The sequence below is a fragment of the Erythranthe guttata genome, chromosome 6 (assembly GCF_056151865.1).
Source record: "Erythranthe guttata isolate IM_541 chromosome 6, IM_541, whole genome shotgun sequence".
Classification (NCBI taxonomy): domain Eukaryota; kingdom Viridiplantae; phylum Streptophyta; class Magnoliopsida; order Lamiales; family Phrymaceae; genus Erythranthe; species Erythranthe guttata.
The window spans coordinates 6,227,999-6,300,087 of NC_142538.1; the positions used below are offsets into that span (position 1 = coordinate 6,227,999).

Here is a 72,089-nt window from a genome sequence, read left to right on the forward strand (position 1 = left end):
TTGAAAACTTTTTTTTTTCCTGAAATTTTTTCCAGCCGGTCGACCAATGTTGAACGCCGGTCTCCGGCGTTGACTTTTTTTTTTTTGAATTTTTTTTTCTTAAATTTTTTTTTTAATTAATATTACTGTCCTGGCTACTAAATTACTGTCTCTCTCTTATAAATTGGGGTGTAAATCATGAAATTGGAGTTGAATTGAGTTTCAATGAATTGGGGGTAATTTTGGTATATATAAAGGGATTTTCCTTATTTGCAAATAAGTTTGAATGAACTAGATTTATTAGAAAAACAAAAAAGTTGGATTTCCCTCTTTTATTTAAGTGACCTTGTCATGGGCCTATTTGCCTTTTGCCCTTAAAATTAAATTCAAAAATAAATCTATTTATAGTTTTCAAGAAAGTTGATATATTTAGAGATTTTATAAATAGTAGAATATAAATATATTAATAAAATAATAAAATATATTTAATTACCTTTATTTGAAAATAATGACATATTTTTAAGTGATTTATTTTCAACAATCAATTTACCATATGGGATGAAATCGCGCCACGCCATGAAGGAGACTTTATGTAGGACTCTTATTCTACCACTATAAATAGGGACCCTCTGTCAAAGTTCAGCGTTTCGATCCGAGATTCAAGTCGCAAGACCCTCGGAAGACGTTATTCAAATCCAAATCAAATCCGGAGAAGATCAAGTCAACGACCCGTCTCCGAATAACACAGGGGATTTAGTGCAGATTTTCCTTAAAACATGGGCATTTTATGCAATTTACCCTGCATTATATAGGAGTTTTAGTCATAAAATAACAAAAGAGAAGTTTTTTAACAATTCGATATAACACGGGGTACTAAATGTAATAAATTCAATATATATATACATATAAAAAAAACTAGTTTGATTTATTTGACTAAAGCACACGAAATTCATTCTATTTTTTTGATGAAAAATTGAATATTTAACTTTTCATGATTTTATAATGCCAATATATATGCAGGTACTATTCCAGAAGAAATAGGGCATCTTAATAAATTGAAGGAACTGTGGATGGAAAATAACAAGTTGACGGGGCCATTACCTTCAAACATTTTCAACATATCTTCATTGGAATATATTGACATATCATATAATAATTTGTCAGAAAGTTTGTCTATTGAAATGTGTAGTGAAAATCTAAGTACGGTTCGTCTATCTGGGAACACGATTCGTGGGGAAATACCAACAACTATTGGTCGCTGTTCTCGACTTCAAAACTTGTGGCTTTTTTCGAATACGCTGAGTGGACCTTTGCCGACGACTATCGGGAATTTGACAATGCTTCAGACGTTATACCTTGGCGACAACTCCTTAAGAGGTATGTAAGGCTTATTATGTATGCTTCCTTTTAACTTGCATGTTTTTTTTTACATTTTCTCTTTTTGGGGTTTTTATGGATTAATTAGAAATTCCGTAGCCATTTTTAATTTCATATTGCTTTTGGGTTACTCATGTTCTATAATTTTTTACTTTTTATTTTATGTGTGTATGTCAAGTGGCGCGAGTCCCGAAATTTGTTATAGGGTGGACTTAATTTTCTGGGGGTTTGAGGGCGGCGTCCACATTTTTTTTCTTTTTTAAGATTTGTATTGCGTAAGATGGGACAAAATCATAAAATAGGAAAAAAGAAGAAAAAATAAAGAACAGAAACAATGTAGGACTTTTTTCTGCATAGGGTAGGACAAAATCAGAAAATAGAAAAATAAAGGTTTTTTTTTTAGGATTCTATTGCATTAATTTGATTTTTGAATGAGCTACATATTAAAAATTGAGTAGCTAAATAAAAATATGGATATAATATATATTTCAGGGTTGGCTTAAATCTACTCTAGCCATAGGGTGGACTCGCTCCTGTGTATGGATGTAATATAATCTACCAATCACGAATTAGAAGAAAACTTGTAAAGAAACGAAATCAATCACTCAATTGAAGCCTCAACACCAAATGTTAAGGCTAGAATCACTGTAAAAACTACTCGTTTTTGTGTAGTTTATCACTTTTTTAAAAAAAAAAAAAAAAGGTTTGATTTATTACAAAAAGGATCCATGTGTTTGTGGAATTGATAAAAATCTACCCTATATTATTTTATTTGCAAACACCCCATATGATTTATATTTTATATAAATAGTACTCTGGTTTAGAAAAAATAATTCACTCCATGTATATAGTTTAGTTATTTGAATTATTAAAAGTTTTGTAATAAGAATTCCTTCCAATTGTATAGTGTAATTGGTAACATGATTTTTCCATGGATATTATAATATTTCAGGTATTATTCCAGAAGAAATTCGTCATCTAAATAACTTACTGGTTTTAGACATGTCGAATAATAGACTTACTGGAGCATTGCCCAGAGACATTGGGAATGCGACGTCGCTTTGGGGTGTAGCCCTCCGTGACAACTGACAATGCTTTAACCGGTAAGATTTATTACATCTCTCCAATATAACAATACGTTTTTCAAAGCACACCGGTCCTTATTTCGAAATTTATTATCGACTTCTGTGAAACGGCCAAATTACCCTTACGAAAGAAATATAAAAAAAAAAAAAAAAAGAACAACAAAGGAAACAAAAAGAATTTCGAGGGTATTTTAGACTTTTTTGCTTTGACTATTTTTCAAAAGGGGTTGTTGCTAAATATTTTTAACAAAGGATTTTTTTAGCAATTAGAGACTACCCAAGGGGTAGTTCTTGCAAAAAGAAAACCCTTAAACAATATTTCAAAAGTTAACATAAGCACATATTATCATTTTATTTTGTGATCATAAAGCTTTTAACAATAACATTGAGCTATAATTTTTATTTTTTCTTTATTTTTTGCAAAGTTATATGTTATTGAATTAATTGCCTCATTTGTTATATTTTTTTCAGGTAACATTCCATCGAACATGTTCCAAGGAGATATCAGAACGATCGATCTTTCGAACAACAATCTATCGAATTCAATACCTTCAAACATTGGTAATGCCACAGATTTGGCTTTCTTATTACTCCACGACAACCAATTGGAAGGGTCAATTACGCATTTATGCAACTTACGAGTCCTTCAATATCTCCAAATATCGCACAACAATTTGGAAGGTTCGATCCCACATTGTTTAGGAAACTCGAGCATGTCTTTGAAACTATTGCAACTAAAGCAAAATAACTTCCGCGGCCTCTTTCCTTCAACTTTTTTCAAATGGTAGCATTCTCGAGTATCTCGACTTCAACGGTAATAATTTGGAAGGGACGTTACCCAAATCCTTGCTAAATTGTGAACTATTGACGGTTTTCGACGTTGGAAACAATCAAATAAGAGACGTGTTTCCTTATTGGATGGAAACTCTACCCGAGCTTCGAGTGCTCGTCTTGAGGTCTAATAGATTCCATGGTGACTTTTTTGTTTCGTCAAAGAGTTATAGTAAGGTCCCGTTTCTTAGTTTGCAAGTCTTCGATATATCCAACAGCGAATTTGCCGGCGCTTTGCCTGTCACATACTTGGAGAATTTCATCGCCATGATAGATTTGGGGGATAGTACAACACCGAAAATAGACTTGTTTACGTATTACGAGCAATCGATGACATTTGTTCTTAAAGGAGTGGAGCTTCCATTGGTCAGAATCCTGACAGCGTTCACAACCATTGACTTGTCTGGCAATAGATTCTCGGGGAATATTCCGGAATCCATAGGAAAGCTTACTTCTCTCAAGTACTTGAATTTGTCTCGTAATAGCCTCGGGGGAAGTATACCTCCCTCTCTTGGGAATATGAGTGAACTCGAGTCGTTGGACATGTCTTCAAATAAATTGGTGGGGGAAATTCCAAGGCTAACATTTCTTTCCAAATTTAATCTTTCGTTCAACAATCTTGTCGGGCAGATGCCTCAATCTAGTACCGGCCAATTTCCTACATTTGACATTAGTTCGTACATGGGAAACTCGGGATTATGCGGATTCCCATTGACGAAAAAGTGCAAAGGCGACGATGAACAAACTTTGGTTCCAGTGTTGCCACAAGGTGATGATGATTCCGATTTTCTCGATGGTTTTACTTGGCAAGCTGTTGCTTTGGGATATGGATGCGGGTTCGTATTTGGGACTATTATCGGTTATTTCATTTTTCGATATGGAAAGCCTAAATGGTTTGTTGGTCTCTTTTTTAGTGTTCAATATAAGATGAGTCGAAGTACTAAAAGGAATGTAGTACGACGAAGAGCTTGATTAATTGAAGATGTAAGTAGATTAATTGAAGATGTAAGTAGATTAAATAAGCTTAAGTTGGAACTCTTGTATGCTTATTTTCTATTTTTGATGAGATTGTTGGAACTCTTATTTTCGAAACGATGCATATGTGATAAGACTCTTATTTTCTATTATATATTATCAAACGAAAATTTAGTTCCCAGAACTTAATTAGAAAATGATGAGATTTTTTATTTATTTATTTGAGATATCAAAAATGTGATTTATGTGTTTTATCTAGAGGTGTTATCAGTGTATATCCAGGTTAAGGCCTCTTTTGGTTGGGCCGATCTGGGTGGATTGATCCTCTAATCCACTCAGATCTTTGATTTGGTTCACCACTAGCGGGCTACAGATTGATCTTGGGCCCGGGTACCCATCCATCAAATGGCGGATCGCACATCAGGCCAAGGGAGGTGAGTTTAGGTAATCCGTCTAAATGTCAGCCCAAACCACCATGTTCTTTTACTATTTTATTCTCACTTATTTCATGTATTTACAAAAGTAGTCCATATAAATATCAATTCCCATCCCCAAATCGAAGACTGATACCCTAGAACACAAATCCCGTAGTTGCGATTTCACCGGCGTTAAACCTAATTCCACTCCGTTTCTCGATTGTGTGGATTTATATTTTCATATTGCAATGGTTTGTAGGTAATCGATTGATCGTTTATGTTTTGTTAGGGTCCCCTATTCTGGAATATACGCGCAGCAGCCAGAGTTACACCTTCTGGAAAACGGTGCGGAAGTCGACAATTTTCGGCTTCCACTACACTATCTTCGTTGTCAGGTTAGTGAACAAATTTACCGACCTTTTTTTGGCCGAATTGATTGAACAATTCCTTGTCATTACCAATATAGATGAATGAGTGAGGAGTTATATTTTCGAATGGGAGGTAGGGCCTGGTTATGACAAAGGTGAAAAAGTGCAACTGGTTTTTGTCGATTGAGTGAGAAGGTTGAATTCTCACCACCAAGCACTTTGGAAGAATTGGTGAAATGTGAAATAATTTTGCCAACCAACAACAACTAATTTAACTAATTTAGAACAAGTAGAAAATAAATTTGTAGTATTTGAAATTGAAAATTGACCCATATAAAACTGTGATTTTAAATGGTAATATTTATAATATTTGCAAATTGACCCCTAAGTGCAAATCACTAAATTGTTTGACCTTATATTTTTGTTGTTTACAATTAGAACAAGGCGGAAAATGCATTGCACAATTTCTTCGTTGCTAACGGGTTTCCCTACTACGACACTTGTGAGTTGGTGTTTGTGGAGAAAGAAGCGAGGGCGATTGAGTTAAGTGTCGACAAAGACTCACGATTGACGAAGGAGTTGGATCGGGCATTGAGACGGATATATGAAGATGATGGGCCGTTTGAGTTTGCCCCCCTAGACGAGGCATATGCAATTGTTCTGTATGAGGGGGGCTCGGAACGAGAACTGTTGTGCCGTATGAGGGTCTGAATGAAGTTGAACCGAGGGTTATTATAGCGACGAGACCGAGGGGTTCTTGGATTTTACGGATAGTTGATATCGAGCCAAGTAACTCGGTCATTGTGTTTTCCAACATTGCTATGCATTTATTTTTCGTTTAAGCACATTTGAACCCTTGTATTTGTTTTATCGTCTTTATGTTTTTGTGATTCTGTACTAGTTTGTTTTTCAATTATCGAACTTCTGTTATTATTCAACTTTGATTTTTGGTGTGATTCCGTACGACTTTAATTTCCAATTATCAAACATCTCTATCACTCCAACTTTGGTTTTTATGTCTTCACTTTAACATTTGTATGTTTAATATTAAGCGTATCTTCAAAATGCATAAGAAAAATTTAAGCATCCATTTCCAAAATTTTGGACAGTAGACAATTTATTAAAATTAATGTTGCTAAGTTAAACAAACAAACATATGTTGTTAAGTTATATATTCAATATAAGTTTATAAACCTAAATACGTGAAAATATTTATAAATATTTATAAACCAAAATAGAATAGAACATGTAAACTTAAAAAAACAATATTTATAAACATTATTGAGTGGCCGCGACGAAACATGAAAATAATATTACAAACCGAAATACAAAGGCGAGAAAATTTAATACTGACACCGAAAAACTAGCCGACTACATGGAGGTGGAAAAATACTACGGTAAATACTAATATTAATAGTACGGAAAAATATTAGGAAAAACTAGCCGAAAACACGGTGATTAGAAAATTTGGACTCCCGTTGTTCAATCCTAAACGATACACGCTTCGAATGATACCTAGTAATCGTTTGCCCCGTCGATTGCCCCTTGCCGTTATCTCTCTGAGGTGCGGTTTGACCCGGACGAGCGAACAAAATTGGAGGGGCGATTTTATAAAACAAGAAAAATAGTTGCCGTAAGAAGTGGTGGGTTGAAACAGTGTTTTTCATTATTTTGGTGTATATAATATAATAATACAAAAAAGAGAGAAAGGGTGGTATGGTAAATAACCACATTATCCGTCCCAATCAACCCAACCATTTGTGAGATTAGCACACCTAGTTTCAATCCCATAGACCCGAATCCCACCAACCAAAACCGAGATCCCATCCAACTAACACCAATCCATACAGTAGAATTTCAAAAAGAACCCCAAATCCCATCCCATCCCATCAACCCAACCAAAAGGGTTAAAGTATCTCACCAACTCAAATAATTAGCAAATGATGAGATTTTTTATTTATTTATTTGAGATATCAAAAATGTGATTTATGTGTTTTATCTAGAGGTGTTATCAGTGTATATCCAGGTTAAAGTATCTCACCAACTCAAATAAGCCTCTTTTGTTTAGTATTCAACTTTTTGAAGTTGTAAAAAACATGAATACGTAAATCGTAAATGTATATGGCTAACGAAAAATAATTACCTATAGCATATAGCATATAGCAGCAGCTAAGTAGGGACAACTCGAATAAATTCTACTTCAGTTAGGCCGACTTTGAAGGAAATCCTCGATTCGAATGTTGTGGCTTCTCGGAGACGATTAGTCGCGGTAAACGTCAAAGACAATGATACACAACCCGGCGAGAGATGTTTGTTTGCTTTGATCACGTCCACCACATTGTATATGATGCGCTACACATACACACACAGACATAACATATAGACATAACAAAACAAGTTTATATATAGCAATTGAAACCCCAAAAAGAAACAAAATCAAAATCAAATTAAGAAAAAAAAGAACATACGTACATCTGTGACGTTGAAGTAACCTAGTGCTACTTTTGCATATTCTTTGAGACGTTTCGCTGTTTTACAATCATCAATGTTATAGATGAGTTGTTCATCTCCAACGCTGGGCTACAATTTATTTAAAAATAGGATATTATAATTAGAACAAGATAACAAATAAATATAAGAGAGAGAGAGAGAGAGAGATATGTAGAGAGAGAGAAACAGACAGAAATCTGGCGTAACTTCTCATCTGAATCCTCATCTGAGTCCTCCTCCTCCTCCGCCGCCTCCTCCTCCTCCTCTGAATCATCCTCCTCCGAATCTTCCTCCTCCTCTGAACGCTTCAATTTGTCGAGTATTCTGCGTATCTTGTCGATCCGGTTCATCATCTCGACCCGGATCTGGGAATCCGGATCCACCTCCTCCAAGTTTCTCCTCTTCTTCTTCTTCTTCTTCTTCTTCTTCAATTTGCCCCTATTTAAATCCTCCAATTCTTCGAGTAATTTGTTTATCTTATCGATCCTGAACGCCGTCTCCCGATATTTGAAGCGGGCGTCGGGATTCATCTCCAACAACAAAATTCGTATTTATTCTAACAACCCCTAATCAATCGTTTTCGATTCTCCCTTTGCTTAATATTCTGTTATATCCTGGGGTGCAAAGAAGCAAAGAGGGACGAGGATTGGAGTAAATGAGAAGAAGATGAATGGGATTGAGATGAATTGGGGGCTGAGGGGGAAGAGGAACCCTAGAAGTGCTAAAAGAGGAGTCTTGGTGCAATCGGGGAATGAAGACCTGATTGAGGATCGAAACGATGTCGTTTCGGTGGATGTTGTGGGAGCGGGCCTCATGGCTATGGGCCGATTTTAGCAGCCCATTTACATGTCTGTTAATTCTATTGGGCTCGTTTGTTTTCCAAATCCAATAGTTATTTTGTTTATTTTGTTTTGGTGTTTTGCTGAAGATACTATCGTTTTCGATTCTCCCTTTGCTTAATATTCTTAAATATTATTTCAAGAAACAAGATATTATTATTATCTTTATATATATATATATATATATATATATATATATATATATATATATATATATATATATATATATATAAAAGCGCAGGTTATCAAGTAATGGGCTGGATTATTTTCATCAAGTAATGGCCTGGACTATTGCCTAATCGTTTTCTACCGTCTCCCTTTTCTTTTCTTTTTTGGGTAAATTACAACCCACCCTTGATGTATGGTCAAATTACGAAAAATCCTCTCTTGTTTGGATAATTACATCTACCCCTCAACTATGAATCTTCTTACATCTCCACCCTCTCCAAGTTTGGACGTGTAAGAAAATTTATAGTTGAAGGAGGTTGTTGTAATTACTTAAACATGATGGGAGTTATCGTAATTTTATCATACCTCAAGGGGTGATTGTAATTTTACCCTTCTTCTTTTTTTAAATTAAATTTGTATTCTATTGTAATGTTTAATTATTACTTGTGGCACTGAGTATATGATTTCTACGTGTGTTGCTCTCAATTATAGATATTCTATGTTAGTATGACAAGGCCTTATAATATTCATATATAAATAAATACATAATCAGAGTGTCAAATAAGTATAGATGCATTTTGTCTTCAATAAAAACTCCTCATTTCCTTTCCTCCTCAATTCATAGGTTATAAGATAAGATATCAACTTAATTTATATTTTTAATCTTGTGAGTTAATTGGGCTCAACAGGTGGCTTTGCTCAACAGGGATTTGCTATTTTTCTATTGTTCTATCTATTTTATTTTACGAAGATCCACATCTTCGATTTATTGTCGAAAAGACAAATGATGAGCGAGCGAATACATCAGTATTTTATACGCTATCATTTCTCAAAGGATATGATGGATTCATGTATATACATATATAGCTCGTATATTTATTGAATTGCTGTTGAAATTTATATTTGCAAGCTTGTGAATGCCAATCACTGCTATAAGCCTATGGGCCGACTTGTGACCTGTTCGGAGGGCCTCGAGAAAGTAACGCAGAACCGTCCTCGTCGAACTTCTTTCGTTTGATTAGTTTTTCAAGTTTTGAAAATGAATGTAGTTGTGTTCTTGAATCAATAGTTGCCAACATTAGGATGAAAGCTTCGTGTTTGTCGTTTATCGATTTTATCCTTGTCCGAATCAATGAACTAATAATTCGAAGGGGACTTATGTTTTACAGATTAGGACTTAAAATTACAACAAACGATGGTCGAAATATTTCCACTTACATCAGAAGATGCTGCGTATAATAAATTTAAAGGGACGCTTTCGACTGTTACAGATCCTTTTACGCGCATAATCAGTCGTAAGGTATTTTTTTTCTTGTCTTAATTAATTAATTAATTCAAATTTTACTTATGATCCATTTTTCGCACATTAATGGGCTGTGTGTGTCTCTGTATTAATGAGTCAACTCAGCCGTAGAAGCAATTGATTGAGAAATTTATAAAATGGCGAAGCCTCAAGTAACCATCACTCTCGGCCGCTCCGGTCAGGTACTCATGTAAATCTGCCCCTTTTTGTTTTCGTTATCCATGACTGTGGACTGCTTAATTTTGCAATCCTGTATTAATTACGTTTCATCTCAAACGAGATTTCCGATCGTCGTCGTTTTGATAATTAAGCTAATTCTGCGGGTGTTTGCATTTTTCGTGACGCGCAAAAGGTGGTGAATGATTCGTCGAGAGATTCTAATGGAGTTCGCTGGAATGCTTTGGGTGCTATCCGGAAGCAAAAGACCGTCGTCGGAGTCTTTTCGGAGCAGTGATGATCGTCGATTTAGCAATGCCAAAAGGTGATTGTTGCTTTCACCTTTCTACTGGTATTTGATTTCAATTTACTTTCTAGCTTATGCATTTGTATAAGTGGAAATTAGCAATTTTTGTTTGTATGATTTGTTGATTCAGAATGAGAGTGGGTGTGTTCTGCGGGTGTGTGCATTTTTCGTGATGCGCAGAAGGTGGTGAAGGATTCATCGAGAGATTCTAATGGAGTTCGCCGGAATGCTTTGGTGCTATCCGGAATCAAAAGACCGTCGTCGGAGTCTTTTCGGAGCAGTGATGATCGTCGATTTAGCAATGCCAAAAGGTGATTGTTGCTTTCACCTTTCTACTGGTATTTGATTCAATTTACTTTCTAGCTTGTGCATTTGTATAAGTGGAAATTAGCAATTTTTTTTTTATGATTTGTTGATTCAGAATGAGAGTGGGTGTGAGTGCACGGAGCTACGGGTACAACAGCCGTTTAGACGGTAATAGTTAATTTCGTAAAATAGATGCTCTCTCGTGTTAGATTTTTTCGTCTCTTTTTAATCAATAAATTTCATGGTGTATTTAAACTTTATTGCTGTAGATTCAAAAGATCTTCGCCTGAAACTAACACGCAAGAGAATGTCAAAGCATATAGAGCTCGAAAACGAGAAGCGTAAAAAGATGGAACTACACGACAAGGCATCAAGAGCTACACCACCTTCTAGAAGGGCTGCTGAAACACAACCGATAGGTTCAACGATTAAAAATTCTTATGCTTCTTGGAATTCAAATGCAGCGAAAACGAGATCCCCCGAAAGAATTCCAAAATTTTCTGGTGGATTTTCTAACAACCCCATGAATTCTATTGGTCAACTGCCTCATGTACCATCAATTAGGCCGGTAGATGCTTCAAGAGAAGAGCATTTGTCGATGAGGGATGCCTTGGAATCTTCTAGGCCTGATTTACCTATATTCACCACTTCGAGAGGTTTTCTGGATAATGGCAAGATGGTCACCGATCTTCCTCCAGCAACAGGTGGCATGTCCAGACCTATTTACCAGGTAAAAATCTATTTTATCTCATATTTCGTTTACCTCGACTCCTCTGTTTTTGTTTAGCTCTGTTTTGGTGAATTTTTCCTTATTTTAAGATCATGCATTGTTGAAGCAGGTGAAAGCGATGAGGCAACTACAACTTAGAAAATTGAGGCGTGTGGCAAACAAGCAAATGTGCAGCAAACCTCTGTAGCTGAATTTATGGTTTGTGTTTCGTTTGCACAATTTTTCTTTTTACCTTTAATCAAATGAGGTCTGGTATCGATTGTTTAATTTATGCTACGATTCTCGACTGGAATTTCATCTAATAAATGTAAACACTTTCATTGCAGATCTGCTTGGGGGGTCTCGTGTGCTGATCATATTAATAAGTTAACCTCATTTTACATAGTCTGGTAAAACATATTAGAATTCAGCTATGCTCTATGATTCCATGTTCTCTTCTGTATCAAAAAATGATGCTTGTTTATTTAGTACAGGTTGATACTTTTGAAAATTTTTTATTAGGTTTAAGTGTATCATGTTGTATTACTGTTATTATTAGCTGCAACAATAAAAGGTTTCTGATAGTTATGTGAGTATTAGTTTCTTTGATGTTAAGCACATTAAAAGTGACATCTTGGCTAGGTTAATCTCATTTTACACTTCTAATTCTATAATAAAATATAAAGACTTCACTAATTTGTTTAGGTATGTAGTTGTTTTCTTTAGTTATTAATATGATATGACTATATATATACCTAGCCTCTTTTGTCAGTGTTGCGACTCTAATCTATAAATTCATTATTTTGTTTTTCAATTTTGCATTGTTTTCTCTGGGAATCCGAGTTTCAAACATGTACATGAGTTAGGTTATCTATGTATAAGTTTTATTATATTGGTTTATAGGTGGTAATCTGGGTACATGTGGTTGCCTTGTATTATGATTTTTCAGAATCGTTGCCTTTGCTTCTAGGTTTATCAGTTCTGTTCTTTTTCTGTGTTTACATTTATTACAGCAATATTCATTTTTTATTAAATCGTTTCCTTCCATAATTTGGTTTTAATTTCTGATAACGGCATTATGCGCAGGCCTTTGTGTGAGCATAATTATTCAATCACTCAACAATTCGTGCGGGGGTGTTCTTCACGGGGCGCACAAAGCCGGACAAATATTTGCGGATGAAGAAGAAAATATTTGATTTAACACAGGAAAAATTTATCGTCGTCCTCATCTTCCACCTCCAATCTTTTTAAATCCCACAGTTACTTTCTCATGTTGCTTTATGCAGATAATAATTGATTTCAGTTATGATTTCAGAGCGCATTTTCCGTAAGCATGATGCTCTTTTGTTTTTATTGCATGCCACACATCCAATTAAAAGCAGGCAATTAATAGCTTCAAGCAATAGGACCGTGAAAGAATGAGCCCTAAAATGGGGAAAATTGACATTCATTATCAGGTTCTTTTACTATTCATTATCAGGCTTTAACCATTTGCATTTGTTTTCTTGTTGTTTGTCTTTTTTCCAAATTTGGAACTAATATTTCTATTTTGACTTTAATAGGGTCAGCCATGATGCCTCCTTAATGCATCATTCTAAACTTACATTGCCAGCTCAAGGTGATCTTACGAGGGAAAGTATTTTTACGTGCATCGTTGATATTTCCTCGAAAGTGTTCTTCTATTTGGTTTATTGTTTTTTGTTTATTGTTTGGTACAAATTGCTATAGATGGGTGGTTCTTTTCACGCTAATATGTTGGATTTTTTTTATAGGCTCCGTTTCAATTCTTGATAATTTGGAACCATTGCTCCTAATCAAAACGACTGTTAGATTTCTTAGGGCCTCGTTTGGGAACATTCGATGGAGCTTCATTATATTGTCTATCATGCCTAATCATGATTGCCAAACAAGGCTTAAGAGTACAAAATCATCATTTTTGTTAATCCTTGCAGCTAAAAGAAAAGTTGGAGAAACGTCGATTAATGAAATCAGCTCGAGATCCCACGAAATTATTACATTGGTATATTGTGATTTTATTTAATTTATTGTTTATTTATTCGATAACTTTTGTCGCAGACTATTGAAAGCTGTTCTCGTGACTTTTTTGGAAGGGACAATGCGAGCACTCTTACAGCTGCTGTGGTGTGAAATTTATCTAACAACAAAAAAATAAAGGTATAGCATTATTTAATGTTTTCTAATGGGGGAGTAATTTTATTGACAGAATTTTGTCGATTTGGCTGCAAGTGAAGGAGCATCTTAATCGTTATCAGCAGGCACAAGGTTAAAAGAAGGCTGTCGTATTAACCGAATAGAATATTCTGTTTATTTGTTATATGTTGATTGGGAAGAATATTTCTTAGGCCGCAACTTTGCTGAAATGTGTTGTCCATTATTTATAGGTATTGATATCCTCAATCAAAAACATAGTGTTGAAGAACTAAAAACAATTTATTTTCTCTCTGTTTTCGACAATATAATTTTTGCAGTGAAAAATCAATATTTGCATACTATAATTTCTGTTTCGTAAATCGTATTACTCTAAAAACAGTTGGGACTGTGCTATTTATGCTCACTGTTACGCGCAGCTTTCCGATTGTCGACTTCGGCGATGCTTCGATTGCTTCTTCGGGTTTCGGAAATTTGTTCTGATGAATGATGATGTTAGGAGTTTATATATTGGGACGCGTTTGTTTGTTTTTAATTTTTGTATATACTGATGTGTGTCGATCGTTCCGTGTAGGTGGATTTGGTCATAGAGACTGACAAGAAATGCGAAGAACTCATTTTCGATTTTCTCAAACTACAGTTTGGATTTCTCGGTACCGTTTTTATTTTTATTACGACTTTTTTCTGACAACATAAAATACGAAAAGGAAAAACAAAAAAAAATTTAAAAAATTGGAGTTTTGTAATTATTTTGGATTTTAGGTGGACAGATTAATAAAAATTGGCGTGCTTTTGCATTAGCCCTTTGGAAATAGCGGACTCGCCCCTAACACTACGTACAATAATACTCAGATAAATAATAGTGAATAAATTAACAGCCAAGTTTTTATGTAAAATTTATTTAATTCGGTTATTTACCGAACCAAATCGTATATTTTGTTCGGTAAACGGTATGAAATGTTGGCGTACCAAAATTTTGGTCCGGTTTTACCGAACTAACATCCTTAAATTTACCTATGGAGGGGTCTTTTCGTAAGATAAATACATAGTTGAGGGGGGTGACTGTAATTACCCAAACAGGAGGGGGGTTTTCGTCAAATGTTAGGGCTGATTCAAGAATTAAAGGAAAATGTAACGAAACAATGGGTGCAACAATCAATATTTCAGAAATTACTAGTGGTAATATAATAATAAAAACTGCTTATCAGGGGTGGAACTATAACTACTCAAAAATATTAGGGCTAATTTTGTCATTAAAGGAAAATGAGATGAAAAAATGGGTGCTTAGAGCAATATCTAAAAAATTAACATGTGTATAATATAATAATAGGAAGGCCTTGGAAGGGGTGGTAATATAATTATCAGGAAAAAGTGGGTGCAGCAATCGGTATTTAAAAATTACTGTAGGATAATATAATAATAAAAATGTTTTATCAGGAGTTGAAATGAACTTACCCAAAAATGTTATGAATTATTTTATAATTAAAGGAAAATCGGAGGAAATAATTTGTGCAGAAAACAATATTTTGTTTATGGACCAAAATAAAAAATGGGATATAATATAGGGACCAAAATAGTAATTATAACACGTTAATTATAAATAATATAATAAATTATTGTTTTCTTAAATCGTAAATCGTAAAATTTGATCGCTTTGTCGATATTTAAGATTTATTTTAACATTTGAATCGACTTAAGTATGAATAATTGAATCGTAAGATTTGAATCGTAAATCATAAGATTTTAAACTCGGTATTGCGAATTTTCGTAAATGAGTCACACGCGATTATAGTTGAGGAGTCGAAGCATACTGCCTTGGTGGCAAATATTTCGGATATTGCAAGAGAGATCCACTTTGGTGTTAAATTTGCTATTTCGGTAAAACGACTGGGAAAATGGAATTGGTATAGCGGTGATTCTGCAATTTTCAAAACTGTTTCAGTCAAGGAAGTGGATTTCCATAAATTACAAATTGACCCCCTCTTGGGGTGCATTTCTTGTTTAAGGACAAAAATAAAATAAAAACAAAAAAACCAAAAAAAAAACAATGTAGGTAATATAGGGACCAAAAATCGTAAACTTTGATCGATTAGCCGATATTTAAGATTTATTTAACATTTGAATTGACTTAGATATGAATGAATTGAATCGCAAGATTTGAATCGTAAATCATAAGATTGTATGCTCGAGATTGCGAATTTTCGTAGATGTGACAGATATTTTGGATAGTGAAATAGAGATCCACTTTGGGGTCAAATTTGCAATTTGGGTGGAGCGGCTAGGAAGATGGAGTAAGTATAGGGGTGATTCTACAATCTTCAAAGCTATTTCAGCCAGGGAGGTGGATTTTCAAATATACAAATTGACCTCCACTTGGGGGCATTTCCGGTTGAAGGACCTAAATTAAAAATTTGTATATGAATAGGGATCAAATATGTAACTATTGCAAGTTTATTATAAATAATATAATAAATTAAAGTTTTTTAAATTGTAGTTCGTAAAATTTGATCATTTTGTTGATATTTAAAATTTATTTAACTTTTGAATCGACTTAAGTATGAACAGACTGAATCGTAAATCATAAGATTTTAAACTCGATATTGCGAATTTTCATAAATGAGTCACACACGATTATAATTGAGGAGGAGTCGAAGCATTCTGCGTTGGTGGCGAATATTGCAAGAGATATCCAATTTGGGGTCAAATTTACAATTTGGGTAGAGCGGATGGGAAGATGGAGTAAGTATGTGAGTGATTCTGCAATTTTCAAAATTGTTTTAGGCAGGGAGATGGACTTCCAAAAATTACATGACCCCCACTTGGGGTTTATTTTTGGTTTAAGGATCAAAATTATATAAAAAAAAAATGTATAATAATATAGGGACCAAAAATCGTAAAATTTGATCAATTTGTTGATAGTTAAGATTTATTTGAACATTTGAATTGACATAGATATGAATGAATTGAATCGTAAGATTTGAATCGTAAATCATAAGATTGTATGCTGCGAATTTAGTAAATGTGGCGGATATTTTGGATAGTGAAAGAGAGATCTACTCTTTGGAGTCAAATAAGCAATTTGGGTATAGCGGTTAGGAAGATGTTAAAATAAATCTTAAATATCAACAAAACGATCAAATTACAATTTAAGATATAAGAAAACTTTAATTTATTATATTAATTTTAATAAACTTGTGATGATGACAGTTTTGATCCCTATATTATATACCATTTATAAGTTTTGTCCTTAAACCCAAAATGCCCCCAAGTGGAGGTTAATTTGTAATTTCCGAAAATCCACATCCCAGGCTGAAATAGTTGTGAAGATTGCAGAATCAACCCTATACATACTCGTTTCCTTAAACAAGAAATGCACCCCAAGTGGGGGTCAATTTGTAATTTCTGGAAATCCACTTCCTTGACTGAAACAGTTTTGGAAATTGCAGAATCACCGCTATACTTATTCCATTTTCCCAGTCGTTTCACCCAAATAGCAAATTTAACACCAAAGTGGATCTCTCTTGCAATATCCGAAATATCTGCCACCAACGCAGTATGCTTCGACTCCTCAACTATAATCGCGGGTGACTCATTTACGAAAATTCGCAATACCGAGTTTAAAATCTTATGATTTACGATTCAAATATTATGATTCAATTATTCATACTTAAGCACTTAAGCCGATTCAAATGTTAAACTAAATCTTAAATATCAACAAAACTATCAAATTTTACGATTTCCGATTTAAGAAAACAATAATTTATCATATTATTTATAATTAACGTGTTATAATTACTATTTTGGTCCCTATATTATATATCATTTTTAGTTTTGGTCCTAAAATCGAAAATGCCCCCAAGTGGAGGTTAATTGGTAATTTCCGAAAATCCACCTCCCTGGCCGAAACATTTTTTAAAATTCCAGAATCACCCCTATACTTACTCCATCTTCTCAGCCTCTTCACACAAATTGTATATTTAACCCCAAAGTGGATCTCTCTAGCAATATCTTAAATATCCGCCACCAACGCAGTATGTTTCAAGTCCTTCTCCGCTATAATCGCGTGTGACTCATTTACGAAAATTCGCATTACCGAGTTTAGAATCTTATGATTTACGATTCAAATCTTACGATTCAATTTATTCATACCTAAGTCGATTCAAATATTAAAATAAATCCTAAATATCGACAAAACGATCAAATTGTACAATTTGCAATTGAAGAAAACTTTAATTTATTATATTATTTATAATAAACATGTTATAATTACAGATTTGGTCCATATATTATATACCATTTTTAATATCGGTCTTTCAACCGGAAATGCCCCCAAGTGGAGGTCAATTTGTAATTTTCGAAAATCCACCTCCCTCGCTGAAATAGTCGTGAAGATTGCACAATCAACCCTATACTTACTCCATCTCCCTAGCTGCTCCACCCAAATTGCAAATTTGACCCCAAAGAGTGGATCTTTCTTTCAATATCCAAAATATCCGCCACATTTACGAAAATTCGCAATAACGAGCATACAATCTTATGGTTTATGATTCAATTCATTCTTATCTATGCCGATTCAAATGTTAAAATAAATCTTAAATATCAACTAATCGATCAAATTTTACGATTTTTGGTCCCTATATATTACATACATTTTTTTTTTTAATTTGGTCCTTGAACAAGAAATCCACCCCAAGTTGGGGTCAATTGTAATTTCTGGAATCCACCTCCCTGGCCGAAACAGTTTTGAAAATTGCAGAATCACTCATATACTTACTCCATATTCCCAGCCGCTCCGCCCAAATTGCAGATTTAACCCCGAACTGGATCTCTCTTGCAATATCCGAAATATCCGCCACCAACGCAGTTTGCTTCTAATCCTCCTCAGCTATAATCGTATGTGACTCATTTACGAAAATTCGCAATACCGAACATAAAATCTTATGGATTACGATTCAAGTCGTACGATTCAATTCATTCATATCTATGTCGCTTTGAATGTTAAAATAAATCTTAAATATAAACTAATCGATCAAATTTTCTGATTTTTGGTACCTATATTACATACATTTTTTTTTGGTCTTTAAACAAGAAATTCACCCCAAGTGGGGGTCAATTCGTAATTTCTGGAAATTAACTTCCCTGACTGAAACAGTTTTAAAAATTGCAAAGTCACCACTATACTTACTCCATCTTCCATGCCGTTCCACCCAAATTGCAAATTTAACACGTGTGACTCATTTACGAAAATTCGCAATACCGAGTTTAAAATCTTTTGATTTACGATTCAAATCTTACGATTCAATTATTCATACCTAAGTCGATTCAAATGTTAAAATAAATCTTAAATATCGACAAAACGATCAAATTTTACGATTTACGATTCCACCCAAATTTTACCTAATCGTAAAAAAAAGATAAAAAAAAAATGCAGCCTAAAAATCGATTTATGAAAGTATGTCGAAAATACATAATACGATAAGTTCTTGTACTCACCCGAGGCACCCGGCACCGCGCATTGCGCGGTGCTCTACACTAGTATATATATATATATGCTTAGGGAGTATGAATTTGTTCCTCCTTTTAAGATATATATGTAATTAGAATCTCGTTTTTATTAGTGAATTTTACCAGATTATATTATGGTGAATGTATTTTTATATGTTCCTTAGTTTAATGCACTTGATGAGGTAAATCCAATGGTATTACTTTGTTGTTGTTGTTTGTTGAGTTAAATACACTTTCCACACCTGTACTTAGATCAATTTCCCAAATTATTGTTCTCAGTGTACCCAAACCATATCTCCACTAAGTGGCGGAGTCATAATTCTAACTTCAGGGGGCCATATGCATTAAAAAAAATTATGGGGAGAGGTGCTGTTAATGCTATTTATACACAAAATTTTGTATATCAATATATAAAATAATAGTAATTTGAGAAATGTAGGGGAAAACGTGGCTCCCTTAGCACTATACTGGCTCCGCCACTTTCTCCATTGTATCGCATCGAATTCTGCCAAACTGGAGAAGTTTAATATTTATGTCTCATTATTGTAAATCTTGAAGATTTAAGTTTGAAAATGTCTCTCTAATCGTAGAGAGAACACAAAAGGAGAAATGAAGAGGAGATAAATTATGCGAGGCAATTGTGTTTCATATGTGAAGAATTTGTGTATAAAATTGACGTTGGGTTTCTAAAAACTCGAGCGATTACAAATAAAAACACTGAAAATGTAACATTATTCAAGTATTATTCAAGTGATAAAAAACACTGAAAATGTACAAATGTGTAAATTTGTCAAATCGGAACTTATTTTCCCAAAATCACGGCTAATAAATAACTCTTTTTAATTAGAGTGCAATGACATTACGTAATATCAAATGGAGGTAAATACCAATTCTCACTAGGAGAGTTGATACTTAGCCATTATCAATAGGGTAAAAGTCTAGAATTGGACCATTGGTAATGAAATATACAAAGAAAATGAATAAATTGAGGAGCTAATTGATAATGAAATATTTATTTCGATTAAATACAGTTTGCACCCTAAAAGTATATGGGTGGTAACATTTACCCCTTAAAGTTACAAATATAACACTTAACCCCTCCATTAATGAATTTAATGGAAAAGCTGTGGAGTTTTTTTAATTTCCATAATACCCTTCAAACCATTCTATAAAAATAATGGATATTTGATAATAATTTTAACAACCTTTCAAAATTGTAATTTTATATTTCAATATTCTAATTTTAGGAATTAAAAAATCTGAAATTTGGTTTTTTTTTTTTTTTTTTTTTACTTTATGTTGATTGTTAGTTAATAAAAAGATCTAGTAATTACTGGGAATATTTTATCCCAAGTTCATGGTTTATCTAGTTATTTAATTAATATATAACTCTAATATAAAAAAAAAAATCCAATTGTACGGATGAGAATCACAAATTGCATTCAAAGTTCATGAAAAATCAAAACGTTAACATCTAAACTTTTCAAATATTTTTATTGTGAAAATTTAAGTAACTGAAAAATAATTTAAAATTAATAATTATTATAAAAATGCTTGATGTCTAAGTATTGAAAATAATAGTTTTTCTTATGAATGTTTTACATATTTAATATTTTTTAGGCTGTGGCTAGGGGTGCAAGTTGGAACGGATTTTCCAATTTCCGCCGGTTCCGATCCGAAAAGTTCCGATTTTGGAACAACTTTTTTCATTCCAACTTCCGAAATTCCGATTTCCGAAATTTTCCGATTTTTTTGGATTGGAATTGGAATTATATAAAATAAATTTGGAATTTCCGATTTCCGATCTGATTTAATTCCGAAATTAATTCCAAAAATTCCGATTTTTTTCCGAAAAATACACCTATAAATAGTATATATTATATAATACTTATTTTCCGAAAAATACACCTATAAGTTTTGTTTTAGGATTTTGACATAATGAATTGTTGTTAGAAGTTTTATTGGATATTATGATGTGTTATTTTTATTTATTTTTTTGAACTGAAATTTAGTAGTTATTAGTTTTACTTTTATCGACGTGGACGCTCTTATTTTCGAAAAATTATGAACATTTTAGAAAATTTCGGCTAGGTTTGAATTTTATAGCTAATGTGGTATCCGATTTTTTTCCGAAATTCCGAAATTTCCGGGCCTTTTGGAATTGAAATGAATTTTTAGATTCCGAAAATTTTGGAATTGGAATTGGAATTGATTTTGTACTTCCTACATTTTTTGGAAATTTTCCGAAAAGGCTAATTCTGATCCGATCCGATCCATCCGACTTTCCTATCTGCGGCTATATGCAATACTAATTCACTTGTGCAAGACCAAATTAAAGAAATATTCCAAAATATTCTATTTTATTCACTTGTGGGTTTATGGAGGAGGAAGGAGAAAGGTTTAGTGGGTTTTTTGGAAAATGTAGTTAGATTCTATTTCAATATAATAACTAACAAATATATATATATATATATATATATATATATATATATATATATATATATATTATGCAAGGTGGGTATGAGGTGGGTCTACGGAGCGGGAACATACAAACCCGTTCTCATCCTATATTTTTGTGTCATTCCCCATCTCTGCCCTAGATTTTTTTGAGGTGGGTAAAACTTAGATGTTTTGAGTCGGGGTCCATCAAGGCGGGTCAAATTGCCATTTCTATTCGATATTAAAGTTTGTTTGATTTTCACTTCATTGCTTATCAAACCAAGCTAATACAATTTTTAAAGTTCAATAAAAAATCAAACAAGTTTGAACAATTTGTATCCGGCTCTACTCGACTTGTTTACACAATGCATAACATAATATTGAATAGAGTCTATTGCATTTATACCTGTGGCGTATTAGCAAAAAAATATTTAAATTAGTGTGAAACTTTATATTACCGCATAAATTAATATTACTATGAAATAATTATATAGTAAATAAGAAAATTGTACAAAAATAATGTCGCTTTTAAAAAACATTAATGTTAATGTGATAATTAAAATTAATGTGAAAATAATGTTAGAGTTAAAAAAGTGTGAAGCACATTAATGTTACTGTGAAAATTAATATTATTGTGAAACAAAACTTAAAAAAAAAAAAGATTAATGTTACTATGATTAATTGAATATAATGTTACAATAAACCAAAAAATAAATTGTAAATAAAAAACAATAATGTTATTGTGAAACCTAAAATTATTGTGTCGAATCTGTCGATTATACTATGTTGACGGGTTAATACATGTATAAATATTATAATACGTATATTTAACACCAAAACTCACATGGCCTAGAGGTAGGATAGTACTTTGTCGTTAAAGTTGTCATAATTTAAGTTGTAGCATATCTTGTTTTTTTAATTAATTGCTAAACTTTAATTTTTGCTTAATTCCACGTTGCACACTTGAAATGTAGTTTCTAGTACTTTGCAGTCTCCATTTTTTTTTATAGCCCTTTACACCCTCAAAATACAATGAATCATGCATAATGCACCCTGAATGAATTTTTAAAGTTAATAAAAACTATTCGATATTTTTAGTGGTATTTTTTTAGAATGTTAAATGTCAAATCAATTTTTAATTATTCATCAATCCTTCTAAACTACAGAGTGCAAAAATAAAAATGCATCTTATCAACATATTAATTTCTTTTTACAAAACAATATTTCATAAAACAAAAAATATCCTTTAACTATTTAGGTATCAAGTTATTTGAAAATTATATTTTCTTCCTAATATTTCTACCAAATATTTTCACTAATTATAATAAAAAATATTCATCAATCAAATAATTTAGTGAGACTATGTTTTTTAAGAAAATATAATTATTTTCAGTAATTGGTTGTGATTTTGTTTTTCCTTTTTGTACGCTCGAAATTAATTTCAAGGTGGAAGGAAATAATAATTAATTTGTTACTTTGCATCTCTGAGAAAAAAAAACGAAATAACACTCATTAAGTTTTAAACATTTAATTTCGGGTGCAGTGTGAATGATTTATTGTGTTTCAAAGGTGCAAAGTGATATTTTTTTTCAAGGGTGCAAAATGCTAAATTGGCATATAACTAAGGATGGTGAAAATTAAAGTTATTGTGTCCATAATACAGTGTTAACATGTTAATAAATATGAATATTATAATACTTGATATTTAACACCAAAGCTCATATGACCTAGTGATAGCATACTACTTTGTCGTTAAATGAAAGTTGTTATGCATTATAATTCGAGTTGTAGCACAATTTGTTTTTTTTTTTAATTAATTCCTAAACATTAATACTTCATATGAGTAGTCGTAGTTTTGTTTTTTGTTTTTATCCCCTCTATTGTCAAAGTTGTGTAATCAAAACAATTTGTAAAAGCAATTCATTCTTTATATTTGTATAATCCATATAAACAATGTATACGGAAATATTAGAATATTTTTGTTAGTTTCGAATTAACCCATCAAACCACTTTCTTTCTTTCCAATTTTCGTTTAATCTCATTGAAATCCTTTTAAGTTTGAAATATTCAAATCTCCCTTGAGATTTAATTTTTATCAACACCTAATTTAATTTTAATAATATTGGTTTTTTTATAAATTGATGTGATGTAAAAATAAAGTTGACAATCAATCTTTTCAATCTCATCCGTGCAAAAACATCTCCGCATCAGTGGGGTTTTGAAAAATTTTAGGGATTCATTTTTTAATGCTCAAATGTCAAAACAGTCGGTTTATAAGTCAAAATCGTCAGTTCACGGGTCGATACCATCATTTTATGAATCGAAAACTTCTATTTGTTTTATAATCTGATATGGTTGTAACCAGTTTGCTCTTATTTGGAGATGACTCAAAATGGATGTGTCACTTTTTAACATGAAGAATCATAACTTTATTGTTACTTATACAAATTTGTCATTCTGAAATAAAGTTTTTATATTAGAAAATGCGCATTTAGATTTGGAAACAACGAACCTTTAGATTTTCATACCTATTAAATGAATTACAATGATAAATAGTAACACAAAGGTTTTGAATGGAAAATGAGCTGTTGATTTTGATTTTGAATGTCGGATCTTTTTTATGCTTTATTTTTTTCTACTTGTTAAATTTTGTCGTGCTCTATTTGTTATATACTTCTCATTCGAGTTTTCAAGTAAAATAGTTAAACTCGTCTCTCATAATTTATGTGAAGAATAGAATGGATAAGTTCCATATAAGAATAAATACATGGATTCATGTTTGTAGTCTCATTGTGCGCACTTTCTGCAGATGAATTCCAATATCTTGAAGATCATGTAGAAGAGTTAACTGGTACACATGAATGATTTACGATGCACGATCACAGGCAACATCGAGCGTGTTGACATCATATAAAACATGTTTATTTTCCAGCAATCAAAGACAGAAATAATCACCATTGTCCACTTGCATCTACACAAACACATCATGTTTGGGACAAATAAACCCAAGGATGTCCTGTTCTTTGTGGAAGTACAAAAGATGGGCGAAAAAAATATATGTTTATGATCCGGACGTGATATGCTTGCATAGAAGGAAAAATGACAAAGAAAATACTGTGTTCCAGAATTTTGTGAATCAAGTGCATGATGATATGTGGGATCAACTATAGTTTCTAGACCACAACTTTGAGTTTGACCAACCAATAAGAGAGATTTGTTTCATCGGGAAACACTACAACTACTCATTGTTTATATTACCGACTTCCAATTGTTTGGTCGAGCTTGTGGAGACTCATTTACTTGTGATAACAGTAAGCGAAATCAACATTGTCAAGCTAGATAGATAATTTTGACTTGGTAGTTGTCTTAAAAGACTTCAAGTGCGATGTGATGGAGATTAATTAAATCCCATATTCCTCGGTTGATGAGATTAAGGAATGACTTGATACCAAAGACATAAAGTACTACGTGAGTAGATTGAATCTGTACGGCCATCATATACTGGAAGCTCTAATGTGTTGCCCGAACAATTTCATCGAAGGTGGTGGACGAGAGATTTTGAGGTCAGTGTGTTTGAAGTGGAAAGCTAGCTATGATGATATAAAGTATTTGGAGAACAAATTAAAGCGATAGAGGAGTCGAGGGTGGGAGCCGGTGGAACTGCTTCGAAGCGGACCAAATTCAGTTAGATTTGATGTACAAATTTGCTGTAGGTTTTAGATGTTTTAAATAAGTCTAGTTTGACTAGTTAAACAACTTTTAAACTAGAGGTTCCTGTCCTTCATTTATCTCGTTTTGCCCTGTCTTTTGAGGCCATTGACCAAGTGGCGCTTCACATTTGTTAATAGAAACGCTAATTTTGTAGTTCACGACCTTGTTGTGTGGGATGCTTTTGTTGGTTGGAATGGAGTTGTGACCCCCTCTTCATTCTCCAATACGTTGTGATTTTTGTTTATTTTTAGCATTTTGTACGCTCTCAATTAATTTGGAGGTGGAAGGATATAATAATTTAAATTATTATTTTGCATCCTAGAAAAAAAATAATAAAAATGAAATTACCCTCATCAAGTTTTAAATATTCAATTCAGAGAGTAGTGTGAATAATTATTTTGTTTCAAGGGTTTAAAATTCTATTATTTTTTTGTAAGGGTGCAAAGTGCCAAATTGACATATTTCAAGGATAGTGATAATTAAAGTTAATGTGCATGTGATAACGTGTTAACAGTTTAATACACATGAATATTATAATTCTTGATATTTAACCAAAGCTCATAAGGTTTACCGGAAGTATACTACTTTATCGTTAAACATGTCATGAGTTATAATCCGAATTGTAGCATAATTTGTTTTTTTATAATTAATTCCTAAACTTTCTTCATACGAGTAGTCGTAGTTTTTTTTTTTTTTCCTCTTTTGTCAAAGTTGTGTAATGAAAACAATTTATAAAAGCAATTCATTTTTCATATTTGTATAATCTATATAAACAATAAACAATGTATACAAAAATATTAGGATATTTTTGTTAATTTTCAATTAACCCATCAAACCACTTTAATTCATTCCAATTTTTTTCTAACCGCATTGAAATCTATTTAAGTTTGAAATATTCAAACCTCCCTCGAGGTTTAATTTTTATCAACACATAATTTAATTTGAACGTTGGTTTGTTATAAATTGATGTGAAGAAAAAAAAATGTTGACAATCAATCTTTTCAATCTCATCGGTGCAAAAACATCTCTGCATCAGTGGAGTTCTGAAAAATATCAAAGATTCATTTTTTAGACGTTCACATGTCGAAACCGTCGGTTTACAAGTCAAAATTGTCGGTTCGCAAGTCGCCGTCGGTTCACGTCTCGATACCATCGTTTCATGAATCGAAAACTTCTATTTGTTTTATAATTCGATAGAGTCGTAACCGATCTGATCTTATTTGGAGATGACTCAGAATGGATGTGTTACTTTTTTACATGAAGAATCATAACTATAATATTATATTATATTAGTCTAAATTTGTCATTTTGAAATAAAGTTTTAGTATTAGAAATTTCACTTTTAGATTTGGAAATAAAGAACCATTAGATTTTCTTGCCTATTTATAATGATAAATAGTAACACAGATGTTTTGAATGAAAAAAGAGAGCTGTTGATTTTAATTTTGTGTGTTGGATTTTTTTATGGTTTTTTTTTATTCTTTATTTTGTTAAGTTTTGTCATGTTCACTTTGTAATACACTTCTCATCCGAGTTTTCAATTAAAATCCTTAAACCCATCTCTCGTAATTTATGTGAAAAATAGAATGGATAAGTTCCATATAAGAAAATACATGGATTCATGTTTGTGGTCTTTCACTCTTGTAGTATGCTTACGATAAATATCCTACAAAATGAAAACAAAGTTAGTAAAACTACAAGATTTGATAAAATTATAGGTCACACACTATTTATAAAAAAAACTTATAGCGGTATTGTGGTCTATAAAACTTTTCCAAGCTACAATTCTACCCGCAACTGGTCCATTATTAATTGCCTGTCTTATTTCCTTATGTGTAGCACCCCTCAAACTCACAAAGCAACCAACGCGAATTCTTGGTAACTTTTCATTATATTAAAGAAATAGAATGATATACTATGTTAGACAATAGATAGAACAATATAATATGTTAGAGAATAGCTAGTAAAGAAAATGACTTATATAATAATAAATTAATCTACCATAGGTGGAGGTAGCGGAGTAGTATTTCTCTTTACTACGTACGATAGTAATTCTCTAGAGCTATTCCATATTTTATGACATATTTGAATGCCTTTTCCACACAGCTCCCATAACAAAAGTTTGGATTGTTCGCTAGATCGTGAACATAGGTAATCGAAGCATCTTGCTGAATCAACATATCCAATAACTCTTGAGCAGAGGCTTGTATATCAGGAGTTCGAATAGCTCGAATGTACGGGTAACATATAATTAAATAAATAAAAATAAGATCCGCATATACCATTGCCCAACAACATCCTACGAGTAATAATGTTAGACAAATGTGATTAAAGACTTTCATATATAGAGGGAATATAAACTGATTGAACAATATAAATATAGATATAAATAATATAAAATGATTAAACAATATACAAATGTGAATTTTTTTATACGATTTAAACGGTTTTATGCATGAACCATTCAGTATAATCAATTTTGATAACCAACAATGGTCAAAAGACTCAAAACTCTATCTAACATCAAAACGTGGAGAACATTGGCACATATTATACTAGTGCTAAAATGAGTTACAAAATACAATTTTTATTCATATGCCAAAATAAAATTTATAATTTTTGAAGAATCAAAAATTTTATTTTAACTTCATCTCAAAATGTTAAAATTTGGAAGTAAGTCAATCAAAATATTATATTCAAGAAAATAATGAAATTATACCAACTTCCATATATATGAAGAACATACGGAAATACCCCTAATTCATAGACAAATAATTCTACACATTGTAATGGAAATAACATTTAAAAACGATTTCAAATAATATAATAAAATTGGCCAAAATAAATTTATGTATCTTATTTAAGGACAAAATAGTCAAACTAATTAAAACAATATATGATAAAAGCATATGTTATATACTAATTTGAGAATGATAAGTCGGGTTCGCCTCATTTACACATTTAGATTATAGAGAAGAGAGAAGAGGATATCGCACCATAGAGAGATAGACCAAGGGTGTAATGGGTAATACATAATTATTGGGGATGTCAAATTAAACAGTATATATATTGATGTCTCTAATTATCTCATTTTTATTTAACAAAAAAATATATTAAACAAAAAATATGAGAAGTCATATGAAAGTCATCGTATTCGTACCACAACGACCTTGACTTCGGATGATGATCATGTCCTCCACAAGCTCCCACCAATCAAAATCTTTACGGGCGTTCGTACACGGCTTGGGCGTTCAATTGTTTTTTTTTTTTTTTTTTTTTTTTTTTTTTTTTGCACTGGACGCTCAACTTGGGCGTGCACTGCATGAATGGGCGCCCAAGTTGGGCTTTTACACGTTTTTTCCTAGTTTTGGGGGGTTTTTGAGTTTTTTTGAGAAGTTTTGGAGTTTTAGAGAGATGAAGTGTTTTTTGCTATGAACCGTAAATGGCATTTTTCAAACCGTAAAAAGCATGTCCCATACCGTTACGATTTAGATAAATAATATTAGCAGAGTTATAGATATGTTATCAAAATAAGTAGAAAACTTTTGTCCTTAGAATGCGATTAGTCCCAATATATATTCTTCTAACTGTCTTAATTGGCAAAAACCAACCCTTAATTATACATCTCATCGCAAAATGCACCTTACCTCAATTTCTTATGATATGTTAGCCAAAAAGAATCAATATATCGCGATGTTTTACACTTTTGAAGGAATTTTCATTATTCTTTATGTTTTGTTTTCTTAATTTATATTATTTAATTATTTTGCTTGTATATATATTTAAAACATAACTGATAATTTCTTTTATATGTTTTGCGTCGAAGTAAAAATGTATATATAATTTCTAATTTTAATTTTTAAAGTAATTCAAAATTCCTAATTTCCATAAAATTAATTTGTAATTCTAATTTTAATTTTAATTTTTAAGTTTTAAATATTCAATTCAGAGAGTAGTGTGAATAATTATTGTGTTTCAAGGGTGTAAAATTCTATTAATTTTTTTTAAGGGTGCAAAGTGCCAAATTGACATATTTCAAGGATAGTGATAATTAAAGTTAATGTGCATGTGATAACGTGTTAACAGTTTAATACACATGAATATTATAATTCTTGATATTTAACACCAAAGCTCATATGATTTACTGGAAGTATACTACTTTATCGTTAAACATGTTATGTGTTATAATCCGAAGTGTAGCATAATTTGTTTTTTTATAGTTTATTCCTAAACCTTCTTCGTACGAGTAGTCGTAGTTTTTTTTTTCCTCTTTTGTCAAAGTTATGTAATGCAAGTCGCTGTCGGTTCACGTCTTGATACCATCGTTTCATAAATCGAAAACTTCTGTTTGTTTTATAATTCGATAGAGTCGTTACCGATCTGATCTTATTTGGAGATGACTCAAAGTGGATGTGTTACTTTTTTACATGAAGAATCATAACTTTATTTCCTACCACGTTTGTTTCGAGGTCAGTTGGGTATGCTCAAAAAATCGTTAAAAAATCGAAAAAAATTGGATCAGACTTGGCGAAAATCGAAAAGTTCGTTCCGGTTTCCACCCCTAGATAAGATGTTTTAGGAGTTGATAAGATGTTGGGCAAATTACGGTGACCCCCGTTAAAATCTTCACGAATCCAAAAAAACAAGTGTATGCGGTAGAAAATAGTCTAATTTATGTTCAAAATTTGAAAAACCAGGTGTTTTAATGGTTAATAATGTGATATGCTAGCAAAATAAGATTTAAAAGAAAATGAGGGAGTTAGGGATAGATTTTAATTTATTAAACTAAACAGTATCTAATAATAATTTATTTATATATTACCATCGTTCAATTGCGGAGAGACTCTGAGATTCAAGTCATACTTCTTCAGCAAATTCAGATATGACTGCATACCATCGTTCAATTGCGGAGAGACTCTGAGATTCACGTCATACTTCTTTAGCAAATTCAGATAGGACTGCAATCATGCAGTATCATTAATATTCATACAAAAAACATTAAAACTGTAAAAGTTGTGGAAATGTTAAACCCAACCTAACTTATGTTTTTTGGGGGTTTGAGTTTGAACGAAACCGGAAAAAGTGAGATGAAAATGAACGACAAGAAGTAAATACTGGGGCTGGAAAACAGAAGGGTTGTAGCACTAATATAGCAATCATAGGGACTGTAAACGTGGGTTCACAACAGCTCCCTATGCAATCAGAAGCAAAAGCAAGTTGAAAATAAAAATAAAAATAAAATAAATAAAAGGAAAAACAAAGAATCAAAGGAAAAATACGAAGATCTCCCTTCCAATAATATAAACACGAAAAACATATGATATACATACTTACACACAAGAGAAGGTCATATTATATCGAACCGAAACTTACAAACCGAAAAATTATAACGCAGGGTAAGTAGCTCCGAATCCTGGGCAGGTGTTAGATCTGCAAAAAGCAACGGATAAAACCATTTTAAGATCCAACTCGACCCCTAAATCTGAGCCATAAAAATTAAACGTGTACATATATATATATATATATATATATATATATATATATATATATATATATATATATATATATATATCTCCGCATGTTTTGAAAAATCTCAAAGATTTATTTTTTAGACATTCACATGTCGAAACCGTCGGTTTACAAGTCAAAATTGTCGGTTCACAAGTCGCCTTCGGTTCACGTGTAACACCCTACCTTTTCGAAACCCTAATCCATAACCAAAATTCCATAACCCAAAATTGCTTTATGTGCTTTATTAAAAAAAAAGATACCCTAACCTATTACACAAGGTAACTAGAATAAATAATAATAATAATAATAATAATAATAATAATAATAATAATAATAATAATAATAATAATAATAATAATAATAATAATAGATACGTATAATATATATATGCACGCTAATACATTATCATAAATATGATTACATGCATATACACTTATATATACACTTATATATACACGTGTCAAAAAATAAAACAATAGCTGAAAGTATTATAAAGTTCACACCATTCTACGTGCATGCTCTCTGAATGAAATGGAACCACCAGTATGCTTGGAAACAGTCCCTTCTCTCTCTGTTAGGCGATTCTTTTGTGCTTGTTTGCATTTTGCTTTATATCTCGGGTCACTAAACAGATTATCACAAAGTGTTACCCAATCATCTTGCTTCATACAATAAGGGACAACAGTCTTCCACTTTTCTATATCATCACCGAATAATTTTTCAGCCCTTTTTTTAAAACGATAAATGTTGTTTCAGATGTTCATGTTTGCATGGTTCCATGATTTTTTTTATCCCAACCTCATGCATTGGCGACCAATTGAAATGCTCCTATTACATAATCAAACAAGTTAGCTCGTAAACCATTTTTTAAATATATTCAAATATTAGCCATGTATAAATATAAAATCATCCACAAGATAATAACTAACTCGAAATTTTTGAAACAATCGAGTCTTTGTTTCATTAGGAACCTTCCCCTAGGAAGACCATGCACCAAGATATTCACGAGAAATATTCATGATCTCGCGAGTTACACTAAATGGAATAAATCTGCGATTACACACGAGCTAACGATATAAAAAGTTACCAAATAAATTTTTATTTTAACATTAAGTGAGAAAAAAATATGCCAGTCATACCCAAAACCGTCCGGTTGTATCCAAGGTCGATTTTCAGCATTGTTTGGTGCTTGACTTAAACGACTTGCCCCCCTTACTCTTGATGAGTTTTCATTTTCTCCCTGATTTGATTGGCCTTCTTCTGAAACATATGTACGAGGGTCGTCGGATTCACGTTCATCTCTTAAAGACATGAACTCATTCTCCATCTCTTCATCGTGCTCATAAAGATCAACCTCTGGAGGGGGTACACCAGTTGCGATTGACGGTTGTGTAACTGCACCTCGTGTTTGTTCCATGCCTCTAGATCTTCGACTCGTCTGATCAGTATCCATGGAAGGATGAACCTCTGAAGGAGGAACACCAGCCGATCTATTGAGTGTTGTTGCACCTTGTTCCGACAACCTACCTCTGGATCTACTAGTCTCAATATTTGTTGGAGGATCATCCATCTCAATCTCTGAATCAATTAGCCTTAAACGTGTTGTTCGTACATTTGTATTTTTACCACGCCCCCTTCCTCTAATTCGTCCACTAAATCCTTTTGCTCTTGTCCCTGACATTCTGCATAAGAATGTTACTGTCTAAACATTTTTTACTAACTAAAAAAATAATAATGTTGCTTAAACCATGCATCCAAAAATCATGAAACTTTAACAAAGCACTAACTTACATGCCTATAATATTGCTTCAAAATAGTTTACCAAAATAATTCCCAAATAATCTGTAATTAATAAAAATGCAGACAATTGTAGTTACATAATCCTAAAAATTATAATCAAGTTTAAAATTTTATAACTAATTAACCATTGGTCCAAATACTACAAAACTATAAAATAATAAACCTTACGAGTCTTCGGACAATTAAAACTGGAATCATTCAAAGCCAATGAGTATAACAATTATTGTTTAACAGTATAATAAATTGGCGAAAAAATTTTAGTTAAGAAAATAATAATAATAACAATTCATATTAATTAATCCAACATCAATATTTTGATAAGTAAGTCAACATTCAACTACATCAAAATACATACGGATTGTTACCTTTAAATTCCTTTCCACCCTTTTTCTTCTTTATGTTCTCACTCTCTTGCTCTTTGTTCTTTCTATTATTTGTTTTCTTCTCTTCTGTCGGTTAGTCTTTTCTTAGTCTTCTCCAGCCGTTTTCTGTTTTGTAAATACCGATTTTTACTCATGAGTTGTTACGTGAAAACAATTCAAGTCATTAATTAGGTTTAGAACGTGTATATATTTAATGAGGAGTGCATTATCATGCCTCTAACAACCAGCTTAAAAATAGGCCCTTTGAAAATATAATATTAGTGTTGTTACCGGACTGGACTCTATCGGCCCATCCAATCACGAGCCGGCTCCGAAATCGGTCCTGGGAAACCCATAAAACCGAAATTATGAAGATTACGAATAAATAGGTTTCCGTGTGTGTTTGGTATCAAATAAAGTTGTATCTGAAATGGTATAGTCTTTAGTAACTTTGTTAAGCTGCTATGGGTTCCACACCCAGCTATGTTGCAAGTAGCTAATATTTTTTAATATAGTTATGGTACTAACCTATAAAATCTTTTTAATTTTTATTTTATATATGAATTGGATATGTATTCTATAAAATTAAATTTCACAATTCGTAAGATTGTCTTGTAGATATAAATTTTGCTATCTAAATATTTTCTAATTTATCCTTAAATTAGCAAATAATAATTTAATATTTGAAAATTTCGTATATGTTTTATGTGCATGGATGGCATGTGACTAGAAAGTGAAAATAGAAAAAAACTATTATCGAAAATTATATTTAAAAACTAAGAGAAAGAAAATAGAAAAAAAAAGTTATTGTTGAATATTATATAAACAAATAATTTTCATGAGTTGGATAATAATATTGTGAAGAGAGTGGTTGGCATGAATAAAAATATATGAAAATAAATATTTTAAAAATTTGAATTTAATAAAATAAAATAGAAGAAAAACCCGGTTGAACTGAGTCGAATCGGTCCAATCGTGATCCATTAGTCATCCAGTTCTACGTCCGGTCCGGTTTACAAACATTGAAAAATATGACAACAATTTGGCCATATATAATTATTTTTATTGAAAAAAATCTAGTGGAATAAATGTATATAGTATGAAAAATATGGCAAATTAATTAGTAATCCATTTGAGATTGTGATGGGCTTACAAATTGTGACGGATTTGTGACCGTATCAACATAGTGACCGATCAATGACAAAACTAGAATGTGACGACTTTGTGACCGAATAAATTATTTACATCAATTATAATATTATGACATATTTGGTGACAAAATCAATTTCCGTGAAAACTTTAGTGACAAAACGGTTACGGATTTGTGTGTGTCACAACGTCCGTCACACACTCAGTCACAGATGTCACAATAAAAGACGGATATGTTTTCTTAAATTCCATCACAAATTTGTCAATAATTTCGTCATTTGTTTGTGACCGATTTGTGATGGAATTGAGTTTGTGACGAATATGTGACCAATATTATTCAAGACATTATTTTTATGAAAAAATAATGACATATATGTGACCAAACAAATGTCTGTCACAATATTAGTGACAGATTTGTGACAACACTAATTTCCGTCGAAATATGAGTGACATAAATGTGACCGACATCTGCTTGTGACAAAATGTGTCGCAAAATTCGTCACAACCTCGTCACAGTGTAATGATCATATTTTCTGTTGGCATCCGTCACATATCCATCACTTAGTTTGTCACCATTAGTGACAGATTAGGGCCGTCACAAGCTTTCCGTCACAAAAGGCATGTTTTTTGGTAGTGTAAGGTTAGAGCAGTTAAAGATACTTTCGAAGTGTGTATTATCCGTCTAATACCGAGAAATTACAATAAGCTGTTGGGATACAGGCACGTGTACGCAGCGGAAAACAAAAATTTTATGCGATTTAAACAACTTTAAAACACATAAACACATGCCCGATAATTAAAACAATTAATTGCGTACCTTTGCGCTTCCAGCGAAATTAAAAACAACATACATGCTTAATTACTTAACCGAATTTAAATCAATTAGCATGCTCGCGTTTAAATCAAATAACATGCTCGCAACAAATAAAACGATTTCATGTAATCACATAAAATCATACAAGAACGAACATGAACATTTTATTTAAACGTAAACGAATCAAGAACAATGAATTTGTGAGTTTACCTCTTGAAGCGTGAGGTAGGCGCACTAAGCAAGACGAGATTGCTACGGAAACCAATCCGTACAATCCGGGGCAGCAGCGGTGGAGCGGCAGCAGCGGCGAGACGGGCCACGGCGGCGCGTGTGACTCACGGGCGGTCTTCGGGCGGCGCGTGGGGATGCGTGCGGCTTCGGCTCGTGTGCTGCTCCTCGATTCTTCGATCTTCGATCTTCCTCCTCCCGGATTTCATCTCGTATACTTCGATCTACTAAGCACGTGGCACTAGACACGTAATAGTTAGAAATAACAGAAGAAAAGAAAGAGGGAAAAGAATACCGAAAGGGATTGGCCAACGGATGGCCGATTCCGGCGATTTTCCGTCGACGGCGCGGTGGCCGAGTGGAGACGGCCGAGCGAGAGAGAGATAGAGAGCGGCTAGGGTTAGGTTTTTGTCTCTTGTGTGTGTGTAAGACCTATAAATCTTGTATTTATAGTGTCTTGCATAAAACCCTAGCGGGCTTAAGTTGGACCGGGCCCAACAACTTAAGTTCGTTAGTTCTTTTACTTGCTCGTTTCTCTCATCTCAATGATCGGAAAATTGTAACGATTACATTTTCGGAATCATTATAATGTCCTCGTCATTACGAGTGCCAAATCTCAATTTTCAACTTTCCAAAAGTGGAAACCCTAATTCAATGCACTTTCTAAATTTGGAAACTTCCCGATTTAGAAAGTTCACTAATATGTTTGCCTATTCTTTTCCTTTTCTTATTCTCATTCATAATTCCATATTACGAATGTTGGACCCAATCATATTGACTTCCAATCATGCAAAGATAAACCATTTTATCTCTGACCGTTTATTCAAAGATCTCATGTGCACGAGCAGTGTGACCCTCGATGGTTCAGGTGTTTGCTAGCCGTGGGCCCACAACCCTTTGTGGTCAAAACTCGTCCCTTAGAGTTACGATTAAGATGAAGCTCGTTTCACCTTAATCACCCAACGAATCAAGATTGGCATCTAGCAACTACGCGTCATGATTCCCTAGATACAAATGAAGTGCCTGCAAGAACCTTCAGATATAGTTAACGTACAGTACGATCCCTTCGATTCATATGTCCTGATTGAACTAGAGGCTTTTGTTCATCGAAACCTCTTTATTTGTTCAATGACGGTGCGATCGTTCTAAGTGTTGTAATCGTTACGTGCATGACTTAGAGAATCGAATTCTCTAATCATCACTTAGTCAGCTCTGGCCAGAGACTTAGAATGATTACAAACTTTCAGACCACACAGGACATCCAAGACTATTCTAGCGATCGAATCTCCGACTACAATGCACAGAACTCTCACTAGATTTCGGACTGCACGAACACTGGCTCTTGGGGCGGTCCTCGGTGGAACTCAGGGACAGGTCACGATACAGCTCGTCCTCTAGTGAAGTCACGGTGATTTCTAGGTCATAAGGACTAATGGTGTACAACTATACCATAAACTTCTCTACTCGATTATTGGGAACCACTTAGAGATTTCTAGGGTGAGGGTGTTCAGTGAACTCGTCAACTTACGAGCACCCACTTATGCATGCCGATATCACAATACCGTTTACTGATGAGATGCAGTACACATACACTAAGTGCTAGTCTCTTAATGGGAAAGGTCAATATCCTCATTGGTGGCGTAACCCTTCGACTAGAAACACGTTTAAACAGTTATAATACGTAAGTAAATATCTCACGATCCTAACGATCAATTACTAGTACTTGTAATAACTGTAAGGACTATATCTATGCTTGTGACAAATGGACAAAGATATAGAATGCCAAGGTGTTTTATCATTAATACGAATAAAGGTTCGTTTATTACCATAATAAATACGAAAGACCACAGCCAAATGTTGGCTTGTTGGTCACCTACTCTAACAATCTCCCACTTGTCCTAAAGCCAACTACCCATGAATCGCAATCCCATCGACTCTCGATGTTTCTCATGGACCGATCTCGGTAAAGGCTTCGTGAAGGGGTCTGCAACGTTATCTTCCGAGGTGACTCGTTCTACTTTAACTTCACCTCTATCAATGATCTCTCGGATCATACGATACGTCCTCAGAATATGTTTCGACTTCTGATGAGATTGCGGCTCTTTAGCTTGCGCCACGGCTCCGGTGTTATCACAGTATAACAGTATTGGATCACTAGCATTAGGAACGACACCCAACTCTTGGATGAACTTCCTTATCCAAGTCCCTTCTTTTGCAGCTTCGGACGCTGCAATGTATTCCGCTTCGGTAGTGGAATCGGCCGTCGTGCTTTGCTTGGAACTCTTCCAACACACGGCACCACCATTAAGCGTGAATATAAATCCAGGGTTCGACTTTGAGTCGTCCACATCCGATTGAAAACTAGAGTCGGTAAAGCCCTCTAATTTCAACTCGGCACTTCCATAAACCAAAAATATATCCTTAGTCCTTCGTAAGTACTTGAGGATATCTTTCACGGCCTTCTAGTGAGTCGGGCCGGGGTTAGACTGATATCTGCTTGTGACACTCACAGCATACGCAATATCGGGTCTCGTACACAGCATGCCATACATTATGCTTCCTATGGCAGAAGCATAGGGCGTCCTTTTCATCTCCTCGACTTCACTGGGTGTTTGCGGACACATAGATTTCGAGAGACGAACCCCATGGGACATTGGCAAGAATCCTTTCTTCGATTCTTCCATGCTAAACCGTTTCATAACGGTGTCTATGTACAGGCTTTGGGATAAGCCAAGCATCTTCCTTGCTCTATCTCTATAGATGCGTATTCTTAATACATAAGATGCTTCTCCGAAATCCTTCATTGAGAAACGTGTGGACAACCATGCTTTCGTTTCTTGCAACATTCCTACGTCATTCCCAATGAGTAGAATGTCATCAACGTAAAGCACTAAAAATATCACTGCCCTCCCACTAACCTTCTTGGATACACAAGGTTCCTCCGGTTTCTTCTCAAAATCAAACTCTTTGATAGTTGAGTCGAACCTAATGTTCCAACTATGGGATGCTTGTTTCAATCCATAAATGGATCGCTGGAGCTTGCAAACCTTTTGCTCACTTCCAGAAGATATGAAGCCTTCCGGCTCCGCCATGTAAATTTCTTCCTCAATATCTCCATTAAGGAAGGCGGTCTTCACATCCATTTGCCATATCTCGTAGTCGTACCACGCAGCTATGGCCAGCAAAATCCTAATGGACTTCAGCATCGCGACTGGCGAAAAGGTTTCCTCATAATCAACACCTTGCCTTTGAGTGTATCCTTTCGCTACCAATCTAGCTTTATAGGTCGATACCTTTCCATCCACTCCAATTTTCTTCTTATAGATTCACCTGCAGCCTATAGGAACAATTCCCTTAGGTGGATCTACCAAGGTCCACACCTTGTTGGAGTACATGGAGTCCATTTCGGATTTCATGGCATTTAGCCAATGTCCCATGTCCGCATCCGATACGGCCTCATTGTATGTTCTTGGATCTTGTCCAAGATCAAGATGATCTTCATCATTCTCGAGGAGGAATAACCTATCCGGCATTTTCCGAACTCTTTTAGATCTACGTATCGTAGGTTCATGAGGTATATTAGTGGATTGTTGTATTGGTTCGATTACTTGTTCTTGCGCTTGAACTTCACTTTGTGGTTCTTGAACTACTTCTAGTTCTATCATGATGCCTTTTCTATCGGATAGAAACTCCCTTTCCAAAAATGTGGCGTTTCTCGAAACAAACGTCTTTGCTTCCTTGACATAATAGAACTCGTATCCCATTGAGTCTTCCGGATACCCCACAAAATAACATAAGTCGGATTTACTATTCAACTTATCTCCCACTAATCGCTTCACATAAGCGGGACAACCCCATATCCTAATATGTTTGTAGTTGGGTTTCCGGGAATGCCAAAGTTCATAAGGTGTGGATTTAACTGCTTTGGTGTTAACTCTATTCATCAAATACGCGGCAGTACGAAGTGCATGACCCAACAAGTATGCCGGTAAGTTCGTGAACCCCATCATTGATCGAACCATATCCAATAAAGTTCGATTCCGACGTTCGGAGACTCTATTAAGTTGAGGAGTTCCAGGTGGAGTCCATTGAGATTGTATTCCATTCTCTTTTAGATAGTCAATGAACTTGATGCTCAAGTACTCTCCACCACGATGGGATCGCAGCTTCTTAATACTTCGTCCGAGTTGCTTCTCTACTTCGTGTCTAAAATCTTTGAACCTTTCAAATGTTTCAGACTTGTACTTCATCAAGTATACATACCCATACCTAGAATAATCGTCGGTAAAGGTAGCGAAGTAGTTGTATCCACCCTTCGCACTAACACTTAGTGGACCACATACGTCTGTATGGATCAAATCCAAAAGACCATCGGCTCGCTCCATTTTCCCTTTGTAGGGGGACTTAGTCATTTTCCCTTTAAGACAAGATTCACAAGTTTGTAGTGATTTCACGTCCTCTAAAGAGAACAATCCTTCACTAGCAAAATCGTTCATCTTTCTTAAAGAGACATGACCTAATCTAGCGTGCCAAAGTTGTGCGGGGTTTTGATCTATCTCCTTACGTTTTGCTGATATAACATTAATAGGTATTTCATTTGGATTCCGTTCATACAAGTTGTTTAATAGTCGTCCTTTGCAAATCAAATTCTCATTCTTTTGTATAATGCAAATCGAATTTCCAAAAACAAAAGTAAAACCTTCAATATCTAATACAAGAATAGAAGTAAGGTTTCTAACGAGGGACGAAACAAATAAACAATCGTTTAAAACAATAGGAAAACTAGAATCCAAAACAATTAAATAAATCGTGCCAATGGCTTCAGCAGCAACTCTTGCTCCATTCCCCATCCTTAGGTAGGTCTCACCCGCTCTACGCTTTCGACTTCTTGTCATTAGCTGCAAATCATTGCACAAATGTGAGCCATAGCCCGTATCCAATACCCAAGAAGAAGGGTTGACAGATAAATTTACGTCAATGAAATACGTACCCTTTTCAGAACTTTTCTGCTTTAGATAAGCCTTGCAGTTGCGGCGCCAATGTCCTTTCTTTCCACAGTGATGGCAAGCATCATCAACTTGCTTGCTGACCTTTGCCTTGGGGCCCCTACTATCTTCACCCACTTCGAACTTGATGTTTGGGAAGGGAACTCTTTCCTTTCTCTTCTTTTGGGAAGAACTCTTCTTTCCAGAAGTAGCAGCAATGAGAACAGACTTCTCTTTCTTAATGGTGGACTCGAAACTGACCAACATGTTCATTAACTCATCCAAGGGAGGATCTAGTTTGTTCATGTTGAAGTTCACTATGAACGATTCATAGGAACTAGGAAGAGACAACAGGATCAAATCCAACGAGAGCTCGGCCGGGAGGGTAACATCGAGATTCACTAGCTTTTCAAGGAGATTGATCATTTTGAGACAGTGCTCGTGGACCGAAGTCCCTTCGCGCAGTCTCCCCGTGATCAACTCCTTTGTAGCAGCGTACCTTGATGCCCTAATATTCTCACTGTACATGCTATCGAGATGAGCCTTTATATCGAAAGCATGCAAGTGAGACTCATATTTCCTCGCAAGCGCGGGCTCCATGGCGGCTATCATTTAACACCTAGCATGAGTGTCATCTTTCTTCCAAGCCTCATAAGTTTCCTTTTCAGCATCAGTCGCTGTGGCAGGTATAGTGGCGGGAAGTCTCTCGTTCAGAACGTAGAGACGCCCTTCAACGGTTAGCACAAGCTTAAGACTACGCAACCAATCTAGGTAATTTGGGCCATTGAGTTTATTGTCGAGGATTGACATTATGGGATTCTTAGACATGATTAGCTGATAGGTATAGAGAAGAGGATTATTATAGATTCACGTTAAATGATTGTTTGCAATTAAATGTTTGGCCTTATGTTATTTAATTGTTCTCCCACTAATTTTATCGAGTTCCACTTCCCTCTAGTAGACAAACGAGAAAACAGATTTTTCTTAATGGGCTTTAGGTCCAATAGACAAATATAACCCGTAGTTAATCTAGCCCGATTATATTTGCCCAAAGGTAGATCACAATCAATCATATCCACAATATGACCCTAAATTAATTTTCCTCACACTTGATAATGACCTAAGTTAATCTCGCGAATATCAAAATCGTCGTGTGTCAAGTCTGACCTACCAATCAAAGATGCTCATAGAACTTGATTATGCCAAACTAATGCAGTCCCTAGTTAATCTAGCCGACCACGTTAATCTAGCATAACCCTTTTCTACGGCTACCTTCATCGCTATGTCAATTGAATTACAGCTTACTTTACCATAGCACTCCCCGCTAACACGGCTTACTGCACTATAGTAAAGGGCTACACATAATCCAACCGTTGGCAGAAGGAAAGAAAAAATTCAACAGATTGGTTTTTTCTTTACAGCTTGAAATGATTCTTAATTAGATTAAGAATGAGGGATTTTATTAAAAAAATTTATCTCATCAGAAGGTTCGGATTGGTCTATGTGATCCCTACATCTATGTTCTCTAAAGGTATATGAAAACGCATATTGTCCTAAGAGGAACATACGACCTAACTACATAATTAATTACATTAATTAATTATCGGGTTTTTCAAAATAATTATAGAACCTGAACTAGCATAAATCATTCATGTAATGTTGAGGTACTACTAATTAAGTTGAACTATAATCAATATTATATATGTGTTCTATTAATTGAAATCAATTTAACAATTTAAATTAATTAATTAATCTAACACCTATTTACTAAAATAGATGATTGTTGATTCGATTATCTGATTGGAATTAATTGAAAATAATTTTCCGAAAATTAAAATCAATTTGTTTTAAGTTTAATTTTAGAATCTGAAATAATTTTTTTTTTTTATTTTTTTTTTTATTTTTTTTTTCAGTGAACCGGTTCGACCGATCGGTCTGACCGGTTCGGACCGAAACGGTCCGGTTCTGCCCGGTCCAGTTGACCCAAATTAGTGGGTCGGGTCAGTCGGACCGAGAACCGGTCTGACCGACCCGAATCCAATTAGATTCGGTCAATTGGATCGTGCACAACCATCGAACCGGCCGATTCGATCCGAACAATTAAAAACCGACGTTTAAAAAATAATTTCAGATCCGATTTTCCAATTTTAAACAATTTTAAAGCTGGAAAAATTCTAAACAATATTTCAAAAATATTTTGAACTTACGAAAACTCCCAATTACATAAAACAACAATCGCTACTTTAATAAATCAAACATGCATAAAATCATAGCATATTAAAACGAACGAAATTAATTGCGCAACGAGCTCTGATACCACTGTTGGGATACGGGCACGTGTACGCAGCGGAAAACAAAAATTTTATGCGATTTAAACAACTTTAAAACACATAAACACATGCCCGATAATTAAAACAATTAATTATGTACCTTTGCGCTTCCAGCGAATTAAAAACAACATACATGCTTAATTACTTAACCGAATTTAAATCAATTAGCATGCTCGCGTTTAAATCAAATAACATGCTCGCAACAAATAAAATGATTTCATGTAATCACATAAAATCATACAAGAACGAACATGAACATTTTATTTAAACGTAAACGAATCAAGAACAATGAATTCGTGAGTTTACCTCTTGAAGCGTGAGGTAGGCGCACTAAGCAAGACGAGATTGCTACGGAAACCAATCCGTACAATCCGGGACAGCAGCGACGAGACAGGCCACGGCGGCGCGTGTGACTCGCGCGCGGTCTTCGGGCGGCGCGTGGGGATGCGTACGGCTTCGGCTCGTGTGCTGCTCCTCGATTCTTCGATCTTCGATCTACCTCCTCTCGGATTTCACCTCGTATACTTCGATCTACTAAACACTTGGCACTAGACACGTAATAGTTAGAAATAACGGAAGAAAAGAAAGAGGGAAAAGAATACCGAAAGGGATCGGCCAACGGATGGCCGATTCCGGCGATTTTCCAGCGACGGCGCGGTGGCCGAGTGGAGACGGCCGAGCGAGAGAGAGATAGAGAGCGGCTAGGGTTAGGGTTTTGTCTCTTGTGTGTGTGTAAGACCTATAAATCTTGTATTTATAGTGTCTTGCATAAAACCCTAGCGGGCTTAAGTTGGACCGGGCCCAACAGCTTAAGTTCGTTAGTTCTTTTACTTGCTCGTTTCTCTCATCTCAATGATCGGAAAATTGTAACGATTACATTTTCGGAATCATTATAATGTCCTCGTCATTACGAGTGCCAAATCTCAATTTCCAACTTTCCAAAAGTGGAAACCCTAATTCAGTGCACTTTCTAAATTTGGAAACTTCCCGATTTAGAAAGTTCACTAATACGTTTGCCTATTCTTTTCCTTTTCTTATTCTCATTCATAATTCCAAATTACGAATGTTGGACCCAATCATTTTGACTTCCAATCATGCAAAGATAAACCATTTTATCTCTGACCGTTTATTCAAAGATCTCATGTGCACGAGCAGTGTGACCCTCGATGGTTCAGGTGTAAGCTAGCCGTGGGCCCACAACCCTTTGTGGTCAAAAATCGTCCCTTAGAGTTACGATTAAGATGAAGCTCTTTTCACATTAATCACCCAACGAATCAAGATTGGCGTCTAGCAACTACGCGTAATGATTCCCTAGATACAAATGAAGTGCCTGCAAGAACCTTCAGATATAGTTAACGTACAGTACGATCCCTTCGATTCATATGTCCCGATTAAAATAGAGGCATTCGTTCATCGAGACCTATTTATTTGTTCAATGACGGTGCGATCGTTCTAAGTGTTGTAATCGTTACGTGCATGACTTAGAGAATCGAATTCTCTAATCATCACTTAGTCAGCTCTGGCCAGAGACTTAGAATGATTACAAACTTTCAGAATACACATGACATCCAAGACTATTCTAGCGATCGAATCCCCGACTACAATGCACAGACCTCCCACTAGATTTTGGACTGCACGAACACTGGCCATTGGGGCGGTCCTCGGTGGAACTCAGGGACAGGTCACGATACAGCTGGTCCTCTAGTGAAGTCACGGTGATGTCTAGGTCATAAGGACTAATGGTGTACAACTATACCATAGACTTCTCTACTCGATTATTGGGAACCACTTAGAGATTTCTAAGGTGAGGGTGTTCAGTGAACTCTTCAACTTACGAGCACCCACTTATGCATGCCGATATCACAATATCGTTTACTGATGAGATGCAGTACACATACACTAAGTGCTAGTCTCTTAATGGGAAAGGCCGATATCCTCATTGGTGGCGTAACCCTTCGACTAGGAACACGTTTAAACAGTTATAATACGTAAGTAAATATCTCACGATCCTAACGATCAATTACTAGTACTTGTAATAACTGTAAGGACTATATCTATGCTTGTGACAAAGGGAAAAAGATATAGAATGCCAATTAGGTGTTTTATCATTAGTACGAATAAAGGTTCGTTTATTACCATAATAAATACGAAAGACCACATCCAAATGTTGGCTTGTTGGTCACCTACTCTAACATAAGCGAGCTGATTTTCTAGCAAAGATAGGATCATCAGTTACAGATTGCATCGAAAGGAAAATATCCATCTTAATAAAGCCCACGCCAGCTCAAGGAGTGATGGTAATAGAGAAGAATGACAATGATTGGAGGACCCCGTTGTTCGGTTATTTTAAGGGAGAAAGGTCCAGCCGAACAAGAGAGCGGAATCGCATGGCATACAAGGCGCGACATTTCTATGTTCGAGATGGAGTATTGTACAAAAGAAACTTCACAACGGTAGACGCCCGTTGTCTGGGAAAAAACGAAGTAGAATATGTGCTTAACGAAGTGTGAGGGGGGGGGGGGGGTGTGGAGAGCATGCAGAAGCTCGAACGCTGATGCAGAAGTTACATCGAGCTGGTTATTATTGGCCCGACATGAAGCAAGACGTACACCGCTACGTTAGAAAATGCTAGCAGTGCCAAAGGTTGCAACTCTCATACACAAACCGGGCGAAAAGATAACTATCGTGAGTGCCCCATGCCTTTTTGCACAATGGGGTATTGACCTGGTAGGACCTTTTCCGCAGACCACCGGGCGAAAAAAGTTTCTCATTGTAGCAATCGACTATTTCACTAAGTGGGTAGAGGCGGAAGCCCTATCGAAGATAACAGAAGATAAGGTCATGCACTTCATATGGAAAAACATCTGTTGCCGTTTTGGCTTACCTAACAGTATTGTTTCAGATAATGGCACCCCGTTCAATGATAAGAAGATCCGAGCTTGGTACGAAGAAATCAAGATTAAGCAAAAGTTTGTGGTAGTAGCATCCACAAGCCAACGGACAGTTGGAAGTCACGGACATAATCATAGTAAATAGAATCATGAAGTGAATCGGTGAATTGGGAGGAAGTTGGGTCGATGAGGTACCCTCAGTCCTATGGTCACACCGAACAACAACTAAGACCGCCACAGGCGAAATGCCATTCAGTTTGACATATGGGAACGAGGCGGTCATCCTGATCGAGGTGGGAATGGAGACACTCCGCATTACAAATTTCGATGAAAAAACAAATGACGAGGCCCTAAGGGAGCAATTGAACGAGGTTTTTGATTCACGAGATGCCGCCTATTTGAATATGGAGCGGATTAAAAATCTAATCAAAGCTAAGTACGATAGAACCTCGAAGTTTCCAGGTCGGTGATCTAGTACTTCGACAAGCGGACGCCCTCAAAGGGACAAGCAAGTTAGAAGCAAATTGGGAAGGGCCATACGCGGTAGCGAAATGTTTTGCCGGTGCAGGATACGAGCTGGTGACCAGAGATGGGAGGGCATTGCCATGAGCATGGAACATACCACACCTGAGGCGTTTCTTCGCGTAAAAAAAAAAGAAAAAAAAAAAAGATGAGGAAAACTGAGAGATGACAGAAGTATGTAACAGGAAAAGTCAATAAAAAATACTTTTTCTGGCTGGGCTAAGCCCCGTGGTTTTTTCTCTTCCAATTTGGGAGGGTTTCCACGTTAAAAAAAATCCCCAGTGTTCATTTCCTAGCCGAAGCATATCGTTAAATCGAGTTGAATAAATGAGTCGTTAGATCGAGCTGAATAAATGAGTCGTTAGATCGAGCTGAATAAATGAGTCGTTAAATCGAGCTGAATAAATGAGTCGTTAGATCGAGCTGAACAAATGAGTCGTTAAATCGAGCTGAATAAATGAGTCGTTAGATCGAGCTGAATAAATGAGTCGTTAGATGGAGCTGAATAAATGATTCGTTAAATCGAACTGAATAAATGAGTCGTTAAATCGAGCTGAACAAATGAGTCGTTAAATCGAGCTGAACAAATGAGTCGTTAAATCGAGCTGAATAAATGAGTCGTTAAATCGAGCTGAATAAACGAGTCGTTAAAAGTTGAACAAACAAGTCGTTAAACCGAGCTAAGTGAATGAACCATTAAAACAAGTCGAGAGAATAAGTCGATTTGACTTAATTACAAAACGAATCAATAGCCCAAGATGAAGGAACAAGCTAAAACACACGACATGAATAAATTGCTAACAAATAAACTAAGTAGTCAAGCTGAAGTTGAAAGAAAATGAATGTATTCTTGAAAAATTAACCGAAGTACATCCATAAGTCATTTCGGATCTGAAAGTGTGTTGTGGTTTTACGCATTGTGTAAATTCAGTTAAATGGAGATAATTATTCTAAGTGTTAGCTAGAACTAATGTTTAAAGGAAGTTGATGCTGCGAGATAAATACCCTTGAGGTACTCCATGCGAGGTAAATTCAAAACGAAAATACTCTATCAAGAGAGAAGAACATTTCAAAGTAAAGTAATCCCTTAACACGGATACAAATAAACATACAATAAACGACGAGCGAAGAAAATGTTTGATGAAAATAATGGAAATACATTATACATAAACTTGTTCGATTTAAATGATAAGCTATCCAAAATAAACAAGAAAGGAAACTAGACGACATCCGGGGGCGGAGTTCCGCAGCTCGCCTCGGCAACAGCAGCCTGCGCAGTCGTTCCCTCCGCAACAGCCGTTAAGTTCTCTATCATCGAGGATAAGGTCAGAGGAGGGTCGGATCTCGGTTCGTTATGACCGGTTGCCGCCTCGGCAATTTCCACTTCCTCAACATAGTCGGTAATTACTACCGTGGAGGTCCCATGGCAAGAGAAGTCCTCCACCAACTCTTGATAAATCTGCCTCCACCACTCTAGATCAGGATTCTCGTCCACATCTCCTTCGAAGCCGGGGATCTCCCCATCCGGAAGATCTTCCGCGAGATCGTCCTCGTCCAGGGAGAAGTCAATCCCAGTCCCGGTCAATCGTTTCCGAACAACAACGACAGAGGAAAATAAGTGGCGAGCTAAGTTAGAGGCCTCTCGGGTGAAGGTGGTGGAACGCCAGAGGCGATAAAAGAAGTGCATAAATTGAAAGCCCTCAGACGACACTGGAAACAGCCGGTGCCCCTCCTTCACGCCCTCGTTAAAATTAGATGACGCCTGCAATCCGCTTCAAATAGCTCGTTGGTAAGAACTTTTAGCTTATCCCCGAGCTCGGCGTTCTGAGTCGACAGCGAGTCTTTCTCCGCTTGAAGGATTTTCTTCTCTTCCTGTTCTCGTTTTACGTCGGCGAACAACGCCATCTTCGAGGACTCGCCTAGTACCAGGCTCTCTTTCAAAGATTGGACCTCCTTTTGAAGTTGGACGGTCTCCTTCTTCTGGTTTTCATAAGCCTCACGCGAGGTATTACATAATAAAAAGTAACATGGGAAGTCTGGAAATCTGGGTTACCTGAGTTACATTATGCATGAGCAGTTCCAAGCGATCGCCTTTGCTCATTTGGCGATAAAAGGCCACGTCCCGGGGAAACGCGATGGCACGACATGCGGCAATCGCGTTCTCAACATTCTGACATAGATGTAGTGCGAAGTCAGGAAAAGGATGAGGACTAACCGGTCCAAGAGCCTGCCCTGTTCTCATCTTTTTCGAAGAGGGACCTCTTTCCGACACCTCGTCAGTAGAGAGCGGCGGTGAGGAGGAAGTCACCACCAAAGCAGAAGAAGGGAGAGTGGGATCGAGTCCTCTATTCGAGCACCACCTCGTGGACGAACAAATTTGGAAGTCTTCTTGGAGGCCTTGGTTTGGGTAACATTCTCTTCCGTTGTTTTCTTCCCAGAATCGGTGGCTAAAGGACGTTGGAAGTCCGAAGAGTGGAAGCCTGGCTCGTGCTCGGTAGGAAAAGTTACGGGCTTGTTATCTCTAAACATCCTCTTCATTCTTAAATCTGTTAATCAAAGATGAGGAGATCAGCAAAGTAGTCAGCAAAATAGGATATGTGCGAAAAAATAAAAGAAAAAGGAAGGCATGTTCAGATAAGCAGGGAAAAATACAATAAGTACAATAGTGCCTATACATACCTAGATCTGCCCGAGTTAACGGATGCGTCTCGTTGTCATGAAAATAGAAATGACGTAGTATCTGTGGAAAACTTGTAAGAATATCAGGGAGGCCGTAACTTAGTTGAAAATGTGTAATCATTTTCAATAACCAATCGTCAACAGGGAGAGGTTTACTTTTCCTCTTCTCGGGAAGAGTGGCGACCAAGGATGCAAGTAAGGGGTATGAACGGGATCCCTAACAAAAAAGTAATGACCTTGCCACCCATCTGTTTTGTTTGGTGGCATCAGAACTTTGAAGCTCGGACAAGCCGAGATGGAAATATGGAAAGGACTGGAGTTCTTTAAGACCATGACACTTCTAAAGCGAGTTGGGGTAGGGATTATGCCCTCCCAAGCACAGAGCATACGAAAGCCCGTCATGATAATTATGGCATGATCGTGGAATTGGTTTAGGGATACATTACAGATTTGGGCTATCTCGGAAAACCAAGGAGAAATAAGAAAGGATAAACCGAAATAGAACTGCTCTGAGAACCAAGTTCTAAAACCCGGAGGAAGGGGTGAGGGGCCGGTCGTTTCTGGTTGGGAGGACTAGTTTGATATCGCTAGATAGGCCTATGTGGCGAGCTAAGTTAATAAGGTCGATTTCACTTTGAGTACTAGCTCCCCATTGGTCGTCGGGGTCTCGCCCCTCAAACGGCGTGGGAGAACCACTCCAAGCGGAAGCCCGCACACCCTCCACAGATCTTTTCTTACTAACGTCACTCCGGATTTTTCCAGAGGAGGAGAATCGCGGTTCTTCTTCCAAAGACGACGGGATTGGCATGATCTCGCTAGACGAGATAGTATTGGCGAAACCCTCGTCGTCTCCCTCGGAAGATTGACAAGGAGGCAGCTTTTGCCCGAGAGGCTTGGAAGAATGGGAAGACATATGCAGAAATGGCAGAAAAGAAAAAAAACCAAAAAGAACGAAGGGAGAAGTACCTTTTTCTGTGCAAACAAACACGGGATAGTAAGAACTTCTTCAAAAATGCAAATCGTCGGGAATATTAGCAATGGAGGGGAGGGCGTAAGAAAATGAAGAAAAAATTTGAAATTTCGAAAGGACGAAGTATTATAGAACTGAAATTATTAATGAGTCTGCGAAAAGCAATGTTAATCTGTATGATGCTATAAACATTCTCGGTACATATATGAATATGAATATTTACACAATCTAATTATTTGTACATTCTTCAAAGTTACAACAATAAATAATGAATGCATTTACATATATATTATCAATCAACCTTTATATAATAACAAAAAAGCTTAGACAACTTAATCCTATATGAATAGACATTTTACGTGAGAAATGTCAGTCCGGAAAAGGTTTTGTTTAAATACATTTTACTTTTATAAGGGGTAGGAACTAAGTGTAAAAAAAGAAAAAAAAGATGGTGTTTATTTATTTTTATTGGACTGAACGCTAAGATAAATTAACGAATAGGGAGTTTGGTGTAATTATCCTAAAATACTTAAAATTTCAGATATTTACAAACAAAATAGACAAGAAATTATTAAAAATGAGGGTAAATTACAACCACCACTGAGGGATGGTGAATTTACGAGAAAACCCATCTTGTTTGGATAATTACATCTACCCTTCAAGTATGATTTTTTTTACACCTTCACCCTTATGGTGTCAAATTCAACATAATCATCTAGATTTCATAGAATGTGCTCTAATTTATACCTATTTTGTGTAAAAATACAGTTTATGATACACCACAATCTGACATATACAAGCCAAAAAACACATCTTATGATCATCTTGCTTCAAAATATAGAACTCGAATGAAATAAAGAAAGTGCTAATATTCTATATAATTTCGAAAATTCCACTAAATTTAAAACCGCAGGGGTTGACGCGTAAGAAAATTTATAATTGAGGAGTAGTTATAATTATCTAAACAAGCGGGGTTAATAATTTCCCCTTACCTATGGCCTATGGGGTGGTTGTAATTTACTCCACCATTAATTGGCTATCGCAAAAGAGGGTACTTTATGATCTCCGATCTATATATAACTATAGTTTATTTGCTTTGCAGTAAGAGGTGAGGTTAAGCAAGGAGGTTCTTAGACCTTTATAGTGATCAAAATATAAAATAAAATAATAAGCAAGTAGGCGCTCTCTCTCTCTCTTTATATATATATATATATATATATATATATATATATATATATATATATATATATATATATATATATATATATATATATATATATATATATATATATATATTATATATATATATATATATATATATCACACTTCACACACTTTCTTCTCCATTTCCGCCTCTTGATTTTTCTGCGCTGTGGTAAGCCCCCTTTGGCCCTTCTTTCTCTCTCTAACATTCATTTGTGTGAGTCTCTTTGTCGGTGTGTAATATATACATATATACATACATACAGGTAATCGACATACATACAGGTAATCGAGATGTCACTCCCACTTTCGAAGAATTGGAATTGGCAGGATAACCCGCGTCTGAACATACCTATCCGACGCCAATTCAAATGTGCTAGGAATTGAATTCTCTTAATTATGTAACTATTCTAAATTATGATTTTGTATGATATGTTTTTTTGTTAAATAAAAATGAGAAAGTAGGACGATAATTAAGAATGTGTGTATGCATGCATTCTCTATTGTCTAAAATTGCGTGACCTTGTTTCCTCAAATAACTAATTGAGAATTATTTTGGCCAATTTTATTATATTATTCTATGAACTAGGGCAGTTTCATTATGTTTCTAGTATATATGAAAGTTGCTGGAACTGATAAAAGTATATTATTAAGTCAATCTAGCACTAGAGTTTTGAGAAACTTCAATTTATATATTTTGGTTGACTAGTTAATTAGACTTGGGAATGAACCTTCAATTTTTAAAGAAATTGATATATATCAAAATTTGAAAATTCATGTCGTCACTGAAAATTATACAAACATTTATGTTTTACTCTATGAAATTATTGTCGCATTCATTTGTAATGTTATATGTCATTAAATAATTTTGAAATTTACTTTTCATGTAGTCTGTTGTTGGGCGATAGACGTAGCTGATATCATTACCTACTACTTGAAGTTGCGTTATCCATTTATACGTTACTATCAAACTCCCAACTTCGCAGCATCGTCGCAGGAGTTACTTGACATGGTTATTAGAAAATACCCAAAATTGGTTAAATACGTTGCAGAAGAAAATAAGAATAAATGTTATAGGGCAAAGCCCGCACTCGGATTCCGATATGTACTTGAACACGGGGTGACGACAGAAGCTCTCTATCCTTACAGGGCACACATATTGGAGCGCCGAGTGCCACCTGCGGTATGCATGTAAAATTTAAATATCTAGTTATTTAGAATATAAATATGTCATTTACAATTTTCTCTCACATATTATGTTCTATTTCGTTAATTAAAAAAGTTCTCAAGAATCCGAGTGAGACACGTCGAAGTTATGAAAAATCCTAAATTGAAAGATCCTACTTCGACGGAAATTAAGAAAGCTATTTTTGCACAACCAATTATCGGGAGTATCCAAATCTTCAGAAGCTTCAAGAAGCTGAAAAAACATGCAATTTTTTATTTATTATTTTTTTTTTATTAAAGTCTTTTAGAATTTGTCAAAAAATTATACTAATTTTGTCAAATTTTATACTATAATTATTATTATTTTTAATTTGTAGGATATGTATCGTGAGCATCTTGAACACCCCGATGACGAGAAGGATTCGTTCCATTCGGTTATTATCATGGGATGGGGGTATGATGAAGGAAACTTGTTCTACTACATCCGCAACACATGGGGCAATGAATGGGGAAACAAAGGGTATGGCAAAGTTTATGCAAATCTGATCACACTGCTTTGCTACGCTACCGATGCATATGTTGTGCATTGTTAAAGACAATTTCCAGATTTATTCTTTTGTGGTATTTTGTTTATCCAATGCATGTATTTTTGAGCTTTGAGACGAGTTAGTTTTCCAGATTTATTTTGTTTATTTCTTGCGAGGTTGTATGACTTATTATGTAGTGGCAAACACGAGGTAATTAACTTTCCAGATTTATTTTGTTTATTTCTTGTGGGAAAGTCTTGTTTATTTCTTGTCAGCCCTATAGGAGAGCATCGGATATTTTAAATTTGTCTTCTCTGATTATTTTTCTTGCCACTGCCGGCGTTTACTTTCCTTCTATCATTCGTTAGGATTCATTGTGTGTACCATGAGCTTTCCTTCTATTATTCGTGAGTAGAGTAATAAAGGTTGACCTTTGTGCATAACTTACTTGTGTTGTTCGATTTCCTCCGAGCTCTAATTTCCTTCAAAACAGGACAGTCAACATTTTACAATTTGTTAAAACTCATCTATTCTTCACAGCCTCCTTCATCGCTCCAACCCTAGATGTTCTCCGTTCAGATTCCGTCCATCTCCATTACAATCCGTTAAATCTGCTCCATCTCTACTCTTGCCGCTGCCATTGTTGAAATTTTTGCCATAAAGCCGATGAGCCGCACACAATGACGCAGGCGCGAACACATAACCAAACACCTATATACGCACACACATATGATTTTGGTTACACTAATTCATCTCAGCTGTAACTTGATAATCATGAAAATCAAACCGAAAATATATGAATTATTGTTTGATAATGGTGATCATGATGGTAATGTTGATGATGATGGTAATGTTGGTGGTGATGTACTCGCAAGAGTTTTTTTTTTCCTTTGCGATTCCGTTAGAGGGGAACGTCCTTTAGCAAAATGGTAAAATCAGTGTGTCCTTATAGCTATAGAGAATATATTTGAGGGACTTCTAGCTAATTTTTCTATTTAAAAAAATCAAAAGATAATATATATATATATATATATATATATATATATTCATATATATATATATATATATATATATCAAATGTTTTCTTATGGACTAAGTTATCAAAAATAAAAAATACGTGCATCATCTCCTTTGTATCTATCCTCCTAATGCATGACTATGCATATAAAAATTCTTGTATATATATATATATGTATGTTTATAATGAGTACTAGGGATACAGAGTTTTTGAATAGAAATTTAATATTCTCTCTCTCACTCTTCTTGCTTTCAGTTACAAGTTAATTATATACTTTCATATACAAAGTTCAGAACTCTATTCATATACTAGATAATATAATATGTATTCTATAACACGTTATCAGCATGAGATTTTGCTCGATAGGGCTTTGTTTTCGTATTCTTCTTTCTATTTTATTTTACGAAAATCCAGATCCTCGATCTATTGTCGATAAGAAAAATGATAATGATTAGCGAATACTTCGGTATTTTATACGCTATCATTTCTCAAAGGATATGATGGATTCGTATATATACATATATAGCTTATATACTATCTGAATTGATGCTGATATATAACTCTGAGTGTAAACTCGTTGAAACAAGAAAGCCGATTTAGAGGCTAAATCGTTAATATAACTCCGAGTCTAAACTCGTTGAGACAAGAAAGCCGGTTTAGAGGCTAAATCACAAATATAACTGTTGTTGCTACTGCCCGCCATAAGAACAACTCCGAGAATGAAACTCGTTGAGTCAAGACGTGATAATATCCGTCAAAAGCTGATTTAAAGGCCAAATATTTGAAAACATCTCCGAGCCTGAAGCTCGTAGAGTCACTAGACGAGTTAAAACCCGTCAAGAGCCAACTTAGAGGCTATTAATCACAAGTACAGATTTGAAGGGTTTTTGGGTTATTTTGTACCCACTTTATATAAATCTCTCTTGGAATGTGTGATTCCCAAGATTGAGTTGTTTTGAATAAACCAACATGTACATTGCTGCCTTAGAGGATAAATACCCGAGGTCGAGCTGATTTTGATACACGTACATGAAAAATATGGACAAATATGATTATTGCCTACTCGATAGTGCAACTACACACTCAATATTCAATAATAAAATATATTTCTCGAGTGTGACTTTGTGCAAGGGACAAGTTAAAACCATAGCAGGTTCCGCGGAAATAATAGATGGCTCCGGGAATGCAACAATCGTGTTGCCCAATGGTACTACTTTGCATATTGAAAATTCAGTGATATCCGGTAGATCGAACAAGAATCTACTGAGTTTTAAAGCCGCGAGACGCAATGGATATCATTTAGAGACACTGGTTGAAAATACTGTGGATCTATGTGTCACATCATATGTCATGGACAAAAGAATTGTTCATGAGATGTTCGAAGCGACAACTTCTGCACCGTATTGTGTCCAAATTCGAGCTTTCGAATCCTACGCCACTATGCCATGGAAACTTGTTAATCCCGATATACACAGGTTATGGCATGATCGACTGGGTCACCCAAGAATGACCATAATGCGTAGGATTGCACAACATACTAAAGGACATCCATTAAAAGATACAAAAATCTTGATGTCCAATGAATATTTCTGTGAATCGTGTTCACAAGGAAAGCTCATTATAAAACCTTACATTGAAAATGTCGGTTATGAATCACCATCGTTTTTACAACGTATTCATGGTGACATTTGTGGACCAAGTGCAAGTGGGCCATTTAGATATTTTATGGTTTTGGTGGACGCATCTTGTAGATGGTCCCACGTATGCTTATTATCTACGCGAAATGTTGCATTTGTGCGTTTGCTAGCACAAATTATTAAACTCCGAGCACATTTCCCTAATTATCCCATTAAGAACATATGAATGGATAGTGCCGAAGAATTTACATCAAATTTTTTTGATGAGTATTGTGCAGCACTGGGAATAAATGTCGAGCACCCAGTAGCATACGTTCACACTCAAGATGGACTGGCGGAATCTCTGATTAAACGCGTCCAAATAATTGCTCGTACTTTGCTGATGAGATCGAAATTCACTAGTGTAACATGGGGCCATGCAGTATTGCATGCATCAGCACTGATTAAATTACGCCCCACTGCTTATCATATGCAATCATTTATGCAATTGGCATTAGGCTTTGAGCTCGATGTTTCGCACCTTCGTACATTTGGTTGCGTTGTGCAAGTGCCAATTCCTCCTCATCAGAGGACTAAAATGGGTCCCCAACGCCGACTTGGCATATACGTTGAGTTTGATTCACCGTCGATTATTAGGTTCTTGGAACCAATGACGGGTGATTTATTTACCGCTAGATTTGTAGATTGTCATTTTGATGAGACATTATTTATACCGATTGGTAAGGATATTCAGAATATCCGTGATAATGATAAACAAAAATCAATCGAGAATCTCACATGGTGTGAGCAACATTTATCTCATCTAGACCCACGTACCTCTGAATGTGAAAATGAGACCCATAGAATCTTTCATTTACAAAATATTGCCAATAGACTTCCTGATGCATTTAATGATGCCAGTAAAGTCACGAAATCTTATATTCCAGCTGTGAATGTGCCAGCTAGGATCGTTGTTCCTGAAAAACATGCAAAAATGAATGATGATCCCCCACGTCAAAAACGGGGTAGACCTATTGGATCAAAGGACGTTGTTCCTAGAAAAAGAAAGGGGAAAATCAATGAACCCTCAAATGAGGTGATTCCTAGTGAGAATGCTCCAAATGAATCTGTTGAGCCTTATATCGAGAAAGCGATATCTAACCCCGGGAATACCGAGAATCCCATAAGTTATTCTAATGAAATATGGGATAGAAATGAAATAATCATCGATAATATTTTTGCATTCTCGGTTGCACAAGAAATTATGTACGATGATTATGATAGTGAACCGCGTTCCATAATGGAATGCCGCCAAAAAAACGATTGACCTAAATGGGAGGAAGCAATAAAATCTGAATTGGCTTTCCTAGAAAAACGGAAAGTATGCGGGCAAATCGTTCAAACTCCGGGTAATATAAAGCCCGTTGGGTATAAATGGGTATTTATCCATAAGAGAAATGAGAATAATGAAATTGTACGATATAAAGCCCGCCTTGTTGCTCAAGGCTTCTCCCAGCGACCTGGGATTGATTATGATGAGATGTATTCATCAGTGATGGATACGATCACTTTCCATTTTCTTATCAATATGGTCGTCCAAGAGGGACGGGACCTGCGTCTAATGCGACGTAGACGGATAACGATGCCACGCAATAAGGCCACAAAAATTATCTTGCTCATGTAATTCATCTTCTTCAAATGGCAATTCAGGTCATCAATTTGTCTAACCACAATCGCCTCGTGGTTTACTTGATACTCAGGTAGCTCCAAATGTTGAACTTCCATGGTACTACAGAATGGATGCAAATCTGAAATGACGAACGTGTCATTATCTTTCATTTTCTGCACAATTGTGCATGCACATGGGTGCCCATGAGTATTCCAAAGCAACTGTGGGCAAATACTCGAATCTTGCATCGTCGGGGACTCCATCTCTTGATCCAATTTCTCCAACGCCAGATGCATAACGTAACAAATCAAACCCTGAAACACGGCCACGCTGCAATATGCTTCCTTATCTTGGATGATAATGAAAAATCGCACTTCAGCTGACTAATTTGGATTTAAACTTGGTCCTGAAGTTTGCCTTGCACGTTATCAACACCTCTGGTCGAATCATTTAACCAACCCTTTGCAGAAGTATGATCACTCTCCACCTTGCCAGATTACAACGACAATCAAATTATAATATAAATATGATTTTTGTATAATATATTTTATCATTTAAATAACTAAAACATGTAATACCTGTTGGTGCTCGTGTTGCCAAAATGATACACATTGCGGGTATAGGCTCGAACAAACTTGTCATTTTATATCAACCACGTATTATTCAAATATTGTATCAGTCTAGGGTATTTTGCATACTATCCAACAATTTCATTGGGCTAAATTGGGGTGTAAATCATGAAATTGGAGTTGAATAACTGTTGGAGACAGTAATTTAGTAGGCAAGACAGTAATATTAATTAAAATATTGAAAATAAATTATATTAAAAAAAAAGTTTTCGAGAACGAGCAGAATGATGTTGTTGATGGTGTTTTGGTGTTTGATTACGTTGTTGCAGCATCAGTTCAAACTGCTAGCCTTTAAGCGTGAAATTGTTTGTGCAGTAATTTGCAGCTTTTGTGCTTAACGGTAATATTATCAAAATCTCTGTTGTTTTGAGTTGTATTTCTATTTCCTTTTGTTTTGGTGATTTTGAAAAAAAAAAAAAGGTCAATGCCGGAGACCCGGCGGTCAACGGCGGTTGACCTACCAGAAAAAAAATTTAGAAAAAAAAGAGAAGTTTTCAAAAAAAAAAAAAAAAGTCAACGCCGGAGACCGGCGGTCTCCGGTGGTGGCGGGTCAAAATTGGTATCAAAATTGAAATTATGGTTAAAATTGGTTAGTTGATCAAATTGAGCTAAATTGGGGTGTAAATCATGAAATTGGAGTTGAATTGAGTTTCAATGAATTGGGGGTAATTTTGGTATATATAAAAGGATTTTATTTCTTTGCAAATAAGTTTGAATGGACTGGATTTATTTGAAACACAAAAAAGTTGGATGTCCCTCTTTTAATTAAATGCCCTTGTCATGGGCCTATCATTTTCCCTTCTTAATAATGACTATATAAGCATACCCACTCCCCCAAATATATATATATATATATATATATATATATATATATATATATATATATATATATATATATATATATATATATATATATATATATATATATATACATATATATATATATATATATATATATATATATATATATATATATATAATAATAATAATAATAATAATAATAATAATAATATATACAACGATTATATTTTGTTACCAAATCACTTGGATCATTTACAACAAAACATTTCGTTGTCTTTCGTCACTTACTGGCAACAAAATAAAGTTGTTCCCGTTGTATATGTATTTACTACAATTTTATATCGTAGCAAAAAGAAATACTCTTTTGCAACAAACAAAGTTGTTGTCTTACATTAAATTCGTTGCGAAACATATATGAAACTATTCACAACAATATTTTTCGTTGCCTTTGAGATTTAAAGGCAACAAAAATATCTTGTTACAAAAAGAATATTCTTTAGCCACAAATACTATATTTCGTTGCTAAAATATAATTATTGGCAATGAAATTAATTTCGTCCATAAAGAAATCGTTGCCTATTTTACATTTTCTTGTAGCGTTCAGCTCGTTTACCACCCCTAGGTGTGAGTTTACAAAACAAAAATTTAAGGGGCTATTTGTTAAACACCCTCCATTGAGATTTTACTTCTTGATAAATCCTTAATTTGTAATTAATATTTAACATAATCCATTGGACCTAAAAAACCTTATATGCCCCCACTAATTAGTATATTTATTTAAAATAAAAAATACGGTGAATTAAATGCATAATGCCTTCCAAAATCGCATTACCTAAAAATCCTCCTAATATTTCTCTCCCCAAAATCCTCCCAATATTTCTCCATCTCTTCACAAATCTCGCCCCCAACTTTCCCAATATCTCGAAAATTCATTTCATCTTTTTTCTTTTGATCTCCAAATATTGCAACAATGGCTTAAAGTTTATTGTAAGAAAATCTACTATTGTTTTCGGACAAAAACTTCTTCTCTTTAGGATAAACAACATACATATATTGGTTCAACATCACACAGGTTTTTTCGGAAAAAAAATGACGTATATGACAGTGGAAATGGTAAAATTCACTTTGCACAATAGTGGATTCAATAAAATGGAAAGGTCAAAATCCATGGATTTAATAAGGGAAGGGGATAAACCACTCTGCGCGCGAAAACTACTCTGATGCGCGAAAACCACTATGTGCACGAAAACCACTCTGTTTACAAAAACCACTCTGCGTGCAAAAACCACTCTTACATTTGTTTAAGCATCAACACAACGTGTACTGTGCACCAGACACATACAAATCTTATATAATCAACAAAACGTGTACATACACATACAAATTACTATCCAACATAAATCAATACAAAACCTCACATATAACTCATCTTAAATTATCATGTGAGCCGAAAACCACCATGTGAATATGCACCGCCGCCACTTATCTAAATGACACAAACATATTATTATTTATGTGAGTTACAATTTCGATTCCACATAAACGAAAATGTGCAATCAATGAGCGTTAATGGTGGAATAATTGAGAAAGTGTTCATTAAAATATTTAGGGTAAATTACACCCACACCCTTGAGGTATGTTTAAATAACTTTAGGGTCCCTGTGGTATCGATAATTACACTCACCCCCTTGAAACATAGTTATAAACTCTAATGGGATAATGCATTGGATACGTTATTACGATAGAGTTCTAACAGACTATTGGTTTCAGGAAGTGGTGGAGACAACAAAGAGTTATGGGTGATTTAAGAAATATTGGGGGAGTCATGTCACCCCATAACTCCCCATAACTCTATGTTATCTCTACCACTAGCTAAAAGTAATAGTCCATTAGAACCCTATCGGAATAATGTATCCAATGCATTATCCCGTTAGAGTTTCTAACTACGTTTCAGGGGGGTGACTGTAATTATCAATACCATAAGGACCTTAAAATTATTTAACCATACCTCAGGGGTGTGGGTGTAATTCATCCAAATATTTATGGAGATGATATAATATATCCTCTATAATAACAGATATTAAAAACACGTGTATTAATTAGTTAGGGGTATAATAGTAATAATTAAGAGTTTTTAATTAATAAAAGCTCTTTTGGATTTATTTTTAAAATGAAAAATAAATTTGGGTCTAATGTAATGACCCTTGTGTAATGCGAAAGTTTTGTCAAATTATCCCAAAATTTAAACTATTGTAGTTTACATGTTTAAACGTGTCTTAAGTTATACTTTTGTATTTAAATACAGTGTTTATCTATATAATATATAAAGGGAGAATACACAATTGAAGTTTTGAAATCTTCAATTTTGATCCCAAATCTTTTCATCTCTTCTATTTGTGAACTTATTTCATTAATTAGTCTTTATTACATTTTGTCTTATTTATTATTTAACTTATTTAAAAAAAAGGATTTCTTTATTACATTTATGTTAATTATAAAATAAATTTTATATTGATATTTAATAAGGAAATTTCGAACTTCCTTTGATTTGGCAAATCATATCTTTTATTTTTTCTTATAAATTTGAATATCAACATTTATGTTAATTATATAATAAATGGTTATTTCCTTATTTATACATATTTAACCTAATTAGCATACTCAATACAAGTATAAAACCACATTTTCCATCCAACACCAAAGCAAGATTGTCCACCCATTTTTATCTTCATCTTCACCTCACTCCGACGTCACAAGCAAGATATGAAAGAAGAAAAAAGTTGGCTGATGATATTTTGTTAGTACTATTTTTTCCGTTTTTATTATTATAATTTTCATACAATTTTATTTCAATAATGCTTTATCATTTTATATTATGTTATTTTACTTTTTGTTTTATTTTCATATTTTAAACAACTCGCAATATTAATGCTATTTATTTTCATATAATTTTATTTCAATAATTTTGTAGCATTTTATTATTGTTTCCCATCATTTTTAATATAAATTCGATTCACTATTCATTTTTATTTCTATTTTTTAATAATTCCATTCAAAAGTTTGTTCAAATGTTTAAGGACTTTGAATCATATTTATATAATTATATAAAAGTGGAAATCCATTCTTTATTTTTTTAATTTATTTTTATTTTCTAAATATTTTACGATTTTATAGTATTCGTGTATATTTTACATAGTAGCAATAAGTAGACTAATATACCGTATTTTAAACTATATTTATTTCCTTGGTGCCTTCTTTCCTCGGTTACTGTTTATATCAATGGATTTCACAATGATTTGTTTAAAAAAAGTATTTTACCTGTTTTTCAATATTTTCATGAAATTAGATATTAAAATTCAAAAACAATGATATTAATAATTTATTTGATTAATTGTCTTACCTCTTTGCACACCCTGCACACATATAAAACCTCCTTTTATATTGATATGCCTATTGGCCCAGCCCAATAGCCCACATTTACTGGACCACAGGCCCAACTTAATAGTTATTTCTACAGAGGCCCAATCAAACCCAAATAAGGTTGGGCCCGATAAATTGTCTCGACCCAATCAATAAAGTATAAATAGAACTTAAATTCATTGAAGGAAGGTACGTTATGATTATTCCCTCAATTCTTTTATTCGAATTCTCTCCACAATTACCAACTATCTTCACGTCTGACTTGAGCGTCGGAGGGGTTTCCGCCGGATCAACCCCCGGCTTAGATTACGTGTTTTCTGTTCGCAGGATCCTAGAGTAAATTAAAGTTCTCAGGACTATCTAGCTCGTGAGCACGTGACCTACTTTGCTCTCCCAGCTTCAACACACTAGGTGATTTATTTTTTACGTCATCATATATATATATTTTACTAATTAATTTTCATCAATATTCGTTGAAACAAACTACATACTAAAAACTGAAATTGAAATTGAAATTGCAATTGATTTTCATACATCCAAAAATGGAAATTTCTCGAAAAAGAATAATTCTAATGCATTCGATCCGACTTTCACCTCTGAATTTGACAATTAATTACATATCTGCATATTTATAATTAACCATTTATTCATAACAAATAATAAATAAATTATTTATTTATTAATTTGTTCCAATCGAAATATTCAAAATAGTTTAATTAGTCTTAATTTGGATACAACCATCATTCAGCTTAGGTTAATCTTTAATATTTTATTTTGAATTTTCTAAACGGATAAATACATATAAAACAAATACTAAATTGATTTCAATTGAATTATTCAAATTTAAGTCTAATTTTTTTTTTTTGAGTAAAAATTTAAGTCTAATTAAGACTTACTTTGGATTTACTTACTAGATAACCACCAATCAAATGTGGTCAATATTTAACATATAAGTTTGTTTATAAGAATATAAATTTTACACTCTATGTTTCATTCATTCAATGACAATCTCATTAATTATGTATTTCCATTTTTAACTTATTTGTTCATTTTTTATTTATACACATACAATTTAGCATTCACATGAGTATTAAGATTATCATTAGCATTACCATTAGTATTAACATTTGCATTAGCATTAACATCAACATCAATATTATCATCAACATTAGCAGTAGCATTAGTATTAGCATTACCATTTTAGAATTAGTATTAGGATTATGATTATGATAAGGATTAGAATTAGTATTAATATTAGAATTATGTTTAGTGTTAGGATTAAGATTAGTTTCGTATTAGCATTAGCATTAGGATTGGTATTAACATTAGTATTATAATTAGGAGTAGCATCGATATTAATAATAACATTAGAATTCACATTAATATATTAGGATCAAGGTTGTAAAAGGCGGTAATCGGGTTCGAGTCGGTCAGGCACCGACTCACGATTAATCGGTGCGGCGGTGATTAATCGGTGATAAATCGGAAATAAATCGGTTTTTAAAATTTAATATAATATATTTCTAAATATTATTTATAAATACTCCAAATATATATAAAAAGATATTTAAACATAGTTATATCTCCATCATGTATATATCCTAATAACATAATAAAAGTTTAATAATTATAAGATCATAATACATAAATATCCTTATAAAATATAAATAAAAATGCAAAATTTTGAATTAACATTTATTCTTGAACATTTCTGGCATACATCATTAGTTCTTAAACAATAACAATTAACATAAACAAAATAAGGCATAAACTCATATTTTCTTTTTATTAAAATCCAACTTTTATTTTGAATTATTAAAAAAAAAAAAAAAAAAAAACCGATTTGTAACCGATTTTTGCCACCGAGTTTGACCCGCCTTAAAGGTTTGACCGCCTCAGACCGCCTCGGACCACCTCAGACCGCCTAAAACCGCCTCACAGGCAAAAAACCGATTGTGCAAACCTTTACACTAAAATCGTAAAGGTTTTAGACCGCCTCCGCCTCGGAGACCGATTAATCAGCCGCCTCGCCCGATTTTTGGAACACCGATTAGGATTAGAATTAATATATTAGGATTAGTATATTAGTATTAGTTTAGTATTAGTTTCAGTATTAATTTTAATATGACTATAGTATTAGTATTAGTATTAGTATTAGTATTAGTATTAGTATTAGTAGTAGTATTAGCATTATTATTAGTATTACCATTAGTATTAATATTGGTATTAGTATTAGTATTAACAGGGCCGGTTTTGTGGGAGGCGAAGTTGGCAGTCGCCTAGAGCCCCCGGATTTTTAAGAAAATTTAGGTCCCCCAAATTATTTTACATACATTTTATATATGAATACTTATTTTTTAAAATTTATTATATATAATATTTTGGAACATCAACTCTAAAATAAATTTAGTATAAATGATCAATAGATATTTTTTCAATTTTCTTAACCTTGGGCCCCAAATATTAAATTTATAATATCTTAATTATTTATTTTTATACATAAAGTAAGAATCATTATCCATTACTCTATTTTTTTTTAATTTTTTTTGAATAAATTAGTCTATTTAAGTTTTATAAATATTTATGAAGTTTATTTGCTATAAAGATTATACGTCACGGAAGGAAGTGAACCAGCAAATCATCCTGTTAATTTTGTTTGTTTTTCCATATTTGAAGTTATTTTATGTTCATACATTTCAAAAAAATGTTTCGGGGACACTGCCCTCGAACCCCTGTAATTTTTTATTTCATCATTTTTAGAAAATATTATTTATATGTTTTTAGTATATTTAATTTTGAACACCCTTTAATAAAATTGATTTGTCAAATAGGGGCCCCAGTTTTGAGTTGTTTTTTAAATCTCGCATAGGGCCCTTGAATTCTCAGGAACGGCCCTGAGTATTAACATTAGTATTAGTATTTGTATTAGTATTAGTATTATGATTTTCTACTAAGATTTGGATTGGATTACGATTATGATTATTATTATGATTATGATTATTATTATTATTAGAATTAGAATTAGCACTGAGATTAGAAAATGAGAATTAGCATTAGCATTAGCATTTGAATTAACATTATGATTATGCGTAAGATTAGGATTATGATTAATATTAGCATAAGATCTAGGTTAATAGCATTAGTTTAGGACTGACATTAGTACTAGCAATAGCAGTAGAATTAGAATTACGATTATCATTAGTATTAGTATATTATGATTAGTATTAGCATTAGCATATAAGTATTAGTTTAGTAGTATGATGAGCATTAGCATTATTATTAGCATATTAGTATGAATATTAGTATTGCGATATATTGGCATTATGCTTATTAATATTACTAGCATTATAATTAGAACTATGATTAAAATTAGGATTAACATTACCATTAGCATTAGCATATTAAGAATAATATTAAAATTAGTGTTAGCGATAGCATATTTGCATTTCTATAAGGATTAGAATTATGATTCGTATTATTATTAGGATTAGGATTATAAGTAGAACTAGAATTAGTATTAGAATTAAGATTAACATTAATATTAGTACTAGGATTATGATTACAATTTTGATTATAAAAATGATTGGGTGTAGTACTAGGATTAGGATTAGCGTTAACGTTATGATTAAGATTAGCATTACGATTACTAATAGTAATAGTATTATTATTAGATTAGTATTAGTATTACTATATTAGTATTAGTATTAGCAATGGTAATGGTAGCGATAATGATAATGATAATGGTGACGGTAGTTGTAATGGTAATGATTAGTATTGCTATGAGTATCGGTATTTGTATCGGTATCTATATCAGTATTGGTATCGTAATGATAATAGCAATGATAGTGGTAATGGTAATGGTAGCGGTAACGGTGTTGGTATTGGTGTTGGTATTGGTATTGGTAATGGTAATCGTAATGGTAATAGTAATGGTAATGGTAATGGTAATGGTAACGGTGTGCTCGCCTTTTGTTTACGGAAATTAAACCTTCGGTATTTAGTTTTTTTCACTTATTTTGGCTGAATTTGTTATTTACATAAAATAATTTTTTTTTAACTTTGTATTGCACATTGATCTTACTATTCCGAGAACTTTTTAAAATAAAATAATTATTTTTATGATGAATTTCCCGTGCAACGTACGGGTGAAGTACTAGTTTATTTTAATTGGACAGAACACTAAGATAAATTTGGGGAAACGTGTCTTAAGTACTTCTTTTACATCTTAGGGGAAACATGATTTTGTAACATTTTGTTTAAGAAATTAAGAAATACCCGTATCAGTGAATCAACAACCGACATACAGATATCTGTGTGTGGTTGAATTGTTTTTAGGTAAACCTAGATGTTCTTATTTCCTAAAGTTTAGTGCAGTACTTGATGATGATAACAAAGTTATTTTTATTTGTTGTACGTTGGCTTTTTTAGGTAATGCCATGGATCGAATGCTGCCCAATTTATTGGACCATATATAGTTACGATTTAGATTAATATTAGCAGAGTTATAGATAAGTTATCAAAATAAGTAGAAGACTTTTGTCCTTAGAATGCGATTAGTCCCAATATATATTCTTCTCCTTAATTGCATTTTGTAACCCAGAATTAACAGTATTCGGCTTTTTCCCCCCTAACATCTTGAAATTGGCAAAACCAACCCTTCAAATATACATCTCATCGCAAAATGCACCATACCTCAATTTCTTATGATATTTTAGCCAAAAAGAATCAATATATCGCGATGTTTTACACTTTTGAAGGAATGTTTATTATTCTTTATGTTTTGTTTTCTTAATTTATATTATTTAATAATTTTGCTTGTATATATATTTAAAACATAACTGATGATTTCATTTATATGTTTTGCGTCGAAGTAAAAAATGTATATATAATTTCTAATTTTAATTTTCAAAATAATTCAAAATTCCTAATTTTCGTAAAATTAATATTTCTAAGAAAAACTTAAAACATAATAAGAATTGTAGGACATTAATATTATTTTTAAATATCTAGATATGATAGAAATTAAATGGATTATTTAGAATAAGGATTTAAATTGTTATTTTTCGAAAGTCAAAATATTGTGATATATCGATTTTTGGACTAAAATCTCATAAGAAATTGATGTAGGTTGCATTGTCTCATGAGAAATATAAATTAAGGCTGGACTTTGCCAGTTATATATGTAAGGATGCAAAGCGCCAGTTAGGATTAATTATGGGGGTGCAAAACGCAATTAACCTACTTTTTGGGTATAAATAATAATTTGTTTTAAAATATAGTATTTTGCCATAAAGTTAAGCACATAAATCACAGCCGAACCCATTCTCAAAATCCTGCCCATATCTTCAACGAAAGAGAAGAGGGGAAAATATATGACTAGGGCTTTGCGATCAGACACACACACACACACACAGAGAGAGGGAGAGAGAGAGAGAGAGAGAGAGAGAGAGAGAGAGAGAGAGAGAGAGAGAGAGAGAGAGAGAGAGAGAGAGAGAGAGCTTGTTCGATATGAAAATATCTGAATTGCACGATAAGGAATCAAAGGAGATGAAGCCGAAAACGAAGAAGCGCAAGTTATTGAAAAAAAGCATTAGGGTTTCAAAATCGGAGCGGAAGTCAAGGGTCAAGAAGTCTTGCGAGGAGAAATCGAAGAACCCTAGAAAGAATTCTCTATTGATATATTTCTTCTCCGTAGATTGATTCGAGTATGCAGAAAGTTTTTGCATGCACGCCAAACAAATATTTTTAGTTTTGTTGGGAGCTTCAAATCCCATGACCATTTCCAATCATTTGAATTTCCAGATTTGCTACTAGATGTCGGGGAATTAGCTTGTTCCTCAAGCCTCAAGATGATAGGCACTTCGGACCGTGAAACGACCATTATTATTATAATACCAAACGAGGGTATCTTCATTATGAGGCCTGCCCAATGGAATAGAAAGAATTTCCTTCCAATCTTCTGGTACAAACATAGCCTTGATAAGAGGTACATTCCATTGGTTAACACCATCATTAATCAACTCGCTGACACTCATATCCAACGGGAAATTACCTCGTGCTGTAATTGGTTTAAAAGTATACTCCAAAATTAATGAATGTTACAGCCTTGATAATTGGTTTAAAAGTATCACTTGTGCAAGATTAAATTAAAGAAATATTCCAAAATATTCTATTTTATTTAGATGGAATGACAAATATACATATAAATTAAATAGACTTTTGTTTGCTCAAGCAAGACCAAATAACAAATAATGACAAAAAAAAAAAAAAAAAAAAAGAGAAAAACCTGCCCCCCATGAAACCTATCCCGTCGTCACAGTAGTGCTGCCCAAGCTCCTCGACGTCCGCCGCTCACAATCATGAGCGACCTAAACCCGTCCAACAACGCTTAAAAAATGCTAATTCCTCATTTTGTTCAACATTAAAAAAAAAGAGTAAAAAAAATTAAATTTGAAACTGGTAAAAATCGACACCAAGGTGTTGAAAAACTATGTTAGAAATCGACACTTACGCGTCGAAAAAGACCAAAAACATTCAACATCAACAATATGTCGAATTTGATAGGTAAAAATCAACACTGAGATGTCGAGTTTATAGCAGAAAAGTTGACATTTGTGAAATGTCGAATTTGCTACTACAAAATCGACATCTTCGTGTCGATTTTTACCTATCAAATTCGGCATGTACATGTCGAATGCGTCTGTGCGGGATTTTTTTCGGAAAAACGATATTCTAGCTAAAAAACACATAAATACATACCTCTTGGGTTCGTCCACCGTATAAAATCTTCTATTTTGATGTCTTTTGACTCCATATTTGCCATCTTTGTAAGATATGTTGAGTTTTGATGATTTTTAATGTTTAGGTTTTGTGGATTTTTTTAGGAGGAAGGAGAAAGGTTTTGTGGGTTTGGAATATGGAGAAGATGAGAATTGGTCTTTATGTTTTGTAATAGGGTTATTTGTGGTTTTAAGTTTTGGGTATTGCACATTTTAATTTTTCTATTTTTTTTAACAAACAAGGATATTATAAAATTTATACATTGAATTTTTTTTAATTTGGTCTTACACAAGTGGTACAAGTATCGCATATAACCATGGCCTATTTTTTAATTGTGAAAAGATTGATGGTGTGTAGAGGTCAATGCTGCCTGTAATACTGGAACAATGCTAAGTTTGATGTACTTTGACATTTTTTTTACTATTGGTATATTTTGTGGTAGTCCAATTTAAGTTTTTCTTTCAAGGATTTTTGTTTTGTGTAGTTTTACAAATTATGTGGTTGTCCAATTAGTGGACGAACAAATGCGTACTATATATAAATTACGCAGTTCAGCCCCATAGACATCTAATACTCAAATTCAAACCAATCTACTTAATACGTGTGTTGAGATTGTTTGTTTTGGATGATTAACCAAACTTGGACACATAATTGCATTCGATATGCAACTCAAGCTCAAGAGTAGGGGTGGGTGGATGGCAACGGGTCTGGTTTTGCATCCCCATTCCCGTCAAAATCCTCGGATTTTATAAATTGGGTATTCCGAACCCATCCTCTATATATATATATATATATATATGCGAGGTAGGTATGAGGCGGGTCTACGGAGTGGGAACATACAAACCCGTCCTCATCCTATATTTTTCTGTCATTCACATCTCTGCCCTATATATTTTCGAGGTGGGTAAAACTTGGATGTTTTGAGTCGGGATCCATCGGGGCGGGTCAAATTGCCATTCCTATTCGATATTAAAGTTTGTTTATTTTCACTTCGTTGCTTATCAAACCAAGCTCAAATACAACTTTTAAAGTTCGATAAAAAATCGAACAAGTTTGAACAATTTGCATCCGGCTCTACTAGACTTGCTTACACAATGCATAACATAATATTGAATAGAGTCTATTGCATTTATATCTGTGGCGTATTAGCAAAAAAATATTTAAATTACTGTGAAACTTAATATTACCGCATAAATTAATATTACTATGAAATAATTATATAGTAAATAAAAAAATTGTACAAAAATAATGTCGCTGTTAAAAAAAATTAATGTTAATGTGATAATTAATATTAATGTGAAAATAATGTTAGAGTTAAAAAAGTGTGAAGCACATTAACGTTACTGTGAAAATTAATATTATTGTGAAACAAAACTTAAAAAAAAAAAAAAAAAAAAAAAAAGATTGATGTTACTATGAATAATTGAATATAACGTTACAATAAACCAAAAAATAAATTGTAAATAAAAAACAATAATGTTATTGTGAAACCTAAAATTATTGTGTCGATTATACTACTATGTTGACGGGTTAATACATATAAATATTATAATATGTATATTTAACACCAAAACTCACATGGCCTAGAGGTAGGATAGTACTTTGTCGTTAAAGTTGTCATAATTCAAAGTTGTAGCATATCTTGTTTTTTTAATTAATTGCTAAACTTTCATTTTTGCTTAATTCTACGTTGCACACTTGAAATGTAGTTTCTAGTACTTTGCAGTCTCGAATTTTTTTTATAGCCCTTTACACCCTCGAAATACAATGAATCATGAATAATGCACTCTGAATGAATTTTTAAAGTTAATAAAAACTATTCGATATTTTTAGTGGTATTTTTTTAGAATGTTAAATGTCAAATCAATTTTTAATTATTCATCAATCCTTCTAAACTACAGAGTGCAAAAATAAAAATGCAACTTATCAACATATTAATTTCGTTTTACGAAACAATATTTCATAAAACAAAAAATATCCTTTAACCATTTAGGTATCAAGTTATTTGAAAATTATATTTTCTTCCTAATATTTCTACCAAATATTTTCACTAATTATAATAAAAAATATTCATCAATCAAATAATTTAGTGAGACCATGTTTTTTAAGAAAATATAATTATTTTCAGTAATTGGTTGTGATTTTATTTTCCTCATTTTGTACGCTCGAAATTAATTTCAAGGTGGAAGGAAATAATAATTTAATTTGTTACTTTGCATCTCTGAGAAAAAAAAATGAAATAACACTCATTAAGTTTTAAACATTCAATTTCGGGTGCAGTGTGAATGATTTATTGTGTTTCAAGGGTGCAAAGTGATATTGTTTTTTTCAAGGGTGCAAAATGCTAAATTGGCATATAATTAAGGATGGTGAAAATTAAAGTTATTGTGTCCATAATACTGTGTTAACAGGTTAATAAATATGAATATTATAATACTTGATATTTAACACCAAAGCTCATATGGCCTAGTGATAGCATACTACTTTGTCGTTAAATTATACTTGTTATGCATTATAATTCGAGTTGTAGCACAATTTGTTTTTTTTTTAATTAATTCCTAAACATTAATACTTCATATGAGTAGTCGTAGTTTTGTTTTTTGGTTTCATCCCCTCTATTGTCAAAGTTGTGTAATCAAAACAATTTGTAAAAGCAATTCATTTTTTATATTTGTATAATCCATATAAACAATGTATACGGAAATATTAGAATATTTTTGTTAGTTTCGAATTAACCCATCAAACCACTTTCTTTCTTTCCATTTTTTGTTTAATCTCATTGAAATCCTTTTAAGTTTGAAATATTCAAATCTCCCTTGAGGTTTAATTTTTATCAACACCTAATTTAATTTGAATAATATTGGTTTTTTTTATAAATTGATGTGATGTAAAAATAAAGTTGACAATCAATCTTTTCAATCTCATCCGTGCAAAAACATCTCCGCATCAGTGGGGTTTTGAAAAATTTTAGGGATTCATTTTTTAATGCTCAAATATCAAAACCGTCGGTTTATAAGTCAAAATCGTCAGTCACTGGTCGATACCATCATTTTATGAATCGAAAACTTCTATTTGTTTATAATCTGATATGGTTGTAACCAGTTTGCTCTTATTTGGAGATGACTCAAAATGGAGGTGTCACTTTTTTACATGAAGAATCATAACTTTATTGTTACTTATACAAATTTGTCATTCTGAAATAAAGTTTTTATATTAGAAAATGCGCATTTAGATTTGGAAACAACGAACCTTTAGATTTTCATACCTATTAAATGAATTACAATGATAAATAGTAACACAAAGGTTTTGAATGGAAAATGAGCTGTTGATTTTGATTTTGAATGTCGGATCTTTTTTATGCTTTATTTTTTTCTACTTGTTAAATTTTGTCGTGCTCAATTTGTAATATACTTCTCATTCGAGTTTTCAAGTAAAATAGTTAAACTCGTCTCTCATAATTTATGTGAAGAATAGAATGGATAAGTTCCATATAAGAATAAATACATGGATTCATGTTTGTAGTCTCATTGTGCGCACTTTCTGCAGATGAATTCCAATATCTTGAAGATCATGTAGAAGAGTTAACTGGTACACATGAATGATTTACGATACACGATCACAGACAACATCGAGCGTGTTGACATCATATAAAACATGTTTATTTTCCAGCAATCAAAGACGGAAATAATTACCATTGTCCACTTGCATCTACACAAACACATCATGTTTGGGACCAATAAACCTAAGGATGTCCTGTTATTTGTGGAAGTACAAAATATGGGCGGAAAAATATATGTTTATGATCCGGACGTGATATGCTTGCATAGAAGGAAAAATGACAAAGAAAATACTGTGTTCTAGAATTTTGTGAATCAAGTGCATGAT

At 33.9% G+C, this 72,089-nt stretch overlaps 3 protein-coding genes and 1 long non-coding RNA gene across 36 annotated transcripts; 3 read left to right on the forward strand and 1 right to left on the reverse strand.

Moving 5' to 3' along the window:
* Positions 1-946: 946 nt before the first annotated feature.
* On the forward strand, positions 947-4,338 carry LOC148769990 (receptor-like protein 9DC3). The gene is made up of 4 exons (XM_088818868.1): positions 947-1,356; positions 2,309-2,434; positions 2,913-3,054; positions 3,182-4,338. The coding sequence occupies exons 1-4, from the start codon at positions 1,050-1,052 to the stop codon at positions 4,242-4,244; spliced, it is 1,638 nt and encodes a 545-aa protein (XP_088674994.1). The 5' UTR covers positions 947-1,049; the 3' UTR covers positions 4,245-4,338.
* Positions 4,339-4,717: 379 nt separating this feature from the next.
* Positions 4,718-6,018, forward strand: LOC148769991 (uncharacterized). Its single transcript, XR_016031772.1, has 2 exons — positions 4,718-5,058; positions 5,470-6,018. It is a non-coding gene; the product is annotated as an uncharacterized LOC148769991 (long non-coding RNA).
* Positions 6,019-6,280: 262 nt separating this feature from the next.
* LOC148769992 (uncharacterized) lies at positions 6,281-8,278 on the reverse strand. Its single transcript, XM_088819713.1, has 4 exons — positions 7,713-8,278; positions 7,504-7,611; positions 7,175-7,383; positions 6,281-6,590 (listed from the first exon to the last, which is right to left on the reverse strand). The coding sequence occupies exons 1-3, from the start codon at positions 8,049-8,051 to the stop codon at positions 7,201-7,203; spliced, it is 630 nt and encodes a 209-aa protein (XP_088675839.1). The 5' UTR covers positions 8,052-8,278; the 3' UTR covers positions 6,281-6,590; positions 7,175-7,200.
* Positions 8,279-9,713: 1,435 nt separating this feature from the next.
* Positions 9,714-14,162, forward strand: LOC105964300 (uncharacterized). Of its 33 annotated transcripts, none has more exons than XM_088819695.1 (12): positions 9,907-10,013; positions 10,475-10,605; positions 10,716-10,768; positions 10,870-11,330; positions 11,440-11,528; positions 11,657-11,719; positions 12,396-12,766; positions 12,872-12,927; positions 13,262-13,329; positions 13,421-13,484; positions 13,898-13,972; positions 14,053-14,162. In XM_088819695.1, exons 1-5 carry the CDS (start codon positions 9,969-9,971, stop codon positions 11,515-11,517), a joined length of 768 nt encoding a protein of 255 aa, XP_088675821.1. In that variant the 5' UTR covers positions 9,907-9,968; the 3' UTR covers positions 11,518-11,528; positions 11,657-11,719; positions 12,396-12,766; positions 12,872-12,927; positions 13,262-13,329; positions 13,421-13,484; positions 13,898-13,972; positions 14,053-14,162. The 33 variants fall into 33 exon arrangements, with proteins under 33 accessions (XP_088675798.1, XP_088675821.1, XP_088675829.1 ...); XM_088819703.1 differs by lacking the exons at positions 13,898-13,972; positions 14,053-14,162 and adding an exon at positions 13,583-13,805 and having other exon boundaries at positions 12,396-12,568; positions 12,692-12,766; XM_088819690.1 differs by having other exon boundaries at positions 12,872-13,329; positions 13,861-13,972.
* Positions 14,163-72,089: the final 57,927 nt, after the last annotated feature.

Excerpts from the sequence above, each read along its gene's own strand:
- LOC148769990 (XM_088818868.1), top strand. The coding sequence starts at position 1,050 with ATGGAAAATAACAAGTTGACGGGGCCATTACCTTCAAACATTTTCAAC. Across the intron at positions 2,435-2,912 it reads GCTTTGGGGTGTAGCCCTCC|GTAACATTCCATCGAACATG; the intron begins GTGACAACTGAC and ends TATTTTTTTCAG. Across the intron at positions 3,055-3,181 it reads CACGACAACCAATTGGAAGG|CAAAATAACTTCCGCGGCCT; the intron begins GTCAATTACGCA and ends TTGCAACTAAAG.
- LOC148769992 (XM_088819713.1), bottom strand. The coding sequence starts at position 8,051 with ATGAATCCCGACGCCCGCTTCAAATATCGGGAGACGGCGTTCAGGATC. Across the intron at positions 7,612-7,712 it reads AGAAGTTACGCCAGATTTCT|CCCAGCGTTGGAGATGAACA; the intron begins GTCTGTTTCTCT and ends AATAAATTGTAG. Across the intron at positions 7,384-7,503 it reads GTTACTTCAACGTCACAGAT|CGCATCATATACAATGTGGT; the intron begins GTACGTATGTTC and ends GTGTATGTGTAG.
- LOC105964300 (XM_088819672.1), top strand. The coding sequence starts at position 9,969 with ATGGCGAAGCCTCAAGTAACCATCACTCTCGGCCGCTCCGGTCAG. Across the intron at positions 10,606-10,715 it reads CGATTTAGCAATGCCAAAAG|AATGAGAGTGGGTGTGAGTG; the intron begins GTGATTGTTGCT and ends TTGTTGATTCAG. Across the intron at positions 11,331-11,439 it reads TGTCCAGACCTATTTACCAG|GTGAAAGCGATGAGGCAACT; the intron begins GTAAAAATCTAT and ends TTGTTGAAGCAG.